The sequence below is a fragment of the Crinia signifera genome, chromosome 6, assembly GCF_055691185.1.
Source record: "Crinia signifera chromosome 6, ASM5569118v1, whole genome shotgun sequence".
NCBI lineage: Eukaryota > Metazoa > Chordata > Amphibia > Anura > Myobatrachidae > Crinia > Crinia signifera.
Genome location: NC_139222.1, coordinates 274,272,367 through 274,344,455, shown reverse-complemented (window position 1 = coordinate 274,344,455; position 72,089 = coordinate 274,272,367). Strand labels below are relative to the sequence as shown.

Here is a 72,089-nt window from a genome sequence, read left to right as displayed (position 1 = left end):
GAGGACGTATTAGTCAAGAGATCTTTTCTTTCAATCCGGGATACTTCATCTAGTGCTTTATTTATAATTTGGGTCGGATAATTATTTTGTTCAAAGGCCTCTATTAAGATATGTGTTTGACGTTGGTAAGTAGCATCGTCTGAGCAGTTCCTCTTAAGGCGGAGTAGTTGGCCTTTCGGAATATTTCTTTTCCAAATAGGGAGGTGTGAGCTGTGATAGTTGAGGTAGTTATTAGTACTGACCTCCTTGAAATACGTACTAGTGATAATTTTATCCTCCTGGATCTCAAGAGTGAGGTCCAGGTAGTTAATTTTGTGTTTGTCATAGATATGGGTGAATTTTAAGTTGAACTGGTTACAATCCCCTTCCTTCAAATCATTTTCAAAAAGAGAAAGAATATAGAATGAGAGATCAGATAGAAAGAGGAGCCAGACCAAAAGAATGGTCACACTCTCTCAAACCTAAGACCCAACAAGAATCTGAGGTAGTTTTTTTAGACCAACAAATAAGAAAGAGGAGACCCCCAAGCCCACACCAAAAACTAGATCACGCAATAGGTACACCAAAAAGAAGAAGGGCTTCAAGTTTCGAGGAAACAGAGGAGGGAGACAGGTACAGCTCAAGAATAAGAAGATGATCCTCAATCAGCAACCTGTAAAAAAGATTTTTAATTTGTCTAAAAGAACCCTGACCACTACAGAAATTAAACTTTTAAACAAAGGCCTTAAATTTTCACCTTCCTCCACCCCAAATATTTTCGACCTTTTTGTCGAATTAAACAGATATATCAGGACCCTATGTCGGAAAAAATATTTTGTGAAGAAAAACCTCACTGAGAGGCAAGATCCAGCCTCCCCCATTTTGTTGGACACAGAAGACCAACAAGCTCTGACCACCCTAATACATCTTTTGGATGAGAATGATTGCCCATCTTCTCCCCCTCCCCACAACACCCCTCAAAAAATCTTTGACATTAAGAAAAACTTCAAATTGAAGTCCGAATTTTTTCCCATCAAAACCAAAGGGAGTAGTGTAGAGAGTTTTTATAAAACCACCTTAAAAGACTTCAAAGATCTGTGTAAACAGATCAATGAAAACCCAAAAAAACACACTAATCTGAATAAGTGGGAGAAGAGGGCACTAAAAAATCTCATGAAGGACACCTCCATTATTATCAAGGAGGCAGATAAGGGGGGAGGCCTGGTGATACAGGACAAAAATGATTATGTATCAGAAGCAAAAAGGCAACTCAATGATACCAATTTTTATGTCACACTAACCAAAGACCCGACATTACAGTATCAGTCTGAGCTTTTCCTCTTATTGGATGAGGCCAAAAACAACAACATCATCTCAAAGGAAGAATTTCATTTTCTTTATAATGACCACCCCCTCACACCCATTTATTATCATTTACCCAAAATTCACAAGTCCCTCACCTCACCTCCTGGGCGCCCTATTATTTCTGGTATTAATTCTCTTTCTTCTAACCTTTCATTTTACGTTGATTCTTTTTTGCAGCCTCGTGTTCCATCCCTCAGGTCTCACATCAAAGATTCTGGTCATTTTTTACAATTGATTCAAACCGTAAACTGGAAACCATCTTATGCTTTCCTTACATTAGATGTGCAAAGCTTGTATACCAACATTCCCCACTCATTGGGCGTACAAGCAATAAATAACAAACTAATAAGAGATGGAGACCTGGGGGAGGACCACAGGCTTTTTTTGACCCAATCCATTTTATATATTTTACAACACAACTATTTTCTTTTTCTGGACACTTTTTATTTACAGGTGAATGGGACGGCCATGGGGACCAGGTTCGCGCCGAGTTACGCCAACCTCTTTATGGGGGAGGCGGAGGACACCCTAATATGGGGTGGTCCTTTCGGCGCGAACCTGGCCCTCTATGGCCGTTACATTGATGATCTTTTTATTATTTGGGATGGGGATCACGTTTCTGCAAATTCTTTCGTTGAGCACCTGAATAATAACCAGTTCAACTTAAAATTCACCCATATCTATGACAAACACAAAATTAACTACCTGGACCTCACTCTTGAGATCCAGGAGGATAAAATTATCACTAGTACGTATTTCAAGGAGGTCAGTACTAATAACTACCTCAACTATCACAGCTCACACCTCCCTATTTGGAAAAGAAATATTCCGAAAGGCCAACTACTCCGCCTTAAGAGGAACTGCTCAGACGATGCTACTTACCAACGTCAAACACATATCTTAATAGAGGCCTTTGAACAAAATAATTATCCGACCCAAATTATAAATAAAGCACTAGATGAAGTATCCCGGATTGAAAGAAAAGATCTCTTGACTAATACGTCCTCCACAAAACAAAAATCTGGTGACACTAAACGAGAGATGGCTTTTATTTCCAAGTATAACGATTACTGTCCCAGTATTCGTAATATCATAAAAAAGAATTACAATATACTTAAAGGTGACAATATACTGTGTAATTTGATTCCAGACCAACCTATCTTTATTTTCCGTAAAAACAAATCCTTAAAAAATCTTTTAGCCCCCAGTTTTCTAAAACCTGTGGCCATTTGTCCTAATAATAAAAAAACTCTTTCTTGGTTGCCATCTAAACCTAAAGGTTTTTTTCAATGTGGGTCTAACCGATGCCTCACCTGTCAACATGTAGACAGAAAAACTACACAGATCACTGTAGATGACGGATCCACATATGAAATAGACAGTTTTATTAATTGCAATACAAGCCACGTAATCTATGTACTTATATGTGACTGTGGTCAAAAATATGTTGGACGCACTACTCGTCCCCTGAAGCAGCGCTTTTTGGAGCACCGTAGAAATATCATCAATAAAATTACATCACATAGTGTGTCCAAACATTTTTTTGAAAACCATTCCAGCAATCCCAAAAACTTAAAAATAATAGGTGTTGAACATATTGCCAAAACCATTAGGGGCGGAGATCAATTCAAGAAACTGTGTAGAAGGGAAGTGTTCTGGATGTACCAGATGAATTGTATCCACCCCAATGGTTTAAACGAGGCCGTGGAACTGAACAATGTGATCTGAATTGGTGTTTATGAAAATGCTTTTTCCCTATCGCTATATCCCACCTCTGTCTAGTAATATGTACCTTTAGTCCCATCCTTCCTGACCTCATTTGAGGTTCACCATCCTCTGTCCGTTTTTGTTTGATGTTTTTATTTTTATTTTTATATTTATTTTTATTTTTATTTTCATTTTCATTTTTATTTTTATTTATTATCTATTATTTATTATTTATTATTATTTTTTATTATTATTATTATTTTTATTCATCGATTATTATTATTTTTCTGTGAACATACAGAATACAATAACTGGATCAATATGCACTGGGGACTAGGTCACCTGGTGTGATCAAATGACCAACAAGAAAATTGTTCATGTGCGTATGTAAGGGCATTCTTGGTAATATATATGTCACATGCACAGTTTCGTGGATAACTAATATATCGGTTACTATTACAAACTTTAGATTATTGACCCATTACCGTATCCATTATGTTCAGAAGTTTTTGCTACTTTACTTTTTTTGTCCAATTCTAATTCTATCATACTCAGTTATAATTGGGCACTTTGTGATGTATATATACAAAAAATCCCTGTTCTGATAATATGTGTGGTTCAATAAAACAACTAAACGCCCACCAGGTGGCGCAAGTGTTTAATACCATTTATGAATCACCAAATACAAATGTACCTTCCCCCCCTTTTTTGTTTCATAGAAGTAAAATTATGTAAATTGTATTGAGAATGAATATATTACACCTTTTATGGTTAATACTCCTGTTCCTTCTAATCATAATATTGTGGTCACGTGACTACGTGTTTCAGTAAAATTCACAATGAATACAACAATATTCATGCATATATTATAACTGCATTCAAATTTCCCCCCTCTTTTCCATATATAATGAGATCTGGAAAAACGGGTTGCTAAACAACCCACCTAGACGCTATAAGATCTAGCTCTATCTCTACATTAGGTGGCTTGGAACGCATGCCGCCCTGTGCCTCCGCCATATTTGCTCTATATTAAGAAGAGGTGTGGGACGCAAGCTTGGTTGCTAGACAACCAGTCCACACACACAGCAGACGGAAGCACATCCGCTCTGCAATAAGAGGTGTGGGACGCAAACTTGGTTGCTAGGCAACCCACTCACACACGTAGCGGACACGTAGCGGATGTCAGCATATTACTACAGAGAGGCTTGGAGCGCACGTTGTTTTCGTTCCAGCCTTCTCTGCTATTACTATCCCCGCCTCCACTTTCTATTGGGCTATCCCTGAACACGTGTCACGTTACTATGATTGTAGATGAATGTTTGAGGAAGCGTTTCTATGGACACCTGATTTCTGTCCAATAGCGCTCTCCTTGATCTAATGTGTCCTTTTCATGTTTGGTTAAATTTCTGCTATTTCAATATCAAAATACATTTTAGATATTGCTTTTTCGTTCTGTTGCCTTCTATTGTTCTCTAAAAACGAAAATTATATGTGCAATAACCAATGAGATGTTTTTTAGCACACAGGTGCACCATGTTAGATAATTAAATGCAGGTATAAATACCCCCATTGTACAAAGAGCAGCATATCCTTGAAAAAGCTGCCCCTAGAGGCAGTGAAACGCGTTGGAAGCTGCTCCCTCTCACAGCCCCTCACTGCCATCGTTATTTTATATGCATCAGGATCCAACCAGCCGTCTTCAATCCCAATTGTTGGAATACAAATTATCCGGGACATTGTCACCCTGCTTTTCCACATACATCGTGATTCCTACCCAGGAGGAAATTTCATCTACCTCCACCCTTCAAAAGGAGAAGAACAGCTTGCTACAGCAGTCCTATATGGATATAAATCTCCCAAGGGATACACAGTGGTAAATATACCTTCATCTTGTGTGTATTATCGAATCCAGTGGAAAACAAACCCCCAACATCCCCAGTCCAAAAGGACTCTATTGTTCCATTCGGGACTGTACCTAGACGGCACAAATAGGAGCGGATCCTATTCATCTCTTTTTTTCAATTACATTGGCACATATTGAGGGCCTTTTGAGAGGTTTTATCCCCCCCATATTTATGGTACCTTTTTATTGTTATAAATGTGTATATGAATTATGTCTATTTTTTATGTAATTAAATAATTTTTACTTTGATCATTTCTCATTGGTAAGCGCTACTTCATTTCTCCATTGTTTCCTTTTTTTTAGGGACCCACTCAGTCCCTTTAAGTAGCAGCTTTTTTGACACTCACCCCATATACAGCGCCCTCGGACCACCCTAGGGTAGTCCTTTTTGTTTCTTCCCACCTGCAGTGCACATGGTTTTGCCCATCTAAGAAGGATTTTGTCAGAAAGAATGAACCAAAATAAGGCCCATAGTGTGGATTGTGGACTATTTTTGGGTACATGCTCTTGCATGCACCTTTGCCGGGCACCCCAAGTGTTGCTTAGTTGGGTGAGAGTGCGGCCTTTCCATATTTATATATATATATATATATATATATATATATACTAGGTGATTCATCGCGCCCTACGGGCGCTCTTCACACCGTCGTAAGGGGCTGCGCCCCCTTAATTTGTGAACGTTTGTATATGAGAAATATGGTTAGAATTGTATGAAAGATGCCCTGTATTGCAACTTAGGTGTCCGCGAATCGCGGGAGGGGGGGTCGCGGAGGGTGCCGCGAATTGCAGGAGGGGGGGTCGCGGGGGGTGCCGCGAATTGCAGGAGGGGGGGTTGTGGGGGGGTGGATGCTGCGAATCGCGGGAGGGCAGGGATTGCAGAGAATCGCGGGAGGGGGGTCGCGGGGTGGGTTGCCGCAAATCGCGGGAGGGGGGTTACGGGGGCGGGGGTTGCGGCGAATCATGGTAGGGGGGGTCGCGGGGGGTGTGCCGTGAATCACGGGAGGGGGGGTCACGGGGTGGGGTGCCGAGAATCGCGGGGGGGTGTGTGTGTGCCGTGAATCGCGGGAGTGGTGGGGGTGGGGGGGGTGTGACGCGAATCGCCACAAGAAAAAATCAACACAGAAAGGTCAACACATGTAAATGTTGACATAAGTGTGGCACTTCATTGGTGTCCATGTCGACACATGAGAATGAATATGAAAACATTCCAAAAATGAAAAAAAAAACTTCAAAAACTCATGTCAACCTTTTTCATTGTCGACCATAGCCATGTCAGTGTTTTCCATGTGCAATTTAATTCTGGAGCTGCCGCGAATCGCGGGGGGGGGTGCCGCGAATTGCGGGAGGGGGGGTCGCGGTAGTGGGTGCCGCGAATCGCGGGAGGGGGGGTTATGGGGCGGGGGTTGCGGCGAATCATAGGAGGGGGGGTCGCGGGGGTGTGCCGTGAATCACGGGAGGGGAGGTCACGGGGTGGGGTGCCGAGAATCGCGGGGGAGGTGTGTGTGTGTGTGTGCCGTGAATCGCGGGAGTGGGGGGGGGGGGTGTGACGCAAATCGCTACAAGAAAAAATCAACACAGAAAGGTCAACACATGTAAATGTTGACATAAGTGTGGCACTTCATTGGTGTCCATGTCGACACATGAGAATGAATATGAAAATATTAAAAAAATTAAAAAAAAAACTTCAAAAACTCATGTCAACCTTTTTCATTGTCGACCATAGCCATGTCAGTGTTTTCCATGTGCCATTTAATCCTGGGGCTGCCGCGAATCGCGGGGGGTGCCGCGATTTGCGGGAGGGGGGGGGGTTGCGGGGGGTGGGTGCTGCGAATCGCGGGAGAGCGGGGTTCATGGGGGTTCCGGTGGGGGGTTGCCGCGAATTGCGGGAGGGGGGGTCGCGGGGGGGTGCTGCAAATCGCCGGAGGGGGGGTTGCGGGGGGTGTGACGCGAATCGCCACAAGAAGAAAATCAACACAGAAAGGTCAACACATGTAAATGTTGACATAAGTGTGGCACTTCATTGGTGTCCATGTCGACACATGAGAATGAATATGAAAATATTCAAAAAATGACAAAAAAACTTCAAAAACTCATGTCAACCTTTTTCATTGTCGACCATAGCCATGTCAGTGTTTTCCATGTGCAATTTAATTCTGGAGCTGCCGCGAATCACGGGGGGGTGCCACGAATTGCGGTAGGGGGGGTCGCGGGGGTGGGTGCCGCGAATCGCGGGAGGGTAGGGTTCACATGGGTTCCGGTGGGGGGTTGCCGCGAATTGCGGGAGGTGGGGGGTCCCGGGTCGTGCCGCGAATCGCGGGAGGGGGGGTTGCGGGGGGGTGTGACGCGAATCGCCACAAGAAAAAATCAACACAGAAAGGTCAACACATGTAAATGTTGACATAAGTGTGCCACTTCATTGGTGTCCATGTCGACACATGACAATGAATATGAAAAAATTTAAAAAATTTAAAATAAATCTTCAAAAACTCATGTCAACCTTTTTCATTGTCGACCATAGCCATGTCAGTGTTTTGCATGTGCCATTTAATCCTGGGGCTGCTGCGAATTGCAGGAGGGGGGGGGTGCCGCGAATCGCGGGAGGGGGGTCGCAGGGGGGGTGCCGCCAATCGTTCAAGGGGGGGTCGCGGGGGGTTCTTTTTGCCGCGAATCGCGGGAGGGAGGTCGCGGGGGGGGTGTTTTTGCCGCGAATCGCGGGAGGGGGGCGCTCACCTGGTGGCTGTGGAGTAGCAGTGCTGGGCAACATGGGAAGGCAGTGGGTGTCTGGCACTGTCTGTGGGCTCACTGGGCTGGTTCTCTGTCACATACCTCCCAACATGACCCTCTCCAGGAGGGACACAATGCTCTGTTTCTAGACTTCCCCTTAATGTATGATTGCCATCACCTGTTTTAAACAAGTAAATTTCTCAGAAAGGTGTTCAGCACAGATGAAGGCAATCACACATTAAGAGGAAAGTCCAGGAACAGAGCGTTATAGACACAGACACCCACTTTGAGTGACAGATGTAGCCAAATATATAGGAGATATATATATATATATATATATATATACACACATACATACATACATACATACATACATACATACATACATACAGCAAATTCCCAGAGGGGGAGGGGTGGGAGTGACACTCTATAGGACTTCACAAGCTGGATAAATAATGTCACATCACGGTTACAAATGTGATCAACGTTTCGGTTTAATGAATCCTTTTTCAAACCTTGAAAAAGGTTTAATTAAACCGAAATGTAGATCACCTTTGTGCTCATGATATGACATTATTTATCCAGCTTTTGAAGTCCTGTAGAGTGCTGAAGGAATTTGATGTATATTGTGTGTTTATCAGCTACTGATACAATTATCCAACATCAAAAATCTCCCTGATAACCCTGTTCTGTGCACTATGGATGTAAAAAACCTTTACACCGTCATTCCACACCCACAGGCGATCAGTGCCATGAGAAACTTCTTGCACAAAGTGAACTTTAGCACCTTGGACATTTCCCTTTATTTGGATTTATTGGAATTGACTTTAGCTAGAAATTGTTTTTTGCACAATGGGTCTTATTATTTACAGTTGACTGGATGTTCTATTACTTGCCAACATTTTTATGTTTGAACAAGAAAATTCGTTTTTTTTCACAGATCATACTATCAGTTCAAATATCATTTTGAATACACGTTTCATCGATGATTTGCCGCTAATTTGGGCCAGTACAGCTAACCATTTGGAATCCATACTAAAAACCATTAACCAATAGGATTGCCCTATCAACTTACATATTGCATAGAGATGCAAACCATCAACTATCTCAATGTCACAATATCCATCAGTGAAGGCAAGATTATCACCACTTTATACAATAAAGATACAGACAGAAACACCCTTTTAGAGCACAACAGCTTCCACCCTCCAACGTTAAAAAGAGACTTGCCCAAATCTCAAATTATAAGGGCGGACCGCCTCACAAGTAACCGGTCCGACCTAAGTCAAGCTTGGACTCTATGATTGAAAAATTAAAAATACGTGGATACGACATCAACTTGTTACAACGTCAAAAATTACAAGTTCTACAAATCCCGCTAAGTCAACTCTTAGGGCCTTATTCTGATCGGTGCGTCCGGATCCAAATATGCGGCCAGGACCGTGCGTGCGAAACCCCGCCTTCCATACGGATCGCCAACTCCGTCCGTACGCGGTAATAAGCTGGCCAAGTGAAACGTGTATTTTTCACGGAATACGCCTCCTCCATCTCAGGGAACCTCCCCCATCATTCGATGGTCGCAGATGGTCCGGCGATGTCATATGTCCGCCCCCTACACGTGCGTCATGGCCGCATTACCATACGTACGCCCAGCGTTTGCATGGGAACGCCCATGAAACGCGGGGCGTATGCATATGGTAATGAGCCCAAATAGCCCTTCACGCCCCTCTCCACCCCCTGTTCGGAGTGTTCACATTTCATGCGGGATTTGGCCGTACGCCCCGCTCGCACATGCGCAGAGACGCCTCTGCACATGCGCAGACACAAAACATCGGCGGCACGAACGCACGCGGATATTACCGCACCGACCAGAATAAGGGCCTTAAAGAGCAAGGAGGGAGTTGAAAAAACATTTAATAAGGTTCCATTCGTGACGACATACACACCGGCAAGTCAAGTGCTACCAAGGGCTCTAAATGCGGTGTGGCCTATTGTCACTAGTGACAAACAATTACAATGCTTCAAAACAAAAAAATCACGCCAAGCTACTTTAGAGGTAGAAATTTGAAAGATTTACTAGTAAAAACAAACATCACTAAACCACCAGCCTTTGTTTGACATACAGAGGAAAAAACCTGGCTGTTATAATTGCCCTTTGTGCACTACCTGCACACATATGACAGCTGGACAATTCTTCATTGCAAATCGCAATTTGTGATCTATACTATCACCTGCCCCTGTCCAAAGATGTATGTTGGCCAGACCATCCGAACATTTAGAGAGAGATTAGCTCTCCACAGATCGGCCATTACGGGAATACTGAAGGGCAACGATATAAACCAACCGGTGGCGAAACATTTTAAACAATGTGGACACAAACTATCAGATTTACACTGCATGATAATAGAACATGTCCCCCTTTGGCACAGGGTGGTAATAGACAAAAATTGTTGAATCAATGGGAGTCGGAATGGATACACCGACTCAACACCCTTGCACCAACCAGATTGAATGAGAAAATTGCATCCAGTCCTTTATAGCACAAAAAGAAGCAAAAAGTTTGTTAAGAGGCACTATTACACTTAAAACCCAGTGCTTTTTGAGCTGGTCTTCAATTGTTTTCTTTGTCACACACAGGCAGTCCGGGACCGCAGTGAAGCGCAAGCTTTCAGCGTTGCAATGCAACGACCACAGTGAGAGCAGGGCGGAGCGGCAACAGCCGGAAGCAGCGCACACAGACGCCTGGGACAGCGCACACAGACGCCTGGGACGCACAGATCACACACGCTACTTAAGGTAATAAAGAACATGATTTTGGCTTTCTGCACAGCACTTTATATTTATTTTGTTGCACGCCCTGATGAAAAGACTTAGGTCTTGAAACGTAGGCACATGGCGATATGAAATAAAATCATTTTTCTTTGTATATCTACCGTTGGAGTGCCGCCTGCCTTATTGGAGCTGCGTGTCGGTGCATAAGGAATCTTGCATGCATATATATATATATATATATATATATATATATATATAGCAATGTAGTAGGGGCGGCACTCCAAGCAGATGGTTTAAAACGAAACAGTTCAGCAATGACGCGGTGCCCTCCAGTATGTGACAGTGTTGCTGACACCAATGTATGGTTGTGGGGGACGGCGGCACTCGCAAAATGAAGACACAGGAGACCACTTTCTCACAACGTTTCGGGGCTGTGTTGCCCCTTTGTCAAGTGCAAAAAACCAACCAAACAATCGTGCAAAACAAGCATAAATATCTGCAGCCTTCCTGTCAGTCCTCCCTGCTCAGCTTCCCCTGGGCGTCTAATGATGACGTCACTGGAGTCTGCTAGGCTGGGATACCGAGAGGTCCCGCCCCCCTTGTGTGTAAACAATATCTGTAGCGAAAAGAAATACATCAAAAACATTATAACATACACTTGTGCATTAAGAGACGTCCTTGACATCAATTCAGGCTGCTTTTGAATGAATCTGCAGCAATGTGGCATTGTGCCGTGGAGGTGCAATACTCTGCAGGAACCGGCAGGCAGCCAATAGAGCCGCCCCCTCCAGCTCCCGCAGTACATCGCCTCCACTCCTAAAGTGCTAAGTGCATACTAAGACCCATCGATCCAGTTAAAAAACATTGAAAAAAACAGTCATGTGCAAAACATAATCATGTGGCTGATGTGCTGACATAAACACAAACACATACATTTAAAAACCTGCTGACAGTTACAAGCACTTCTCTGGGGGGCTTGTTATTATAATGGGTGGCCTGTTGGCCATACCCCTACTTTCTGTTCTATTTGGGAACCACTGACATCGTATTTGTGAAAGTGTCGACATCAAAGGTCGACACTCTACCCAAATTAAATGTGTTGACATAAAAAAAAAAAATTCAATTATTAAAAAAAAGGGCTTTTTGATGGTTCTAAGGGCTCAATATTGTGGATAGTAAAACAGAAATGGAGCTGTATGGGCCAGACACACTGAGATGTTAAGTCTATATGAAATGGGAGAGGCCTGCATGCTCATTAAGGCCTCTTGGGACCAACGTGTCCAGTTGGAATATACAACGACTCTCAAGTTGTAAGAGTCGTAGCGACCTGTCTCCCCCCCTCTTGGGAGGTGGCACATGGTCAATGATGCGGTACCTCAAGGATGCTAAATTGTGTCTGGCTTCGTGGAAGTGTCTCGCGACAGGTTGCTCGCTGTGACCAGTGCTGATGGCAGATTTAATGGCCGAGCGATGGGCAGCCGCCCTCTAAATGCTCTGTCCGTCTTGCCGACATAATGTCGGCCACACGGACAACTTATCAGATACACAACGTATCTGGTAGAGCAACCGTCCCTGTGATGAATTTTGAACTTTTTACCCGAGTAGGGGTGGTGGAACGTGTCTCCTGGGGTCATGAAGCTGCAGGTGGTGCAGCCGCAGCACCTGTAGCAACCCCCCTTTAGGTCTACCTAAGAATGTAGGGTTATTAGGGAGGAGAAAGGTGACATCATTTTTCACAAGATAATTTTTCAAGTTTTTGCCTCTAGTATAAGAGTGCAATATCTTTTTATTTTGGAGGACTGGCAGGGTGGGATCAGAATTGACAATGGGCCAATGCGACTGTACTATCTTTTTAACTGTGGAACTCTGAGGGTGGAATGAATTGACCCAGATGATTTTATCCGTCACATCTTTTTTCTGTGTACGGGACTCGAATGCCTCCTCGCGAGTCATGGATTGGACTCTATTTTTTGTGACAACTATCTCTTCAGTGGTATAAATGAACTTTTTACCCATTTTATCAAGGGCTTCTTCCAACCCTTGGGGCTCACTGCAGATGCGCCGGGCCCGCAACATCTGCGAAAAAGGTAAGCCTTTTTTAAGAGGCATTGGGTGGAAACTGGAGGCTAATAGAGTATTGTTCCTATCAGTCGTTTTGGTAAATAGTGTGGTGAACAGCCGTCCATCCATCACTTTGATGTCAACATCCAAATACTGTATAGCTGTATCGCTTATGTTGTACGTCAATTTGATGGGGGATTCTGAAGCGTTATGTATGTTAATAAGCCTCTTAAGGTCACATCGATCACCCCCCCCCCCCAAATAATGAGGAGGTCGTCGATGTACCTTGTGTACAGAATCAACTTTGATTGAACCAACACGTTCTGTGTGAACAGTGCCCGTTCTACTGCAAACATGAAGGAGTTCGCGAACGATGGGTCCACTGAGGACCCCATCACACACCCACTCTGTTGCAGGTAGAACTTGTTGTTAAATGCGAAATAATTTCGCTTCAGGGTGAGTTCCAGCAATCGGATGAAAAAATGTACTGCTGGCCCCTTGTACAAAGCATTGTCACTGATCAAATTTGTCACAGCCTCCAGTCCAGTCCATTCCACACGCAGCACACCCAGCACTTTATGTCTCTCCTGAGGAAAAGGCGTTCAGCCTTGAAACGTCGATAACATGAGACTATTGTATATTGCACAATGATTATATAAAATCTTCTTCAAAAAATCTGTGAGTGCCGCTCTTTTCTCTGAGGCCCTGCCATAAGCCTGGAGATACCAGTTTGTACCCATGCAAGTGAAGGCACCACGGTGAGTTAAACTCCTTGTCCGGAGTGCCGAGCGTACTACAGTATATATATATATATATATATATATATATATATAGATGCGGTATAGGTGAGCACACCTTAGATAGACTCACTTGGGGTGCCTAACCTGGATACTCCCGGTCTTGGGGTCCAAAATGCAGTAGGTTTTATGGGGCGGCACTCACGGCAAAAAACAGTTCACAATCGGTGTTTAATCATCAACGTTTCGAAGTTTAATAGTTTACTTCGTCATCAGGATACATAAAAACAGTGCATACAATAACAGAATTTATACATACCCGATCCCCGCGAAAAGAAGACGCCGTCTGCACGTTCTTCCGGGTCACGTGGCATACGGACGTCATCACCCGGCTGCCGTTGCCATGGTGTCAGCATAGCATTCGGTGCTCAAGTGATGCGTCCCCGCTGTTGCCCAGGAAGTGAACACTTCAGGCTGGTTGGCGTCTCCGCAGCAGCACATCGCCATGGTAATATGACGCTAGCTGGCCGCGGCAGTCAACCCCAGCATTATACATATACTGTGCATCAGGCTCATTCCTTTCAGTATTATAGTGATAACACCCAAAACAACAAAAAATATAGAACTTTACATGAGAATTTATGCAACTATACGCTGAATCCATAAATCATTACAATACATTAAAACATTAAATGCAATATATTTGGAAATTCACCCATAACGGTTCACTGAATTAGACGTAATAATGAGTCAAATCACACTCAAAACATAAAGTCATTACACAAGAAATTTACATTTTACAAATGAAGAAGCTAGAGGTTACATATCATAAGAAGCAATGTAGCCCATGGGACTCTTTAAGGCCACCCGGGGAGAGGGTGCCCAATCTTTGAATCCAACTAGCCTCTGCCCTAAGCAATTTGAGAGATCTGTCCCCCCTTCTCAATGAGACAGGTATATGATCAATGATAACACTTTTTAGGGATGCAATACTATGTTTCGCCTCAAAGAAATGGCGTGCTAGTGGCTGGTCACTGCCACCTCTCTCAAAGGCCGCTTTAATGGATGAGCGATGTCCAGCTAATCTTTCCCTAAGGGTTCTTTCGGTTTTGCCGATGTAATTCATAGAGCATGGACAGGTAAGCATATACACAATAAATTTGGTTGTGCACGTTACACGGTGATTAATACTAATTTTCTTGCCTGAATGAGGATGTAGGAAATATGGGCCAGAAGACATGGACCTGCAAGACGTACAATCAAGACACCTGTAACACCCATTCCTTGGCCTAAGAAACTGTTCACTATTTTGATGTCTGAGTCCTGTTATGTCCGCCTTGACCAAATGGTCCCTCAGATTCCTACCCCTAGTATAACAAAAAGAATGAAGAAAAGACCAGCGCTAAAACAATCCGGACGTAATTAGACCCTAAAAATATTGGTAGTGTTTCCACTAATGCTGCTGTTTAGTGGGACTGCTCAACTAGTCCCAATAGGAACAAACAGAAAAGAGGGAAAAACTGCGCAATGGGAAACACTATTAATCAATACAATTTATTATAAACAATAATAAGTTGTACATTAGGTATGTGGCCACAACCTATATAGGATTAAAACATAAAACACATACATATGAATAAAAATAAAAATCTAAATAGCACCAATAAGCTACACTAATTCATAGGTTAAAAAATAGCAAAAATTAGTGAGTGCCTCTGCAGGTTAGTATTGCAGGTCAGTGGGTTAATTGACTTTAGAATTGTATAGTTAAATCCAGAAAGTTCATACAGTCAGACTGATAGAGTGGGTTTGCTTAGATATAGTTAGTAGATAGCAGCATGCAAAGTTGTCATTAGCAAACCATCAGGATTGGTTATATAGGTTGTCTGGCCAGACAAAAAAATATAAAAAAATGGGTATATACCTTTGAAGACTTGTGGCAAGTTGCAGTCTCTGATGCCTCCCAGTTGCTGGATCTGAATTTCCTTAGTAGGTGCAACTATATCCGGAGTTGTGACACCAGTGGCTGTTGATATAAAAGGCAAGTCTTCTCAGGTGCAGAAATGTCAGGTCCTCAGTGAACCATGAGAAAATGGAGAGTTCTTGGTTGGTCTCTAACGCGTTTCCCCGCCTGCTGTAAGCGTCGGCGGCTTCCTCAGAGAGAGAGTCAATAAGTTGTGCGTAAGGTGCTAGCTGCTCATTGATGTGTATTTATACCCCAGTATTCCGGCGTCTAGGCGTGTATGCGGCGTGTGTCTCAGCCGCGCACTTCCGTCTGCGTCATGCATCTCATTTAGATTTCTATAGTTACCATTGGATAGACTCGCGGTCACACACTTCCGCGTTGCGTCATGCGGGTCATTCATATTATTGTAGCATTCCATCTGTTGACGACCCGTTTCCGGGTATCGTATTGCTTCTGCTTATTTGCTATCTACTTTGTCTGGACTTTCCGCCGTTTTCTTTTAGTATTTGGACGGAGTTTTCAATCGCCCTCTTAGAGTAGGGGCAATAGCGTATATATGCCCTTTTTCTCTTTTTTTGATATTATTTTGCAGAGCGCATAAATTTCATATGCATGGTTTAATTTCAAGTCTTGATAAAAGGGCCCCAGCCCTGAAACATTGGCTTTAAGACAGTTGTCTGCTTTTTCATTTATCTTCCGAGTGACATCCACCTTTTGAAATACATGTTATGCTTTTGGATGAGCACCGGAGCCGTTGCTATATAAACAGCTGAGTGCCGGACATCCTGGACTGTATATATATATATAGAAGGGATTGTTCACTTTTAACTTTACAAGGGTTTTACAAAGCAGTGGTCATCATTCATACAAATTTATAGTTATATGAGAATGTGTGGACTATATCAGTCTCACTCAAAGGTATGTTATTATCTGGTTTGATGGTTATCTTTCCCTCATATAAAGCTGACTCAGGGAAGTTTGGGTAATAGGCCCCTTTATAGACAGTTCAGCTCAATGGTGTCGTTTAGGCCATGTGGAGATAGAGATCCCATTCGATAGATCCAATAAGCCTCGCGGCTGCACAGCCTATTATATCTATCTCCTCCTCTGGCGGTATTTCTGATGGTTTCTATTCCAATCAGTGTAACCGCTTCTATTTTCCCTTTTTGGCATGAGAATACGTGGCTTGACCCTGAATGTGATTTCAAGCCGCTGAGCATGTTTCTTCTATGCTCCATGGCTCTGATGTGGACAGTACGCGTAGTCCTGCCCACATACTGTTTACCACAGCCGCAGGTGAGCAGGTAGATGGTATAAGTTGATCCACAGTTAATGAAGCTCTCTATTTTAAAGCATTCTCCATTTGCTGTGGAATTAAAGCTCAGTTTTTCTTGGGGCCATTTTGCAAACCATACATCTGTCTTTTCCACAGCGATGGTACCCTTTTGGTCTTTTTGGGAGCCATTGGGTTTCCGGTTTTGGTGTTTTGTTTTCCTTAGTTTCCATAAAACCTGGAAAGTGACTCTGAGTGAGTTTCATTTTTAGGTTCTCAGCCTTCCTGAATATCATATTACCATCTAAGTTTAAAGTTGATTTCAGGAGGGGATCTTGAGTGAGTAACATTGTATTCTTCTTAATAATACCTTGTATTTCCCTTGCACAGCCATTATACTGTGTAATGAACATATCTGACCTATTTTTGGATTCTTTAGGAGTATGGTGTTTTGATATATCTTCAGTTTTTTCTCTTTGATTTTCTAGCAGTGAAGACCTGTCCATTTCGCTAACCTGCTTGTATGCTTCTTTTAATATGTTCTCTGGATATTTCTGTTCTCTAAAGGCTTCTAAAAAAGTCCCAGCTTGTCTCGCGAAATCTTCCTCACTTGAACAATTTCTTTTCACCCGCACCAGTTGGCCCTTGGGTATATTTTTCTTCCACCCTGTGGCGTGTGAGCTTTCATAATTAAGATATCGGTTTTGGTCAACCGGTTTTATATATGTCTCCGTACATATGGAGCCGCCAACAATCCGAAGCGCAACATCCAAAAAGTTAATGGAAGAGCTGCTATTTGTGCTCGTGAATTTCAAACCAAATTTATTTAAATTAAGATTATCTGTGAATTCATGCAGTGAATTTAAATCCCCATCCCAAATAATAAACAAATCATCAATAAATCGGCCATAGAGGACCAGGCTCGCGCCGAACCTCTCCGTCCACACATGTTCATCTTCAACAATGCCCATGTAGAGGTTGGCGAAGCTCGGCGCGAACCTGGTCCCCATAGCAGTACCCCGTGTTTGTAGATAGAATTGTGCATCAAACAAAAAATAATTGTGCTCTAAAATAAATCTAATAGCTTGTAGTAGAAAAGCATGTAGAGAGTCTGTTACTTCGGTATCGTTCCGAAGATATTGATCTATTGCCTCTATTCCTAGATCATGTGGAATATTAGAGTATAGGGCCTCCACGTCACATGTGACCAGGTGGTAGCCGTCTCTCCATTCGACTCCATTTATTATGTTCAAGAAGTGTTTTGTGTCTTTTATGTGTGATTTTAGGCTCGCCACGTGCTTTTGCAAATAATAATCAACAAATGCGGATAGACTGTTAGTGAGTGACCCGACACCTGAAATAATAGGACGTCCCGGTGGTTGGTGTAAAGATTTGTGAATTTTCGGTAAATAATAGAAAGTGGGAGTGACTGGGTGTGAGGAAAACAAAAATTGTGAAGTTTATTTGGAGATTGCACTTGTAGATAAGGCTCCATCGAGCAGATCATGCAGTTTCTTCTGATATAGGGCGGTCGGATCGCTACTCAGTTCCCGATAGAATTTGTTATCGGCGAGCTGGTGCATGGCTTCTGCCATATAATCCTTGGTATTGAGGATTACGATCCCACCGCCCTTATCAGCCGGTTTTATAGTAATTTTTGGATCGTCACACAATGATCTTATCGCTACCCGTTCTCCCTGGCTTAGATTATCATTCAGCCTTTTCTTTTCGGCTCTATCACACATCTTTTTAAAGTGTTCCATGGTTGTATTATAGAAACACTCTACATACGGGCCCTTGTACTGTAAGGGATAGAACTCGGACTTAGTTTTAAAACGTTTTAGATCATAGATTTTCACTTCCATCCCTCCAGTATCAGCATGCATATTTTGTTCTCCCTCTAGTTTCTCAAGTACATTAAGTGCCTCTGTGTCGCCTGCATCTAAAATGATTGGGGTACAATTGGTATTATTGCTTTCTTTTAAAGTTTTTAGTGCGAAATATCTCTTACGGCTTAGTGTCCTTGTATATTTATTCAGATCGACGAATAATTTAAAAATATTGGGCTTGTTTACTGGGGCGAAATTTAAACCTTTTTCTAACAATTTTATTTCATCACTAGTTAGATTTTTTGAAGAAAGATTATAGATACCTTTGCCTTGGGGTGTTATCTTATCATTACTGTTTTTTTTGGGCCTGGACTCTTCTTCCTCCTCTTGTTCCTCTTCATTTCTTTCCCTGTTTCTTTTTTGTGTGTTTTTTTTGGATGTTTGTGGCATAGTGCCTTCTTTGCCCTAAAAAAGAGGTCTCTCTTGATGTGGCTTCATATTCATCTTCCATTTCTGACGGCCCACTATATACTCTTTCATTTCTAAATCTATGGTAAAATCTTTTTGGTGAGTCGTAATCACTAAGGCTAGAATACCTATTCTCATTTCTTTGTTTGTAGTTATAATTTCTCTTATTACCTCTTTGTTCTCTATTTTGGTAGTTCTGGGTTGGTTCTCTTATGTTAGTGTATTGCTTTTCTCTCCTATCATTTTGGAACCTCACTTTTTTAGTAGACTCTGGTCGTTCTAATGATCTTTGTGAATAGGTCCTCCTTCTTTCATAGGGTTTCTTATTATACGTAAAGATTTCCCCCCTTTCATAGTCCCTTTTATCACGGGCCATCTTATTTTATTTATGTGAGATTAGTTCTTGTTCGAACCTTTCTAGTTTGACATTCACTTTACTATCTCTTTCTTTGAATTCCTGATTGCCTTCATACTTTTTCAGGGATATATGTATTGCCTCAATTTTATCTTGAGTTATTTTAACTTGCTCTTCCCTGTATTTAATTAGTAATTTCATCAGGTTTTTTGAGCATGTTTTTAGGGTATTGTTCCACTCATTTGTAAATTGTGGGTCATCACCAAAGGTAGGGGGTTTATTTACCCTTAAACCTCTCGGGACCATGTCTTTATCAAGATATTTTTGTAAGGTAACTTGGTCACACCAATGCCTTGTTTCTGCTAAGCAGAGATCTTCTAGTTCGTTAAAAATCCTATGAATGTCAGACGGACCGGTTTCCTCCCTTAAAATGGGAGGTGCACCGTCCGTTGCACCCCTCAGATATAGACTCCTTCGTTCCATCCTCTCAGATATACATCTGAGTGTTGACAAAATGGGCGTCACAGTTTGTAAAGCTGCTGGACTAATGTGAGCTGAGAAAAAATGTACAAAAAGAAAGAAGAAAAGACCAGCGCTAAAACAATCCGGACGTAATTAGACCCTAAAAATATTGGTAGTGTTTCCACTAATGCTGCTGTTTAGTGGGACTGCTCAACTAGTCCCAATAGGAACAAACAGAAAAGAGGGAAAACTGCGCAATGGGAAACACTATTAATCAATAAAATTTATTATAAACAATACTCAGTTGTACATTAGGTATGTGGCCACAACCTATATAGGATTAAAACATTATGTGGCTACATGTATGTAAATATCTATGCTCTCAGCTATGTACAACCCCCCAGGACCCATTAAATGTTGTGTGGTATATATTTTTACAAATTGGGATAGCCTAGAAATCGATACATAGTGAACATCTCATAAATGTTTAATTGAATGCATTATCATATAGCCTGAACCTCTAGTAAAAAGATTGATGACTATTATATTGGGTTAAATACTAAGTTATGGCGGTCATATCAAAGAGAGACCTCCATACCTCTTGCAATTTGTGTCTTAATGTTCTATCCTATGCATGTCAGAGTATATTTAATAGCTAAAAATGCACCCTAAAAGGTATCCAAATATGATTAAAAAGAACTATAAAATTGTTATAGACATATATGAATCCAGTAAGGATTTAAATCAATTTTTATATTATATATTCTATTATTATTTTTTTGTATATAAAGTATGCACTCCTAGTAATACATACTCCTTTCAAATAAAGATATGTGTGTGTATATAATATACTGTTATGTTGGATGTATATATATATTTGGTACTTATGTATTATCTGGACTCCCATGTTAAATGCACCCCATTTTTTCATACCCCTACTATCCAACTACGCATGGAGTTGATTTTATATAGTGTGGCGAGCACAGCGAGCCACCGTGCCCGAAGCGTGGTGAGCGCAGCGAGCCCCGCGAGGGGACGCGGTCTCATAAGAAAAACGGGAGTCCAGATATTACATAAGTACCATATATTTTTATAGTAACATTTTAGTATAAACTATCCAATAAATAAGCTGCTGGAAAATATGAATTACTTTTGAGAAAACCTAATAAGAGATCTAGGGCCAAATGTAATAGGGTGAGAGTTTCAGAAAGTGAGAGATTTTGGGAGAGTTTTCCCATGTTCTTTAAAGCAGCAATCAATTACATGGCAAAATCAACCTGGTTTTGCAGTGTAATTGATTGCTGCTTTAAAAAAAAAGGGGGAAAACTCTCCCAAAATCTCTCACTTTCTGAAACTCTCACCCTATTACATTTGGCCCCATGTCTAAATACCCCATATATGTAATGCAGGTCATCGGCTACCCTATTTAAATTAAACCATGCATATAAAATTTATGCGCTCTGCAAAATAATATCAAAAAAAGAGAAAAAGGGCATATACACGCTATTGCCCCTACTCAAAATGGCGATTGAAAACTCCGTCCAAATACTAAAAGAAAACGGCGGAAAGTCCAGACAAAGTAGATAGCATATAAGCAGAAGCAATACGATACCCAGAAACGGGTCGTCAACAGATGGAACGCTACAATAATATGAATGACCCGCATGACGCAACGCGGAAGTGTGTGACCGCGAGTCTATCCAATGGTAACTATAGAAATCTAAATGAGACGCATGACGCAGGCGGAAGTGCGCGGCTGAGACACACGCCGCATACACGCCTAGACGCCGGAATACTGGGGTATAAATACACATCAATGAGCAGCTAGCACCTTATGCACAACTTATTGACTCTCTCTCTGAGGAAGCCGCCGACGCTTACAGCAGGCGGGGAAACGCGTTAGAGACCAACCAAGAACTCTCTATTTTCTCATGGTTCACTGAGGACCTGACATTTCTGCACCTGAGAAGACTTGCCTTTTATATCAACAGCCACTGCTGTCACAACTCCGGATATAGTTGCACCTACTAAGGAAATTCAGATCCAGCAACTGGGAGGCATCAGAGACTGCAACTTGCCACAAGTCTTCAAAGGTATATACCCGTTTTTTAATATTTTTTTGTCTGGCCAGACAACCTATATAACCAATCCTGATGGTTTGCTAGTGACAACTTTGCATGCTGCTATCTACTAACTATATCTAAGCAAAACCACTCTATCAGTCTGACTGTATGAACTTTCTGGATTTAACTATACAATTCTAAAGTCAATTAACCCACTGACCTGCAATACTAACCTGCAGAGGCACTCACTAATTTTTGCTATTTTTTAACCTATGAATTAGTGTAGCTTATTGGTGCTATTTAGATTTTTATTTTTATTCATATGTATGTGTTTTATGTTTTAATCCTATATAGGTTGTGGCCACATACCTAATGTACAACTGATTATTGTTTATAATACATTTTATTGATTAATAGTGTTTCCCATTGCACAGTTTTTCCCTAGTATAACAGCTCATCAGTCCTGTGTCCGCGAGGCCCAGGACAGAACGTTGTTTAGGGCTGACCGAACCCGCGAGTCGGGGAAAAGTAAGGGAGGTGGTGTTTGTATTTATGTAAACAAAAAATGGTGCTCGGACTCTGTTGCTATTGGATCCTATTGTTCGGTGGATGTGGCATATTTAATGGTTAAATGTAGGCCTTATTACTTGCCAAGGGAATTTTCTGTGGTAATAGTCATGGCCGTTTATATATGTCCACAGGCAGGTGTAGCATGTGCACTTGGCACTTTATATGAGACCCTGGCCGACATGCAGGCTAAATATGTGGATGCTGTCTTTATTGTTGCTGGCGACTTTAACCAATGTGATTTAAAATCGGTGCTTAGGAAGTTTTCCAAAAATGTGTTTGTCCCAACAAGGGGAGGGAACATTTTGGATCAAGTCTATACTAATGTGGAGCATGCATATGAGGCCGTTGTTTGCCCGCATATTGGAAGATCAGATCATGTCTCCCTATTTATGTTACCTAAGTATAAACCACTGGTTAAACGAGTCAGGCCAAGTAGGAAAAGTGTTACTATCTGGCCGGAAAATGCAATAGAAAGGTTACAGGATATTTTAACCTTCACTGATTGGGAGTTGTTTATCAGGGAGTCCATGATAGGCGAGGACATTGATGTGGATCTATTAGCAACTATGATTCTGGGCTACATAAATTGCAGCATAGAGAGTGTCACTGTTAAACGTAGGATTAGAATTTTTGCAAATAACAAGCCCTGGTGGAATTCTACGATGCGTTCACTAATAAAAATCAGAGATAACGCCTTTAAAATGGGCGATAGTGAGGCCTATAAAGCTGCTAGGTCCAACTTAAGGATAGGGATCAGGCAGGCCAATAGATAATTTTCAGGTAGGATGGAAGCCAGATTTAGGGAATGCCACGATTCTAAAGATATGTGGCAGGGGTTGCAGGAAATCACTAACTACAAGCCGAAAAAAACAGAGCCTTTAGACGTAAATAGAATCTTGGTGGATGATCTAAATGATTTTTATACTAGATTTGACAAAAATAACATGTCCACTGCAAGCATGATTATAAATAGACCGGATGAAGTGCAAATTGTACTAGATGAGCTGGAAGTCAGGAAGTGTCTGCAGGGTGTTGCCCTGAGGAAGGCAGCTGGCCCGGATGGGATCCCGGGAAAGGTCCTTAGAGGGTGTAGTGAGCAGTTGGCATGGATCTTTACATTGCTGTTTAATTGTTCGCTACAGACTTGTGTTGTCCCAAAATGTCTCAAAGCTATGACGATTATCCCAATACCAAAGAAAAATCCCCCGAAGGGTCTGGATGATTACCGTCCCATCGCCTTAACATCATTGGTGATGAAATGCTTTGAGCGCTTGGTTTTGGGACACATTAAGTCTCATTTTACTGCAAATTTTGACCCATTCCAGTTTGCCTACAGAGAAAATAGGTCCACGGATGATGCGATTCTGCTGGTTCTGCACCAAACGCTGGGCCATCTTGAGAAAAGGGGTTCCTATGTTAGAATTTTATTTGTGGATTTTAGTTCTGCTTTTAATACCATTATTCCAACATCGTTGGTTTCCAAACTTTTTAATTTGGGACTAAATGGGTATCTGTGTAATTGGATTCTACAATTTTTAGTGAACAGACCACAGGTAGTGAAGCTCGGAAATCATATCTCCGGCGAGGTCATGGTTAGCACAGGCGTACCACAGGGGTGTGTCCTGAGCCCGTTGTTATATTCTTTGTTCACGCATGATTGCGTGTCAACTTCAGAATCCGTGCAGATGGTGAAGTTTGCGGATGACACCGCTGTGGTTGGCCTGATAACCAATGACGATGAGGTAGCGTATAGGTCTGAGGTTTGCAGACTGTTTGAATGGAGTAGGCAAAATTGTCTGCATTTAAACACAAATAAGACCAAGGAGATGAGAATAGATTTCAGGCGAGGTTGTGGTAGGCCAATACTTCCAATTTTTATTGAGAATAAGCCTATTGAGGAGGTGCAGGTTTTTACATTTTTGGGGCTACTCATTTCAAATGATCTTACGTGGTCTCTAAACTCTACCATGGTGGTTAAGAAGGCCCAGCAAAGGCTTTTCTTTTTAAGGAAACTCAAAGCTGTATGCTCGGACATTAAAACACTAACTAGATTCTATGGGGGCATTGTGGAGAGTGTCTTAACTTATGGAATCATAGTTTGGTTTGGGAGCTGCACCGTGGCTGAGAGGACCACGTTAGATCGTGTGATAAAAATTGCAGGCAAAATTATCAGGGTGTCTTTACCATGCGCCCATGAATTATACAGATTGCTAAAGAAGGCAAATTGTATTTTAGCAGATCCTAGCCATCCAAAATACGAGGCTTTTGAAGTTTTGCCATCACAAAAACGATATTGCAGTATTCCGGCACATATAAAGCGTATGTCAAATAGCTTTTTTCCCACTGCTGTTCGTATGCTAAATGCTGTAAAGTGATATGGGAATTGCCCTAAATGTTTTTCTTTTGTGTAGGTTCTTGTGTTAAGTTTTGTTGACAGTGCATTGTTGTGATGTATTGTTAATAACAATAAAGTATTCTTATCTTATCCCAGTCCTGTGTCCGCGAGACCCAGTGTAGGATCTGATTCAATCATGGGCCAGAGTCTCTTACCAACATTGCTGATTGTATGACTCTCTGTATTAAAATGTTTGACCCAAGGAAGATTTTTTCAGGGTTTTCTCCCGTGGCTTAGGACTGAGGAGCTGATCCCTAGGTTGTTCTAAGGCTTTGATCTTAGCTTTTTGCAATAAAGGCATTTGATAGCCCCTCTGATTAAATTCATTGAATCAGATCCTACACTGGGTCTCGCGGACACAGGACTGATGAGCTGTTATACTAGGGGTAGGAATCTGAGGGACCATTTGGTCAAGGCGGACATAACAGGACTCAGACATCAAAATAGTGAACAGTTTCTTAGGCCAAGGAATGGGTGTTACAGGTGTCTTGATTGTACGTCTTGCAGGTCCATGTCTTCTGGCCCATATTTCCTACATCCTCATTCAGGCAAGAAAATTAGTATTAATCACGTGTAACGTGCACAACCAAATTTATTGTGTATATGCTTACCTGTCCATGCTCTATGAATTACATCGGCAAAACCGAAAGAACCCTTAGGGAAAGATTAGCTGGACATCGCTCATCCATTAAAGCGGCCTTTGAGAGAGGTGGCAGTGACCAGCCATTAGCATGCCATTTCTTTGAGGCGAAACATAGTATTGCATCCCTAAAAAGTGTTATCATTGATCATATACCTGTCTCATTGAGAAGGGGGGACAGATCTCTCAAATTGCTTAGGGCAGAGGCTAGTTGGATTCAAAGATTGGGCACCCTCTCCCCGGGTGGCCTTAATGAGTCCCATGGGCTACATTGCTTCTTATGATATGTAACCTCTAGCTTCTTCATTTGTAAAATGTAAATTTCTTGTGTAATGACTTCATGTTTTGAGTGTGATTTGACTCATTATTACCTCTAATTCAGTGAACCGTTATGGGTGAATTTCCAAATATATTGCATTTAATGTTTTAATGTATTGTAATGATTTATGGATTCAGCGTATAGTTGCATAAATTCTCATGTAAAGTTCTATATTTTTTGTTGTTTTGGGTATTATCACTATAATACTGAAAGGAATGAGCCTGATGCACAGTATATGTATAATGCTGGGGTTGACTGCCGCGGCCAGCTAGCGTCATATTACCATGGCGATGTGCTGCTGCGGAGACGCCCACCAGCCTGACGTGTTCGCTTACTGGGCAACAGCGGGGACGCGTCACTTGAGCGCCGAATGCTATGCTGACACCATGGCAACGGCAGCCGGGTGATGACGTCCGTATGCCACGTGACCTGGAAGAACGTGCAGACGGCGTCTTCTTTTCGCGGGGATCGGGTATGTATAAATTCTGCTATTGTATGCACTGTTTTTATGTATCCTGATGACGAAGTAAACTATTAAACTTCGAAACGTTGATGATTAAACTCCGATTGTGAACTGTTTTTTGCCGTGAGTGCCGCCCTACAAACCTACTATATATATATATATATATATATATATATATATATATATCCCCCGGCAGTTACCCATTGACCAAGTTTATACTGCCTTTACTCTGTGTTTTGACAGTGTAATATTCTCCCATACAGTTTGTGGCCAGTAATGACAAGTGCAAGGGGGCCCCCCTGTCTAAAGTGCCCCGGACCCCCCCAAAGGCTTAATCTGGCACTGGGTGCAGGGTGTATAGTTATTTAGGCTGTGGGGGTGGTGGAGGGTGTATAGTTACGGATGGGCTACAGGGGGGTGTATAGTTAGAGTTAGGCTGTGGGGATGGTGGGGGGTGTATATATAGAGCTAGGCTGTGGGGGTTGGGGATGTATATTTAGGGTTAGGATACAGGGGGTATATAATTAAGTTTACACTTGGGGGCTGTATAGGTAAAGTTAGGCTTCTCAGCGGTACTCACAGTGCCAGGGGCTAGTATGGGCTCCATAGGGCCAGGCAGCGGATGAGTCCTCAAGGTGGTAGAGAGCTGCCGCCCCGTACTAGACTGCTTCCTGTATGTGGTCCTGCATTGCAGGGACGTGCAGTGAGGGGAGGCAGTGCCTTCATTGTCATAAATAATTAACATAATAAAATAATACAAAGAAAATACTTATGTCACATATTCTGTCATAAGTATATTCTTAATATTATTTGAATCATTTTTAAACCATTATTATTATTTTCTTGAGTTTTTAAGGCACCAAGAGCGGTGCCTTCTATTGTCAATAGTTAAGGACCTGACACAGGGGGCGGAGAGATGCCTGGCAGTGGGTGGGGCTGAGCACAAGCCCATTAAAAAAATGGAGTAGCAGCACCTGTAGCAGTCAGGGCCGGATATAAGTGCCACACCGCCCCTAGGGGCACAAAAGAGAGAGTGAGGTGCACGAAAGAGAGAGAGAGGTGCATGTACCTTCAGCAGCGCAGGGCTGCAGTTCCCGGGTTTTTAGCTCTCGATCCCTGGCAGCACAAAGATCCCCAATGCCACACAGATCACAGGGCTGCCTCTCTCCAGCGCCGGGTGTTCCGCTTCACTCAATCCTCGGTGCCGGAAGCGCTAAGCTCCTGTCACTGACATTATAGGGCTGCCTCCCTCCGGCCCTGGCCTGGCTCAGGCTGACAGGATGATACCTGCTGGGGTCAATAACGCAACAGGAACCAGTGTGATTTTGCAGTGTAAATGATTGGTGCTTAAAAAAAAAATCTGGAGATTCTTACCAAATCTCTCACTTTCTAAATCTCTCATCCTATTACATTTCACCCTATATATCATTGTATCAGGCAGTATAGAACCAAACCCAAACGGCATTTTATGTTTTATAGATAACCACGTGGGTGTAACAAAAATGGTAGGTAATGGAAATGTGTTTGGGTCAAGCTATTTTAAAAGTGCAGATAATTCTCTTGCCAGAGTCACCAACACTGATCCTAAAGCAACCATGGTATTCTCTGAAGCTGAAAGATCCGCCATCCTCACCATCTTCGCACTGGTGGATGCCCATGCTAATAAGTTTGGAGCAGAGGCCCTGGAAAGGTAATTATTACTTCTTATACTGTAGTATTAAAAAGTACAAATCGTCTGCTGATATATTTAACTGCTCTGCGTACTATAGATCAAATTAGAATTGAATGCGGCTTAAAACCATTTGCTTTTGGTCGACAGTCATTAGGTCGACACCACTAGGTCGACATTGTGCAAGGTCTACATGCGTCTAGGTCAGTAATTTTCAACTTTTTTACCTTGCGGCACACTAAATAAGATTTTAAAATTGCCAAGGCACACCAAAAAATCCCTACAGGGCATTGGCTCCCACAGGAAAAGAACAAAACCTATTGGTCCCCATATAAAAAACAATAACACTGGTCCCCACAGGTAACACAAATAAAATACATTGGCCCTTTATATGAAAAGAAGAGGCCAGTAAATAACAGTTGAACTGGTGGTGGCTGTAAACTGGTTTGGGCATCTCTAGATCTGGGGGCACACTTGAGAACAGCTCAAGGCGGCACAGTGGTTGAAAAACACTGGTCTAGGTCAACATGGGACAAGGTTGACAGGTCATTAGGTTGACACAAGCATTAGGTCGACATGGTCTAGGTCGACAGTCAAAAGTTTGTCTTTGGGTTTTTCACTGTTTTTTATTACCAGAATGTTAACACAGTCGACATAGACAGAGGTTTAAGTATCATATGAAAGAGAAGACTCTTGGCTTACAGAGGAGACTAAGTAGTAGTTATATGGGTACTCTTTACCTAGCATGGCGCCCACGATGTCCATCGCGGTCATCGGGTGTAAAAAATCGCGGGCATCGCGTCCATCGTATGCATTAAAGTAACGGGTGCGACGCGACCGACGCGATGCCCGCGATTTCCCATAGGGATCAATGTTAAATTTTTCAATGCACCCGATTTTTCAGTTCAATGCCTCAATGCCCGCGATTTTGGCATAGGAAACTATGTTAAATGGGCCACAGCAAAATAAAATAACAAATCACCAGGGCCAGATGGTATACATCCTAGGGTACTAATGGAGTTAAGGGAGGAACTAGCGACCCCTCTATATTGCATTTTTGAAAATTCACTATCAACAGGTATGGTACCAAAAGACTGGAGAATAGCAGAGGTAGTGCCAATATTTAAAAAAGGTAAAAGGGATGACCCTGCAAATTACAGGCCTGTGAGTTTAACATCAATAGTGGGTAAAATATTTGAAGGAATTTTAAGGAATGGTATCCTGGAATACTTAGACCTTCATAGTTTACTTCGTATTAACCAACATGGGTTTGTGAAAAACCGTTCCTGCCAGACAAATTTACTGGGCTTCTATGAGGATGTCATCAAAAACCTTGATAATGGAAACGCAGTAGATGTGGTCTTCCTTGATTTTGCAAAAGCTTTTGATACAGTACCACACAAGAGGTTGATAAATAAAATGGTGGACCTGGGACTGGGTGCAAATATCTGTAGATGGGTAGGGAACTGGCTGTGTAATAGAGAACAAAAGGCCCTTATTTTGATTCGTGCGGTACGGCCCGCGTGCGGCCGTACCGCCGATGTTTTTCTTCTGCACATGCGCAGAGGTCAATCTGCGCATGTGCAGCCCCCTTCGCCGCAGACGGATTTCGTCCGCCGCAAAGGGGGCGTATAGGGGCGTGAGGGGCTTCATCCCCTCATTTCCCTATGTGTACGCCCCGCGTTTCATGGGCGTTCCCATGCAAACGCGGGGCGTACGCATGGTAATGAGGGCATGACGCCACTCATGGGGGCGGAAAGCTGACGTCGGCGGATGTCAGCTTTCAGCCCCCATACAAGCTACCACACGGACGATTGTCCGTGTGGTCTCAGCTTGCGGGAGCTGCCGCGGCGTGCGGCCCTGCCTTCGATGGTCGTCGACCATCGAATGCAGGGGGCAGCTCCCACCATGGTGGAGGCGTACGCCTCCACCATTTTCGTGCGGATCGCCAGCCGTCCGTGTACGGACGGCCGTGGCGATCCGTAGTGTGGGCGGGGATACGTCTGGTGCGGTCGGAGCCGCATATGCGGCTCGACCGCACCAACCAGAATAAGGGCCAAAGAGTGGTTGTGAACAGTGCAGTATCAACTATGATACCAGTACTAAGTGGAGTGCCACAGGGTTCGGTACTGGGGCCCATCTTGTTTAACATTTATATTAACGATATCGGGATGGGGATTCTCAGCGATGTATCCATCTTTGCTGATGACACAAAACTGAGTAGAGTTATTGAATCAACAGAGGATGTGAACATACTTCAAAATGATCTTAACAAACTAGATGAGTGGGCTAAAAAGTGGAAGATGAGGTTCAATGTGGATAAATGCAAGGTTATGCATCTCGGGAGACGTAACCAGTGTGCAAGTTACAACCTAAGCGGGGAGGCATTAGGTACTTCAGCACTTGAAAAGGATCTAGGAGTCCATATAGATAATAAGCTGGGGTGCAGTGTTCAATGTCACATTGCAACAAAAAAGGCCAACAGAATTCTAGCATGTATTAAAAGGGGCATGGAAACTAGGGACTCAAAAGTAATTATGCCACTGTACAAGGCATTGGTTAGACCACACCTTGAATATGGAGTACAGTTCTGGGCCCCACACTATAAAAAGGACATCATGGAATTGGAAAAAACCCAAAGAAGAGCAACAAAGCTTATTAGGGGAATGGAGAATTTAAGCTATGAGGAGAGATTAAGCAAGCTAGGACTATTTACACTAGAGAAGAGACGTTTAAGGGGGGACATGCTCAACATGTACAAATATATCAGGGGCCAATATAAGGAACTCTCAAGCACTCTTTTTACTGCAAGAAAGGAAACTAGGACACGAGGGCACGAATTTAGATTAGAGGAAAGAAAATTTCGTTCCCTCAAAAGAAAAAAATTCTTTACGGTCAGAGCAGTCAAACTTTGGAACTCTCTTCCTGGAGAGGTGGTGTTGGCAGATACAATAAATACGTTCAAAATAAGGTTGGACAAGCATTTATTGGATAAAAATATCCAGGGGTACTAATAAGAACCATATTCTGTCTTTTACAAGGGATAAGCTATTAAAACGTAGGTTGAACTAGATGGACGCAAGTCTTTATTCAGCCTTATCTACTATGTAACTATGTAACTATGTAAGAGCCCAAATAGGCACCTTTAGCAGTGAAATGTCCCCCACAATTTTCAACGACACCCCACGATCCACACGAACCCGAAGCGTGGCGAGCGCAGCGAGCCCGCGAGGGGCGGCGTTACGCGTCCTCCGACCTTTTCATACCCCCACTATCCACGTCGGCGTGGAGTTGAGAATAGAATAGTGTGGCGAGCGCAGCGAGCCACCAAGCCCGAAGCGTGGCGAGCGCAGCGAGCCCCGCGAGGGGACGCGGATACCTTCACAGGTAAACGCGGCCCTACGCGGCCTTCACAGGTATCCGCTGCGCTCGCCACGCTTCGGGCTCGGTGGCTCGCTGCGCTCGCCACACTATTCTTTTCTCAACTCCATGCCGACGTGGAAAGTGGGGGTATGAAAAGGTCGGAGGACGCGTACCGCCGCCCCTCGCCACGCTTCGGGTTCGCGTGGATCGTGGGGTGTCGTTAAAAATTGTGGGGGACATTTCACTGCTAAGGGTGCCTATTTGGGCTCTGTGGCCCATTTAACATTGTTTCCTATGCCAAAATCGCGGGCATTGAGGCATTGAACTGAAAAATCGGGTGCATTGAAAAATTTAACATTGATCCCTATGGAAAATCGCGGGCATCGCGTCGGTCGCGTCGCACCCGTTACTTTAGTGCATACGATGGACGCGATGCCCGCGATGGGCGCCGTCCTAGGTAAAGAGTACCGTTATATGACATCAGGAAGGGAAGCGGCAAGCATCCGTAGTTAGGGCCCCCTCCAATTGTCCACCTAATGCAACTCATTACTACTGAGTACCGCAAATAGGAGATCCTGTATAGAGAGTCTAAAGACAATGTTTTTGCATCCGAGGAGCTTTTATCTGTCCCCATTCAACTTATATTGCTATCACTTATAGCTGTAACTGTTACAGCAGAGTACAAAAAAAAGCTGTTCGTGCTACTGAGAACACAAAGTGCTATTGAGTAGCAAGTGCTACTTATTGCCCAAATAGGAAAAACTCTATGGACAGGCTATAAACAATGTTTTTTATTGTTATAATAATTATTTGTTTTATTGAAACATTTACAAACCTTATATTTAATAGCACTAGACAAACATAAATAAACTGTTTTCATATAAGCCTTTTGGTGTTAGTCCATGCACAAGAACCATAGAGCATGCTGTGTAATGTACAGTGTTTGTTAAAAGCCTCCCCCCAGCAAGTTTGACTGAATCGGCCTCTTTCATTGCATTCTCTGTAAAGTTAGGCGGGAGTTGGTCAGGGCTGAATACAATACCTTGAACACTAATAAGACGCTGTAGCAACTCATGTCTGAATTAACGGGTCCATTCTAGTCAATTGGCAAAAATGTGTCTAATTTGCACCCTGATATCTCTGGTTCTCTGTATCTTATACTGGGTCTGAGGAAGCCGCTGACTAAGGAGAGGTGGGGAAACGCGTCATCAGCCCCTGTTTGTTTGCACAAGAGGCACGAAAGGCACCGCTGTGGGGGACTTGTAAGCCGGAGCGTTCTTGATAAAGCTGAAGTGAATTCCATCAAACCAGCTGGGAACCCACCCAAGGCAGAGCCAGTCAATATTCCCCAAAGTGGATTACAATTACACAGCATCATACAAGCCGCAGAGCAGAGCAGAGCATAAGTATACCTGTTTGCTTTCTTTCTGCGTATATGTGCCAAATCTGTCACTAACTCTAACAAAAACGTATGGCTGACTGACTAATCTATTACCAAGCTGCTGAAAGCAAGGTCTGTGCAGGCAGCACAGCGTAACAATCTGTCAACTAACAGCCTTTTGGCAAAGAGCTTGATTTCAATCTAACCCTGCTTTAACAAGCAATTAACCCTATATATGCTTAACTAAGCTTGAATGATTCATTATTGAATACTGCTCCTATTTTTATTTATTTATTTTTACCATTATTTTTTATGTTATTTTGTGAAAAATGCTATGTATTGTATGAACCCCACCGGCCGGTGACCTCTTTTAACCCCTTCCCGACATTTGACGTACATTTACGTCATGGTCGGGAAGTACTTCCCGACACATGGCGTAAATGTACGTCATGGCTTTAAACTGTCACCGCGTCTATAGACGCGGTGACAGTTTAAACATGTCTGCTGTCCCTGACAGCAGACATGTCCCTGCATGCCCAGGGGGGGCTGCGATGCCGCCCCCCCGTCGGCGATCGCTCTGATTGGCTGTTCAGTGTGAACAGCCAATTACAGCGTTTTCTGTGTCACCGGCGAATAACGTTCGCCGGTGACACGGGATCGGAGGTGATTGGTGCTGTAAAGTACAGCACCAATCACCGCGGGGTGTAATGGTGACACTGGTGTCACCCCACCTCACCCCGCCCGCCCCCAAAGGCCGTGATTGGTTCGTCGGACCGACGGACCAATCACAGCCATGGAGGGGGGTTTAAACTAACGGTGACTGCACTGCAGACGCCATTCCGGTCTGGAATTGCGTGCAGTGCGGTCACCGTGCCTAGCTGCCGCGATATACTGACCAGAACCTTGCAAAATACTTACCTGATCACTGCTTGGGATCTTGCTACTTGTTGTGACTTCCAGTGTTGTGCTGTGCTGTGTTGTGCTGCTGCAGTGTCATCGAGTTTTAGATAGAGAGATAGAGAGAGAGAGATAGAGAGAGATAGAGAGGGCTAGTGACAGAGAGTGCTATATTTTGTGCTGCTGCAGTGTGATAGAGATAGATAGAGAGATAGATAGAGAGATAGAGAGAGATAGAGAGAGATAGAGAGAGATAGAGAGATAGTGACAGATTGTGCTATATATTTTTTATATAACTGACTGCTGCCCCCCCTTTTGTGCTGATCAGTATAAATTAACTGATCAGCAACTTTTTGGGGGCGCAGGTTTTTTTTTAGATAGATATACCTGTCAGTGCTGCTGCTGCAGTGTCATAGAGTGATAGATAGTGAGAGATAGAGAGATAGAGAGATAGAGAGAGATAGTGACAGAGAGTGATAGAGACTGCTATATTTTGTGTCTGCTGCCCCCCTTTTGTGCACCCCCAGCAACTTTTTGGGGGTGCAGGGGTTATTTTTCATATATATATAACTGTCAGTGCTGCTGCTGCAGTGTCATAGAGTGATAGATAGTGAGAGATAGAGAGAGATAGTGACAGAGAGTGATAGAGAGTGCTAAATTTTGTGTCTGCTGCCCCCGCCTTTTGTGCTGATCACTATATCTGAGGTGATCAGCAACTTTTTGGGGGTGCAGAGGTTTTTTTTTTTTTTATATATATATATACCTGTCAGTTGCTGCCAGTTGCACTGTCAGTTGCACCAAAGGTTGTGCACCTGCTGCTCCTCACTGGTAATCAGTGTCGCATCACTGATCACCTTTTTTTTTTTTTTGAGGCTGCTGTGGGGTCTTTTTTTAATTTTTTTTTTACACACACTGTGATTTTGTGGGTGTCCTGTGGCCACTGTGCGCTGATCAGTGACGTACATCACTGATCAGCTTTTTCGGCACAGGGTTGATCTTTTTTTTTTTTTTTTGATCAAATTCCTGTTGCCTTTGAGCGCTGTTCAGTGACGGACGTTACTGACCAACATCTGTGCTCAATTTTTGGCGCAGGACCTTTTTTTTTTTTTTTTTAACCCCTTCAATTTTTTTTTTTTTAACCCCTTCAATTTTTTTTTTTTTTAACCCCTTCAATTTTTTTTTTTGTATAAAGTATTTTTTTTTTTTCTGCACTACATACACACTACATACCCCCCGGGTTGAAATAAAGTTTGTACCCCCCCCTACACTATACACGTGTTGAAACATTTCACTACCAGTAACACAAAAATAAAAATGGCATCCCAAATGTCATCCCAAATGTCATCCCAAATGTCATCCCAGTCATCCAGAAGAATGTATTCAGCGGAGGAGGCATATGCCATGCTTGCCTCTGACTCTGACACAGCCAGTGATGCAAGCGGGGAATTTGAAGGCTTCGTCTTAAGCTCCTCTTCCTCCTCTAGTGATGAGGGACCCCCTCAAAGACGCCCCCGTAGAGCAGCTGAGACCCCCCCCCCCAATAATTGATCTCGTATGGACCCCACCACCAGACAATTTTGAGCCCCAGGTTCCTGAGTTTTTGGCCATGCCAGGAATCCAATTTGATTCCACAGGTCTCAGAGAAATTGACTTTTTCAAATTATTTTTCTCTGATGATTTTATAAATTTAATGGTGGACCAAACTAATTTATATGTCCAGCAGTTTATTGCTCAAAACCCCACGTCATCATTTGCTAGGTGGACCCCTGTAGATGCAGTAGAGATGATGACGTTTTGGGGTCTGGTGTTTCATATGGGCATAGTAAAAAAGCCAGAAATTAGGCAATATTGGAGTACAGATGTTCTGTACAGCACCCCATTTTACCGTATGGCCATGCCCCGGGCTCGATTTGAAACGATCCTTAAATTTTTGCATTACAACGATAATGCACAGTGCCCACCCAGAGATGATCCCACCTTTGACCGGCTATTCAAAGTCAGGCCGGTCATTGATCATTTCAGTGCCAAATTTGAAGAGATGTACATCCCAGATAAATTCATTTGCATAGACGAGTCCCTTATACATTTTAAAGGAAGGGTTAAATTCCGCCAGTACCTTCCCAGTAAGAGGGCAAGGTATGGCATAAAAATGTATAAGCTGTGTGAAAGCACCTCAGGGTACACCCACAGGTTTAGGGTATATGAAGGGAAGGATTCAAGAATTGAACCGCCAGAATGCCCCCCCTCCCTCGTAGGTGTTAGTGGAAAAATTGTCTGGGATTTAGTGCACCCCTTCCTGGATAAAGGTTATCACCTCTATGTGGATAACTTTTACACCAGCATCCCCCTGTTTAAGGCCCTTGGTTCAAGAGGTACAGCAGCTTGCGGTACTGTGCGCAAGAACCAAAGAGGCCTCACAAAAATGCACATTGCCCAAGTAATGAGAAGGGGTGAAAGCAGGGGAATATGCACCGAAAATATGTTGTTGGTCAAATATAAGGACAAGAGGGATGTCCTTATACTGACAACAATTCACGGAGACAGTACCACCTCCGTCCCTGTACGAGGTACCAGTACCCACACCTCAAAACCTATTTGTATCCTGGATTACAATAGGTACATGGGCGGAGTGGATCTTTCAGATCAGGTACTGAAGCCGTACAGTGCCCTGCGGAAAACAAAAATCTGGTACAAGAAGCTGGCCGTGTATATCATCCAGATGGCACTGTATAACGCTTACGTGCTATTCCGTTCTACCGGCCAGAGGGGGACATTTATGCACTTTCAAGAGGAAGTCATAAAGGGCCTAATATTTGGGAACCAGCAGGCAGAGGGCCCCAGTACTTCTAGTACTGGCCCCCGTATTGTACCAGGGCAGCATTTTCCTGATGAAATCCCCTCCACTGGAAAAAAGGGCAGGACACAAAAAAGGTGCAAAGTTTGCTATAAAAAGGGAATAAGAAAGCAAACTATTTTCCAGTGTGACACTTGCCCCGACAAACCCGGCCTATGTATAAAGGAGTGTTTTAAAATATACCACACATCTATGGATTTTTAGGTTCATCATTTCACCGTGCTTCGGGGGTCTTGCTAATGCCACATAGCACCCACCATTCATTCCACCAGAATCTGAGCCGCAAAATCCAAAAATCACTCCTTCCCTTCTGAGTCCTGCCATGCACCCAACTGGTATTTTTTGGTCACATGTGAGGCATTGCCGTACTCGGGAGAAATTGGGGCACAGATTTTAGGGGGGGTTTTCTCCTTCATACCTTATGAAAATGAAAAATTTTGAGCCAGAACTGCATTTTTGTGTAAAAAAATGTAATTTTTCATTTTCACTGCCCAGTTGTATCAAAATTGGTGAAACCCCTGGGGGTTTGAAATGTACACTATACCCCTAGATGAATTCCCTGAGGGGTGTGGTTTGCAAAATGGGGTCACTTGTGGGGGGGTTCCACTGTATTGGTGCTTTGGGGGTCTTGCTAATGCGACATAGCACCCACCAAAATTCCACCAGAATCTGAGCTGCAAAATCCAAAAATCACTCCTTCCCTTCTGAGTCCTGCCACTTTTTGGTCACACATGAGGCATTGCCGTACTCGGGAGAAATTGGGGCACAGATTTTGGGGTGCTTTTTCTCCTTCATACCTTCTGAAAATGAAAAATTTTGAGCCAGAACTGCATTTTTGTGTAAAAAAATGTAATTTTTCATTTTCACTGCCCAGTTGTATCAAAATTGGTGAAACCCCTGGGGGTTTGAAATGTACACTATACCCCTAGATGAATTCCCTGAGGGGTGTAGTTTGCAAAATGGGGTCACTTGTGGGGTGGTTCCACTGTATTGGTGCTTTGGGGGTCTTGCTAATGCGACATAGCACCCACCAACATTCCACCAGAATTTGTGCTGCAAAATCCAAATATCACTCCTTCCCTTCTGAGTCCTGACACTTTTTGGTCACACATGAGGCATTGCCGTACTCGGGAGAAATTGGGGCACAGATTTTGGGGTGCTTTTTCTCCTTCATACCTTCTGAAAATGAAAAATTTTGAGCCAGAACTGCATTTTTGTGTAAAAAAATGTAATTTTTCATTTTCACTGCCCAGTTGTATCAAAATTGGTGAAACCCCTGGGGGTTTGAAATGTACACTATACCCCTAGATGAATTCCCTGAGGGGTGTAGTTTGCAAAATGGGGTCACTTGTGGGGGGGTTCCACTGTATTGGTGCTTTGGGGGTCTTGCTAATGCGACATAGCACCCACCAACATTCCACCACCAAAAATCACTCCTTCCCTTCTGAGTCCTGCCATGCACCCAACTGGTATTTTTTGGTCACATATGAGGCATTGCCATACTCGGGAGAAATTGGGGCACAGATTTTGGGGTGCTTTTTCTCCTTCATACCTTATGAAAATGAAAAATTTTGAGCCAGAACTGCATTTTTGTGTAAAAAAATGTAATTTTTCATTTTCACTGCCCAGTTGTATCAAAATTGGTGAAACCCCTGGGGGTTTGAAATGTACACTATACCCCTAGATGAATTCCCTGAGGGGTGTAGTTTGCAAAATGGGGTCACTTGTGGGGGGGTTCCACTGTATTGGTGCTTGGGGGGTCTTGCTAATGCGACATAGCACCCACCAAAATTCCACCAGAATCTGAGCTGCAAAATCCAAAAATCACTCCTTCCCTTCTGAGTCCTGCCATGCACCCAAATGGTATTTTTTGGTCACATGTGAGGCATTGCCGTACTCGGGAGAAATTGGGGCACAGATTTTGGGGTGCTTTTTCTCCTTCATACCTTCTGAAAATGAAAAATTTTGAACCAGAACTGCATTTTTGTGTAAAAAAATGTAATTTTTCATTTTCACTACCCAGTTGTATCAAAATTGGTGAAACCCCTGGGGGTTTGAAATGTACACTATACCCCTAGATGAATTCCCTGAGGGGTGTAGTTTGCAAAATGGGGTCACTTGTGGGGGGGTTCCACTGTATTGGTGCTTTGGGGGTCTTGCTAATGCGACATAGCACCCACCAACATTCCACCACCAAAAATCACTCCTTCCCTTCTGAGTCCTGCCATGCACCCAACTGGTATTTTTTGGTCACATATGAGGCATTGCCATACTCGGGAGAAATTGGAGCACAGATTTTGGGGTGCTTTTTCTCCTTCATACCTTATGAAAATGAAAAATTTTGAGCCAGAACTGCATTTTTGTGTAAAAAAATGTAATTTTTCATTTTCACTGCCCAGTTGTATCAAAATTGGTGAAACCCCTGGGGGTTTGAAATGTACACTATACCCCTAGATGAATTCCCTGAGGGGTGTAGTTTGCAAAATGGGGTCACTTGTGGGGGGGTTCCTAAATTTTAGCATCTTATGGTGCCTAGAAACCTACATGGTGCCTAAAAAATAATCTCATAAAAAGGAGGCTCCAAAATCAAGTAGGTGCTCCTTCTATTATGAAGCCTGTGGTTTGGTCAACGTGCACACTAGGGCCACATATAGGATATTTATGAAAAAAAAAGAATTGGGGGAATCAATTTTTAGTCACATTTCTCTAGTAAAATGTACTGTGTTCCTTAGAAAAATGTATTAAAATTGCAAATCTGCAAAAAAAATGAAATTTTGAAATTTCACCTACACTTTGTTTTAATTCCTGTGAAACACCTAAAGGGTTAACAAACTTCCAAAATGCTGTTTTGAATACTGTGAGGGGTGCAGTTTTTGAAATGGTATCATTTATGGGGGTGTCTCACATACAAGTCCCTCAAAGTCACATCAGAACTGAACTGGTCCCTAAAAAAATCAGTGTTTGACATTTTCTTGAAAATTTGAGAATTTGCTATTCATATTGTAAGCCTCCTAGTGTCCAAAAAAATTAAAAGGAAGTTGAAATAATGATGGAAACATAAAGTAGACATATGGTCTATGTTAGTTATTAACTATTTTGAGTGGTATGATTATTTGTCTCACAAGCAGAAAATGTAACATTTTGCAAATTGCTTAATTTTCCATTTTTTTACGACATTTTGGTATTTTTCACAAAAAAACACAGACTGTATCGACCCAAATTTACCACTAATTTGAAGTACAATGTGTCACGAAAAAACAATCTCAAAATCACTGGGATAAGTAAAAGCAAAAAAAAGTTATCCCCACTTAAGTGATACATGTCAGATTTGAAAAAAAGGGCTCTGTCAGGAACGCAAAAACTGGCTCTGTCAGGAAGGGGTTAAAAGTTTGCCTATATTTCTAAGAGATTTATACAAAATAAACAGATTTAAATTTTAAACCAATGGGTTACTAAGTGTCCAGTCTGCGCTGTCTATTTGTCTGTATCTTATACCCCTTTCCCACTGCAGCTCTTAAATGGCAATTTGCCATTTTTTTAGACTTTTTAAATGGGTAGAGCTGCAGTGGGAATGCTCCAGGTTGCTGTACCCGTTTAAAAATAGCATTTTTTTTTAAATGGGTAAAAAGCAGAGTTTTACCCATTTAAGAGACATTTTTTTGCCAGTGGGAAAGGGTCTTAAATGGTATTTAGTAATAATAATAAAGGTTAAGAACATGATTGGTTTCTTGCTTGTGAGGACTGTACAGTCACCACATCCAGGAAGTAATCACAGCAGACAGTAGACAGAGAAGAGCTAACACGTTTTTGTCCTGTACTGCTGTTTACATTCTGCTACCATGCCCAGCTGGACAGAGGAGGGGATCAGGGAACTCATTCGAATTTGTGGGGGAGAAGAAATCATGTGTCAGATGACCGGTACAGTAAAGGATGCTGCAATATACCGTAATATCAGCAATATGATGGCAGCATCTGTGACAGTGCCCCTGTAACAGTGTGGTGCAAGATGGCGTACCTGATTCTGGACTTGACGGCTTCGGCAGCTTCGGACCTCTTCTCTGGAAGAATTTGTGGCAGGGAATGGCACAACCCAAGGAGACCCACAAAAGCAATACCACTAACAGTTAGCAGCGACAGTATTTTATTTTACTAAAAACACACTCATTGGTCGCTGTAAAGTTTCAATAGCAAATAACAATAAGAAATACTCAGCATAATAACATTCACCATAAAGCATCAAATAAAACAACAATCACTCAGTCTGCTAACCTCAAATAGTCTATGGCGGTTCTAACTGACATCCGCCAGGTGATGCTTCTTATTTCTATCTATCTTCACTCTCTAATCGGCAATCAATTTCAACACTTCACAGAACTTAATGCAAATTATTGGCAATAAACAATATACTCTGTCACGGATAACCAGTCACTGCTCAAAACAATGGTCCCTCGTCGACAGGTCCTCACATGTATACAGTCCCTATAATAGTGTGCACACTAATGTAAAACAGTCCTCTGAACACATGGGCAGGCAGATTACCTTGGGGCAACCTCCTGTTGGTAGCTGCAAAACAGGCTGCAGACATAGCCTCAGTACATGGCTGGCTTTTACAGTGAGAGTCTCACAGGTGCTGTCCCCGCTCTGGCTCTAGGGGTTCCCCTATTCTTGACAAGCAGCTAATGCTGTGGCTTGAAGCAACAACCCCTCTCTGTATGTGGGTTGTAAACAGGTGATATGGGATGACCCTCCTGGGTATTACAAGGGTGCACTGCAGATGCTGCCACAGGGAGACTGAATCAGTACCTTGGGTGTTGCTGGTTCCTCTGCTGGCTGGGTGCTCCAGTGTGCTCTCTCTCTCTCTCTGTCTTCCTGTTTCTTCTCACACTTGGGACAGCAGCCTTCTTCACCTTCCTCTTACACTCCTTTACTCTCTGACACTGGGTTCTGCAGCTCCACACTGATGCTATATTTCACAGGGCTTTCTCTTCTCTCCTCTCTGCACACTTGTCTCTCTCACACTGCTGCTGGGATCACCTCTGACCTCCCAGCTTCCTGTCACACGTAGAGGGGAGCTGGGACACTAGCTGAGTCTGTTAACCCCTCATAGCCCTGCAGCTTCCACAAGCAAAGGAGGTTTTCTTCTGAACAGCTTTGACAATTAAAATCTCTTTGGGGGCACAAGAGTACACCAGTGGTGGACTGCCACACACCTCCCTGCTGGAAATTTGCCTGTCCGCAGGCAACTTAACCAGAGGCAATAAGTCCCGGACAAAGTCCTGTCAATAAACATGCCAATGGCAAACAAAACAATTGCAAACTGTTCTTCCTTACCTTTCACACAAATACACATGACAAATTACTCCCTATCACCTGATATCTAATGTGGGCTCCCCGGGTCAACCATCCCTCCGCCACAGGTCTCCCATCCCTCTGCGGTCCAGGTGCTTCATCGACGTCCATGGATGGCGCCCACTCTCACGGCATACGACCGGCACTTAAGCACGTCTCGCCTCTCGATCTTGCCTCTTGGATCGCAGAATCGCCTGCTGTATCTGGAAGGCAAATTCTTCCCCGGAGATGGTCGTGTACTCGCCGTCCTTTACAGGCTTCCCATTGATGAAACAGGTCTCGGCCTTCTCATCTCTCTCTGCTGTTTCTATCTTGGCCTTGGGTTCAGGCAACGGTATAGCTGGTTCCACTTCTAAAGGCTCCACGGTCTCTGTCACGGCCATATGGACCACAATTTTGGGGTTTCTCTCCGGTTCAGCCATTCTGACATTTCTTGGCCCTAGGTTCGCCGCTCGGTAACCGGCATCATCCATCCTGGGCACATACTCCCGCGTCGGCTCTGGAAGTTGAGGCCTGGTCGCTTCTTGCCAGTTCTGATGGACTGCCTCACTCCACACGACCGGTTTCTTGCTTGACCTCGTGATGTCAGGTTCTGGTGGGCGGGGCATCTGTCCTGGTCGAGGAGGGTTGGCATTAAATCGGTCACTCTCGCCATTTACTTCCCTCAGTTCAGCTCTACTTCCGCTGTGGCTGTACTCTTGCTGGTAGTACGGTTGGGGCTCTCTATGACTTGGATAGTGTGCTGGTGTGCGTCTGTTACGTAGCACCGGCGTTCCATTCGGTCCAGTCACGTTGGCGGCCTTGGTGCCTTTCTTCCCGCTTGTCAATTCGAATTCTACGGCCTCACCGTTGCTCAGGCTCCGGAAGCTATTTTGGGGATCGGCATGCTGGATGGCGGTATAGTGCACATACACGCTACGGCCGGTATCTGCGCGTTTAATGAAGCCATACCCTCGTGGTACATCAAACCACAGGACACGACCTGCAATTCTTCTTGGGCTGGCTCGTGGTCTACCCCTCGACGATATCACACCGGATGCTCTTGCCGTGTTCTGAAACACTGCCGGTGGACCTCCTGTCCTGTGTCTTCTCACGGTCTGTGGGCATACATTGGTTCGGTCAGTGGGTAGTTGTCCTGACCTCCATGGGGGATTCCGCTTCTGTCTGCGCCTTCCGCCACATTCACGTCGCTGTCTTTCCTTTTCATCCTCCGCCCATTCCTGACGCATCTCACGGATCATCCTGGTCATTTCGGTCATCGCTCCGATGATGGCCCCAATCGAGTTCTGATTGGCTTGGGCTGGTGGAGTGGCGGTTCTTCGCATCTCCTGCGGTTCTGTGTAGTGCGATCGCCACATCTTGCCGTTCACAGGGGTCTTGTGCAATCCTGTTCGTGACGCCAAGTGTGACAGTGCCCCTGTAACAGTGTGGTGCAAGATGGCGTACCTGATTCTGGACTTGACGGCTTCGGCAGCTTCGGACCTCTTCTCTGGAAGAATTTGTGGCAGGGAATGGCACAACCCAAGGAAACCCACAAAAGCAATACCACTAACAGTTAGCAGCGACAGTAATTTATTTTACTAAAAACACACTCATTGGTCGCTGTAAAGTTTCAATAGCAAATAACAATAAGAAATACTCAGCATAATAACATTCACCATAAAGCATCAAATAAAACAACAATCACTCAGTCTGCTAACCTCAAATAGTCTATGGCGGTTCTAACTGACATCCGCCAGGTGATGCTTCTTATTTCTATCTATCTTCACTCTCTAATCGGCAATCAATTTCAACACTTCACAGAACTTAATGCAAATTATTGGCAATAAACAATATACTCTGTCACGGATAACCAGTCACTGCTCAAAACAATGGTCCCTCGTCGACAGGTCCTCACATGTATACAGTCCCTATAATAGTGTGCACACTAATGTAAAACAGTCCTCTGAACACATGGGCAGGCAGATTACCTTGGGGCAACCTCCTGTTGGTAGCTGCAAAACAGGCTGCAGACATAGCCTCAGTACATGGCTGGCTTTTACAGTGAGAGTCTCACAGGTGCTGTCCCCGCTCTGGCTCTAGGGGTTCCCCTATTCTTGACAAGCAGCTAATGCTGTGGCTTGAAGCAACAACCCCTCTCTGTATGTGGGTTGTAAACAGGTGATATGGGATGACCCTCCTGGGTATTACAAGGGTGCACTGCAGATGCTGCCACAGGGAGACTGAATCAGTACCTTGGGTGTTGCTGGTTCCTCTGCTGGCTGGGTGCTCCAGTGTGCTCTCTCTCTCTCTCTGTCTTCCTGTTTCTTCTCACACTTGGGACAGCAGCCTTCTTCACCTTCCTCTTACACTCCTTTACTCTCTGACACTGGGTTCTGCAGCTCCACACTGATGCTATATTTCACAGGGCTTTCTCTTCTCTCCTCTCTGCACACTTGTCTCTCTCACACTGCTGCTGGGATCACCTCTGACCTCCCAGCTTCCTGTCACACGTAGAGGGGAGCTGGGACACTAGCTGAGTCTGTTAACCCCTCATAGCCCTGCAGCTTCCACAAGCAAAGGAGGTTTTCTTCTGAACAGCTTTGACAATTAAAATCTCTTTGGGGGCACAAGAGTACACCAGTGGTGGACTGCCACACATCAGGACTAATAAGAACCACTACGCAAATTATAAATAAGCTGAAGGCATTGAAACGCTTATTCCACAATGTACTAGACCAGAACCGGAACCAAAGCAGCTCTGCACGTAGGGAGTGGTTGTACTTCGACCAATGCTTGGTGGTTTTCGGGCATTCTGCACTTGCTAATCCAGTAGCATTGTCATCTAGCCTGGCAGCAGCCGAAAGTCGTCATGAAGCTGCACAGTCGTGTGCAGAACAAACATTAACCCCACCTGTGGAACTAGCCCAGTCCACAACATCCACACCCCTGTTTAATGAGGACATGCTGCGACCGCAGCTCCCTGAAGTGATCCCTGATACTCAGAATGAGGACGTGGAAGAAAATCAGGCAGGAAATCAGCAGAGACATGTGCTCTGTCTGCCATTATTGCAACACTGATCAGACCACTCCCCACCACCTCCATTTGTTCTCCCAAAACGTCATCATTGTGGGCCTGTGGGGGCAGAAAAGTCCATTCTATATGACAGCCCATGTTTACTATGGGTTTAAATGGGTTGCTTAAATGGGTATATGTGAATGTGACAAAAACGGCATTTAAATGGAAAATTACTGTTTAAGAGCTGCAGTGGGAAAGGGTCTTTATAGCTTCTACCCATTTAAAGACCCGTTTACAAATACCTGGTGTTTACCTGTTTAGGCAGTGGGAAAGCAGAATTAGAGACTTGAGACTGGTATCATATGAAAGAGGAGACTCTTGGCTTACAAAGGAGACTAAGTAGTAGTTTATATGACATCAGGAAGGAAAGCGACAAGCATCCGTAGTTAGGGTCCCCTCCAATTGTCCACCTAACGCAGCTCATTACTACTGTAAAACTTGCAGAGTGGCACCCTTATACACTACTTTACAACACTTGACAAGAGTGGCTAGACTTTCCACTCAGATGCATCCTAGTGCCTTTTGACCAAAACATTGAGACGCATTAGCGTTCGTGCCCATGCAGACGCATGGAAAGGTTAATAGGGAGGTAGGAGTTTTGTGTGCTAAATATACAGTAACTGACCTACTGTAAATTTGTTGGGAAAAAAAATGTAGATAAGAGCTGTCTATCTACAGTATAAGGGCTGTCTATCTACAGTACAGTAGCTTACTGGATAGTACAGTAGTAGCAAAGTAGTTCCTGCTCTACAGAGCTTTTTAATTCTGTAGTCACTTCATGCACACGCTGCAGCACAAATTTCACGCATGCGCAATGAGGATTTCAAAAAGTGACATCTGGTGGATGATCACTGGTATTGAACTCATCTGGAGAAGCCACTGCGAATCGCCAAGCTTTTAAAATGTATTGCAACGCCGCACGCCGTGGTCCGCCATGGCTGACTGGCGATACAATTGCCATAGGTAGGTTGAATGAGAGGCGCTCCATCTGTACTTGAAAGAAAAAATATTGTTCATAACCTTATAAATTTAGAATAGATTCAAGGTCATTTTTAATATAGTCTATGCCAGCAATACTGTAGCTCTTACCTCTGCGGAGGAGGGGGTCTGCCACGATGCGGACCCCCCTCCACCTGCCTCCGCTCAGTCCAGGCCCTGGGCGCCGGTTTGGTCCCAGTAGCGCAACCGGTGCATGCACAGTAGCTTCTTCGGTACTGCGCATGCGCTGGCCCCCAGCCTCTATGTGCTACTTTTGCGGCAGCCCCCAGAGGCATATTCAGGGTCCGGCGTATGCACAATATCATTCTCGTACAGCCCATGTTGAGTCGTCCCAGAGGAAGGGAAGACTTCCCATTGGGACTGCCTTTGGTGACTGGCAGGTCGGACTTCCAATAGGAAGTCACTGCCTGTCACAGTGAATCCAGAGCAGACTCACAGACTGCATCTAGCTTCACTTAGGAAGAGAACAGTGGCAGAATTTACCTGGGGGGGGGGGCTGCAGCCCTGCAGCCCATAGGTAAAAACCGCCACTGGTCTATGCTATTTATTTGAAAACTTTTAACCTTTGATAATAGCTGCATAATTGATTGGGCCATATCAAAAAGCACAGACACTTTTTCTTATGTTTGTTTATACTATAAATCATATTTTATATTTCCATATAGGCTGTTCCTGAGCTACCCTCGGATCAAAATCCAGTTCAGCAATTTTAATCTGAGCCATGACTCCAAGGATCTCCATAGGTATGGGGGAAAGATTATGAGAGCCCTTAGAAATACTGCCAACCACCTGGATGACATTGACAATGCTCTGCCCGCCCTCAGGGACCTTTTTGCTCAGGAGCTCAGGGTTGATCCAAGGAACTTAAGAGTAAGGGTTACTTTAATCTTTGTCATGCTATTAATACTTCACATACTGTAGAACGCATAAAGTAAAAGTAGATATGCAGTTAGTATTTATACTGTTACACATGATGGGGGAGCAGGGGCGGATTGGGATGGAAAACCAGCCCAGGAAATTTCTCAGAGCAGCCCGAATGGAGGTGGAGCCTGTTGAGGGGTGTGGTCTGTCAGAAGAGGTGGGTTAGGGACATAGGCGAATCTAGAAATATGGTAATGGGTGGTCCCAGAATACACACTATGTTTTTGTGCGCGAAAAGGGGGTGTGGCCTAATTTTGGGGGGTGTGGCTTATGTCACTCCCCGATTTTTGCTGCAGAACCCCTTGAGGAGGTATACTGTTGCAGTGTCCTGCTTTTCTCGAGTTTCTGCAGCAGCCATTATAATCCTAGTTATAATAGTAATAAAAGTAAATATGGCCACTTTTTAAAACAATGGCAATTCCCACAGACAGCTTTGCTGGTAATTGGATAGCCTTGTGTTTATGCGTTTGCAGCATTTATGAGTCATAATTTAAGACTCATAAACGCTGCAAACGCATAAACACAAGGCTGTCCAATTATATGAGATCATGCCTGACAGGGCACTAGGGCAGGAAGTAGAAATCAGGAGGTAGAAATCTCAGGTATTCCAGGCGGGAACATTTTTTGGTACTTATGTATTATCTGGGCTCCCATGTTAAATGCACCCCATTTTTTCATACCCCTACTATCCAACTACGCATGGAGTTGATTTTATATAGTGTGGCGAGCGCAGCGAGCCACCATGCCCGAAGCGTGGTGAGCGCAGCGAGCCCCGCGAGCGGACGCGGTCTCATAAGAAAAACGGGAGCCCAGATATTACATAAGTACCCAAAAACATTGTCCCCCACACTGGAGAAAAAATAAAACAAACCCATTTGCCCCTACAGGTAAAAAAACATATTGGCCTCAGTAAAGATAAATAAAACACAGTGGCCCCCATTTGGAATAAATATAACACATTGACACTCCACAGGAAAATACAAACAAAAACATTTGACCTACAGGTAACATAAAACACATGGGACCCGACAGGGAAAACATTATAAAAATGGCCTCAATAGGAAGAGACACAAACACACTGCTTTCCTCTGCGCCATATCACACACTGCCTTCACCTTGCACTGCATCACACTTCCTCGCCTTGTGTTCTATCACACTGACACACTCCCTCCCCCTGCCGCCTGCACTCTATCGCACTGACGCACTCTATTACCCTGCGCTCTATGACACTGGTGCACTCCCTCATCCCGTTGCCTGTGCTCTATCACACTGAGGCTCTCTCTTACCCTGTGCTCTATCACACTGATGCCCTACCTCACCCTGCTGCCTATGCCCTGTCACACTGATGAGCTCCCTTACCCCGAGCTCTATCACACTGATGCACTCGCTCACCCTTGCGGCCTGTGCTCTTTCACACTGACACTCACACTGTGGCTTGCGCTATATCACACTGATGCACTCCCTCACCCTGCAGCCTGAACTCTATCACACTGACTCCCTACCTCACCGTACGGCCTATGCTCTATCACACTGATGCACTCTCTTACCCTTGCGGCCTGCGCTCTTTCACACTGACACTCACACTGTGGCCTGCGCTATATCACACTGATGCACTCCCTGCAGCCTGAATTCTATCACACTGACGCACTCCCTCACCCTGCGGCCTATATCACACTGACGCCCTACCTCATCCTGCGGCCTGCACTATATCACACTAATGCGCTTTCTCACCCTGCGGCCTGCGCTATATCACACTAATGTGCTCCCTCACCCTGCGGCCTGCACTATATCACACTGACACCCTACCTCAGTCTGGGGCCTGCACTATATCACACTGACGCACTTCCTCACCCTGCGGCCTGCACTATATCACACTGACGCACTCCCTCACCCTGCGGCCTGCACTATATCACACTAATGCACTCCCTCACCCTGCGGCCTGCACTATATCACACTGACACCCTACCTCAGCCTGCGGCCTGCACTATATCACACTGACGCCCTACCTCAGCCTGGGGCCTGCACTATATCACACTGACGCACTCCCTCACCATGCGGCCTGCACTATATCACACTGACGCACTCCCTCACCCTGCGGCCTGCACTATATCACACTGACGCGCTCCCTCACCCTGCGGCCTGCACTATATCACACTGACGCCCTACCTCAGCCTGGGGCCTGCACTATATCACACTGACGCACTCCCTCACCATGCGGCCTGCACTATATCACACTGACGCACTCCCTCACCCTGCGGCCTGCACTATATCACACTGTTGCACTCCCTCACCCTGTGTGCCCAGAGCTACCTGGAAGTGTGGATTCTGGCAGCGCTGGTACACTCTGAGCAGTAACCCCCTGGCAATGAGCATATAACCCCAGGCAACGATCAAGTAACCCCTGGCAACAAGCATGTACATAGGTAAAAACGATATATATTTAATATATGGGGGCGCCAAAAACTTTTTGGGCAGGGACGCACAACATTTTAAGTTAGTTCATTGTAAGGGAAGATGGTAGGAGGACAGAGAGAGATGGGATGATGGTAATAAAAAGAAGTTGAAAATACATAGCTATCCATACAATTCTGCTCCCATGCCTCCCATGTCTGTACTGTGGCCCTGGAGGAACAAAACTGGAATGCATGGACAGACAAAAACATTGATATCGCTGCTACACCTGAATAAACCCTATGCGTCCTTACTATGAGTGCCGGCTAATATGAACATTTGGGGCAGATGTATTAAGCCTGGAGAACTGATAAAATGGAAGTTGATAATGCCCCAGCAAATCAGCTGTGTTTGAAAAATGACAGTTAGGAGTTGATTAGTCTAGTGCGTTATCACCTTCCACTTTATCACCACTTTATAGCTTTACCAGGCTAAATCTAGCTGCCACCTCAGGCCTGAACTGTTAAGTATAGGAGTGTGTGTGTGTGTGTGTGTGGGGGGGGGGGGGTGATTATAACAGAGAGGTGTTGTGGCAGAACAGCAAGTACAGGGAAGGGGGACAATGTGGGGGGCTAGACAATGAGTACTCCAGGGCACCATGTACAGTAAATGTTGTAACCTGAATATATAAAGATGGAGCTGCGCTTATCTGTCCTGCCGCAGTGAACCGCCTTGGCACGCTGTTCACCGAGAATGATATGCATGTGTGTGTGGAACATTTGTGCGTCCCATTGGGGTGCGCAATCGTCTCACATGCACGTGCATCTCATTCGCGGTTCAGCGCAGTGCGAATGGAGGACAGATAATCTTTATCTGTATATATATATATATATATATATATAATTTATTAACAGTTTCTTATATAGCGCACACAGATTCCGCAGCGCTTTACAGAGAATATTTGACCATTCACATCAGCCCCTGCCCCAGTGGAGCTTACAATCTATATTCCCTACCACATGTACATGTACACAGACATTCTAGGGTTAATTTGTTGGGCACCTACCAGTATATTTTTGGATTGTGGGAGGAAACCGGAGTACCCGGAGGAAACCCACACAAGTACGGGGAGAATATACAAACTCCGCACAGTTAGAGCCATGGTGGGTAAAGAACCCATGACCTCAGTGCTGTGAGGCGGTAATGCTAACCATTACACCATCCGTACTGCCCCGTACGTACATATATATATATATATATATATATATATATATATATATATATATATATATATATATATATATATATATATATATATATATATATATATATATATATATATATATATATATATATATATATATATATATATATATATATATATTAGGGCGGAGTGAAAAAAATGAAATTGAGAAATTCAAAATCGGCTAGTGTGGGAAAGTTGTGACTTGACCTGAATAAGAAACGTGCAAAAGCATTTTGATCTAAGTCAACATCTTCTGTTCTGGCAAGAGGCCTAAAGTTTCACTTTTTTGGTGAAAATGACGAAACCTATGAAGATGCTCCAATCTAGTTATAATTATGTCAGGATATCTTAGAATGGTTCATTAATATACTTTAGCATAGTAAAAAAACAGTACGAGCTTGTCCTAGTGCAAAGTGACTGACTGGCGGGAGAAAAAATCCCTAATAATTGACCTATTTTCATGGTCACAATTGTGAATATTGTGTATTTTCTCCTGAACGTGTTTATAATAGAAGAAACACAAATACTCTAAATGGAATTTCATTGACACTGTGTGAAATATAACACTGCATAATGGCCCTTAATCAGACCTGATCGCAGTACAAATTTGTTTTCAAAATGGACAAAACAAATGCTGCATTGCAGGTGGGGCAGATGTAACGTGCGGAGAGAGTTAAATTTGGGTGGGGTGTGTTGAAACTGAAATCTAAATTGCAGTGTAAAAATAATGCAGCAGGTATTTACCCTGCACAGAAACAAAATAACTCAACACAAATCTAAAGGTGGCCATACATCTACAGATCGATTGTCAGATCTGGCTGGTTGGAACAAATACCTGGTAATATCTGAATGACAGTTTTTGGCAGTTTTCCAGCATTTCAAAGCAAAGTATCAGCATTTCAAAGCATCCATTACCAGTATTTTGTTCCAAACAGACAGATCGGACAATAAATCTGTAGATGTATGGCCACATTAACTCCCTCTGCACATGTTACATCTGCCCCACCTGCAGCTGCATTACAGCATATAATTATGCCAAAGATAAGCCAATATATTATCAGTTAAATACATTAAAGTGCATTATGCTGTAATAAGTATTGCTGATCAATCCTGCCTAGCAGGGCCGTCTTTTTGTATGGGCTTAATGGGCACTTGCCCAGGGGACCCAGGCGTATAAGGGCTCTATGTTGATAGCTGAGGATCCCCTTTTTCCAGGGATACCAGAATTTTGAAAATCGGCCCTGCAGATATCCAACTTCAAAGCAGCAGTAGACATCCGACCAGTTAATTACAATTTCCAGTCATATTTCTCAGGTTCTCTTTGACACTAGCGGCTTGTCTCTATCATGCCCAGAACCAGAGATATCAGCCTTCAAGCAGCCGGTCCCTGCTCCAGCTCCAAACGTCTGGTGTAGTTTTATATTTTTGTCAATGGATTGCTCTGGCTCCTGATCTCTGATACCCAAGTTCCCAGCACCTCCTGAAAGTTGTGACTCTAGGTTTTTATACTAGGCTAAGAAATCTATTTCCAGATAATGGCGATATCTGCAGTCAAACAAGCTGCCCTTCCACCGGAAAATGACGAATATTAAGCCCACTCCATTATCCAACCGTCCCCTGCGTATAAAACACCCCCTACCTCCCTGGAAGTCATTTACAAGGGACCCTTCATACAGCCCAGTGCCCCCTTCCACACGTTAGTGTTCACCCTCCCACCACCTGTGCAGTAAAGGAGTAATTAGCAGAAGTTACTGCTCCAGGTCCTACATGTTGAATGGAAGATAGAGCACCCCCTGCCACCCGTGGGACATCAAAGCTGCTGCTGATACCACCCCCCACCCCTAGGAGGGGAGAATGGGTAAGGGCCCCCAGTGCATTGCTTTGCCCAGGTGCCCACACTGCTGTTAAGACGGCCCTGCTGCCTAGAAATTGACACAGTGATATATGTACTGCTGGACACCACTCATAGAATGATTAACCTGTTATTTTTTGTATTTGTTTATTTATTTATTTACAGTTTCTTATATAGCTCAGCAGATTCCGTTGCGCTTTACAATAGTAGACAGTGATAAAACAAACTGGGTAATGACAGACAGACTTGGGGGTTAGAGGGCCCTGCTGCAAGCTTTCAATTTATTACATCATAATACACTTCAACGTATTTAACAGTTAATATATTGGCTTATCTTTGGCATAATTATATGCTGTAATGCAGCCCAATCATGTTCCCAGTATAGGGGATGCAACACTGTTTTTCTGTCAATAAACAGAAGTGATATGTAAAATTATACATTAGACAGTTTACACTGTTACTTGTAAAACTTATTGTAACAGTTACTGTTTTTCAATAACAGACTGCAACAGTTATTTCTTATTTATATACACAGGATTGTCTATCTTTGTATATGCACTGCAAAGAGAGCAGCATAAATTCGATTTCATGTAGTTCAGTGACACTGTGTGAAATATAACACTGCATAGTGGCCCTTAATCAGACCTGATCGCAGTACAAATTTGTTCTCAAAATGGGCAAAAAAAATGCTGGACTGCAGGTGGGGCAGATGTAACATGTGCAGAGAGATTTAAGGTGGCCATACATCTACAGATTTATTGTCCGATCTGTCTGGTTGGAACAAAATCCTGGTAAAAGATGAGAGCAAATGACAGTTGACCATTTGCTTTGAAATGCTGAAAAACTGTCATTCAGATATTACCAGCTGTTTGTTCCAACCGGCCCAATCTGACAATCGATCTGTAGATGTATGGCCACCTTTAGATTTGTGTGAGTTATTTTGTTTCTGTGCAAGGTAAATACCGGCTGCATTATTTTTACACTGTAATTTAGATTTCAGTTTCAACACAACCCACCCAAATTTAACTCTCTCAGCACGTTACATCTGCCCCACCTGCAATGCAGCATTTGTTTTGCCCATTTTGAGAACAAATTTGTACTGCGATTAGGTCTGATTAAGGGCCATTATGCAGTGTTATATTTCACACAGTGTCACCGAAATTCCATTTAGAGTATTTGTGCTTCTAATATAAACACGTTCAGGAGAAAACACACAATATTCACAATTGTGACCATGAAAATGGGTCAATTATTAGGGATTTTTTTCTCCCACCAAAGTCATTCACTTTGCACTAGGACAATCTCGTACTCTCTTTTACTATGCTAAAGTATATTAATGAACCACTCTAAGACATCCTGACGTAATTTTAACTAGATCGAAGCATCTTCATAGTTTTCGTCATTTTCACCAAAAAAGTGAAACTTCAGGCCTCTTGCCAGAACAGAAGATGTTGACTCAGATCAAAATGCTTTTGCACGTTTCTTATTCAAGTCAAGTCACAACTTTTCCACACTAGCCGATTTTGAATTTCTCAATTTCAGTTTTTTCACTCCACCCTAATATATATATATATATATATATATATATATATATATATATATATATATATATATATATATATATATATATATACACTTTACTGGATTGGGCGGCACTCAGACGACTTTGAAAAAATAACTGGAGACCACACAGGTACAGTTGAAGATCTACGTTTCGAGATTTATTCTCATCATTAGGATAAAGTAAAGCATACACACACAAATTTTATAGCCACATCCAAGTGAAAAACTCCTCCCAGAACCTGGGTGTGAAGGATTACAATTAGTAACACCTGTGTTACACAGGTTAGCCATCATGTGTCTGTGTTAATACGAGTCAAGGTAGATATCTGCCAAATACATAAATATACAAAACATACAAATATCAAAATACATATATAAAAAAACACCTCTAACAAAAACACATCTATAAAAAATACTTATACAAAAAAGACTACACCTCATATAAGAATTGGCACATCCTACAAGGTTTTTTACTCCATTAGTACTTTAAGGAAAAGTTCTCCAATGACCCCTACTGGTCTAGAACGAGATGCAACTTTCCATCTGAAATAAAAAGATCAATGTTATCAGGCTACCATGAAAAAACATGAAAACCCAGATAATTAGAAAACTGCATTCAGCCCTAAACTCTCATTAAGCCCAATAGGTGATAGAGTCTTAAAAGAGAAAATCCATTTGGACTCCAGCTGTAAAAGTCTCTTTGCTCGATCACCCCCCATTGTGCTCTGGGAGATGTGATCGATGATTCGATACCTGAGAGTGCTTAAGGGGTGCCTGGCTTCCATATAGTGCCTGGCCACAGACTGATCACTGTGGCCTTTATCAATCGCAGCTTTAATTGCGCTGCGATGGGCTACCATGCGCTCCTTAAAACTTCTCTCTGTCTTACCCACATAGTACTGATGTGGCCCCTGCCATCCTTGGCCGGGGCTCGCCAGACCCTCCCCACTGGCGAGCGCCGGCGGACAGGGGCTACACTGAACTGGGACGCGCGCGCGTCTCACACGCACGCGCGTCCCAGTCTCTCTGCGGGACGCTGCGTGTCCCTTCCCGTCTCCTCTTCAGGGAGACGGGCAGGGTTATGTGGGCGCTTGGGGAGGCGAGGGGTACCTGCGGCGACGGCAGGGGAGGCGGAGGGGACCGGAGGCAGGCTCCGTTGCCAGGGGGTGTGCTTGCATCTCGTGCACGCGCGCCCCTGGCGGGAATGGTGGGATGGCGGGGCTGGCGTTTAAAGATCGAATACACCACAAAGGATGAGCTGCAGGTTAAATGACGTTTAATTAAAATAGTTTTGCCTGACATAGCATGTCTAAATGAATTGCCGTTAATCATATAGCTGCATGTCACGCAATTCGGACACTTGAAGCATCCTTTTTTCAATGGGGCCACATGCCTCTATCTTTCGACCCTTCAGTGACGTCCGCCTTCACTAATAAACCTCTGAGGTTTTTACCTCTAGAGAAACACTGCATGACCCTCATATTTTTAAAGGAATTTAAATCGGGGTCATCCCTCACAATCGGCCAGTTTTTATTAAGCGATTTGCGTATGGCGTTACTTTTGGGGTTATAATGGTCAACCCAGGGAATATAATTAGCACCCTCCTTTTTCTTGGATACTAAAATTTGTTCTTTGGGGATCTTTAGGGCTTTATTTTGTTGTTTCATCAATTCTTCCATGGCGTAACCCCTTTCAAGGAATTTAGTTGTTAGAACCCCAAACTGTTTTAGTGCCTCATCATCATTACTTACTATCCTACGTACTCGCCAATATTGTGAATAGGGGAGCCCTGCTTTCATTCTAGTAGGATGATAACTCTGATAATGGAGGATGTTGTTGCAGTAGTCTGCATCCTTGGTGAATAAGTTGGTACTCATTCAATACCCCTGCCTGCAATTTAATATTCACGTCCAGATAATTGATTTCTTCCTCATCAATTATATAAATAAATCAGGGTTGCCGACTTTAAGATTCTCCTCTCCGGGAGAAGCCCGAAGAGGAGAGTTTCAGCAGCCGCTCAGGGGGCGGGGCTTACGAGTGACATCACTAAGCCCCGCCCCCATGCTGGTAAAACATCGAATTCACGTATCTCCGTGGAGGGGACGGGGCTAAAATGACGCAAATGTGCCGTTTTAGCTCCGCCCCCTCCTCTGAGACCCGAGGATTGCGGCATTTTAATGCCGCGATCCGGGGGTCAGCGGGGGTCCCCCCTGAATCCGGGAGGGTTGCCCACCCTTCCGGGGGCCGGGAGGGGGTACCCGATTTCCGGGAGACTCCCGGAAATTCCGGGAGGGTCGGCAACCCTGAAATAAATTTGATGGGGTGGAACTTGTTATTCTGTGTGTCAGTTATTTTTTGTTTAGTTCCCGCACAGGAGTTACCACCTTAGAATAGACCATTAGTCAAGATATAAGGTGGAACAATTCGTATAGATCCAATTCCTTATTTATATAGCCCGACACTCGTCAGTACTTATATAACAGGATGGAGGTGCTCCCCTAAGTCAGAAAGTAAACTGAAAAGCACATGTAGAGAAAGAAGACTTTTTTGGGGGGCACACTTAAAGAGTAGTATAAGGTATGTGTAGTCCAAATGACTGTGTTCAGTGATTAATTAGTTTGCTTAAAACTTAGCTTTTAATTGATTTTTATCTAAAAAAAGAAGATTTTGCGATCATGGACAGTATATGCCATCAAAAGAGTGATATGCACACATTTACATACAATACATAAACACACAGACAAAACAACATTAATCTAAAAAGGCAGATAACTGCACCCCTGTTCACAATGATGGATTAAAGCAGAGAGATACTTGTATATTGTATCCGATAATAAATGGCTAGATTGCCTCTAAACCAGTGTTGCACGCAACATTAGTAACAGTTTCTGTTCTGAAAATTACAACAAACATTTGTATGTGCAAATCTGTATCAATTCCAGGTTTGCAACAACAGAAAAACTATATATCGGTTTGCCGTGCTAGCACACCTGAGATTGTACAGCTTTCTTTACCAAAAGAGGGAAATTGAAAATTCCAGTATAGACGGCTTAAATATCTTTGTGCTCACCCTGTTTCTGCTGTCCTATCATCATATTCTCTGAATAGCGGGTGATGGATGAGAGAACAGGGGAGAGATATCATATAACCTGAAAATTGGTCAGGAGAGATAGATATAAATCTTTCTGCTGTTCACATCCTTAGTCTCACGGATTCAGTTGTTGCATATAGCAGTGCAGCTGAGAGCCGGACCGTGTCAGTGAATGAGAGAAGATGGAAGACACGCAGGGAGAGATAAAGTACTTGTTGCGAGAGGTAAAGCACCTGTTGGTGTTTGTAAATTGGAATAATACAAATGCAATATGGAAATTTACAAGGTGCCTCTGCTCGTCTCCATCATCTCCCTTTTAGTGAACATCTTGCATCAGCGGATGCCCAGTGAATAGAAGAGGGGAGGAGGTTGGCAGCAGGGCAGAGGTACAGATTGGACCAATAAAGAATCCCTCTGCTGCTCACACACCACAGTCTGGAAAAACTGTTGCTCTAAGGCAGTGCAGTGATTCCCCGACTGGCTATATAAGTGAGAGAGGATTTAAGACAGATAAGGAAAGTTTAACATTTCAAAAATATTTAGTATTAAATGATAGTATCTTATCTTTCTGCGCAGTGTCTCAAAGGGGTAACTCTCCTCTCAGTATACCGGTGGTTATCCAGCAGGGCAAGCCGAATGGTAGATACCAGATATTTGCAGCCGTATAAGTTGTCAGCGCTTCAGTGCTGGGTGCCAATATAGCATGAGCCAGGCAGCGAAGGTTAGGCATGGAAGTGCAATATCAGTGCTTCAATGTGCTGGATGCCAGTGCTGCAGGAGCTCGGCGGCAGAAATCAGGCATAGATGTGCGCTGTCAGCGCTTCAATGTGCTAGGTGTTTGCACTGCAGGAGGCGGATGGCAAAAGAAGGGTACTGGTGTGCGCTGTCAGCGCTTCTATGAGCTGGATGCTAGTGCTGCAGGGAGCCGGGCGGCAGGCATCGGGTATTGATGTGCGCTCTCAGCGCTTCAGAGTGCAGGAGCCGGGCGGTGGATACTGGGCAGCAGGAGCTGTAACACTCGGCGCGGCTTGAAAGTTAGACAGTATGCTTGCGTGTAGCTGGTCTGCTCTAACAGGGGTGCAGTACAGGTGCCTGGTGGCGAGGAAAACGCGTTTCGCCCCTCCTCGGGGCTTGCTCACTTCCTGCTGAGCCACAGACATCGTTGTGTTTTTAAATCCTAACTGCTGCATAGTTAATTGGATAATTAGTTCATTATTACAGGGTAATTACGCTATAATTCATTTGCGCCCTATCCCAGAAAGAATGCTTGTTTTTTACAGCAGATATTCATGTGTAATGTTTTATCATATAAAAGAGATACATTTTAGTTTGTTAAAAACTAATTTAGACAGACAAACAAAGAGTGGCATATAGAGTCATAGTAGATTGCATTAATTGGCGTGTTCATTAGAAGACATCCGTTTAGATTTCTTTGATTTCCTATTCAACTTACTGGTTAAGACTAATACAAATGTGTAAAGATATTAAATATATCTCTTAAAAGGGGAAATAATTGTTAAGGTAGGAGAGAAATAATAAATAATTAATTGTTTATTATTGTTGTTGGTGGAGACAAAAGAATATGTTTCCTTTGTTTTATTTTGTTGAATTTTATTTTAATTCTTTTTCCATTTGATTTTATTTAATTTTAATCACTTGGGAGGATAAATCCTTTGCATCCGTCTAAGGTTAGACTTAACAGGTCCAAAATAATACCTTGTCAGGAAAAGGGGGAAGCAGAGCATAGTAACAAGAATAAGTAGTATTCAATATACATTAATGTAGACTTTGAGGGTTTAGTTACTTATTTAGAGTATTTTTGAGATTATCAGAGTTTCAGAGGAAAAGAAAAGAAACCATAATATAGATCATCAGAGCAGGATATACAGTGGAATATATGGTTTATTCCATATGTATGTCCAGGATTCGTGTCTCAGTTTTTCAGACATAAATTAAAAACCCCACATTATCAGAGCCAAAAGAGAAAATCGGCATATGTGTGTCCTTAAGGGTAGATTGATACCCTATCGCATATGCCAATAAAAACAAGCTTAAGTAGAGATATATTATTATTATTATTGTTAAACGACCATTCTTCATAGAAAAACAAAAATGTAGATAGGAAGGTGATTTAGGATAATAAATGTTAGGGAAGAATGAGTGATGAAAAAATGGAAAAATGAAAATTAAAAAATGTTGGCCATATGCATATGAGTGGGCAAAGGTCACTAAATGATCCTAAAAGTGGATATATCAAAGAAGCACTAAGGGTCCGTACTAATTAATTATCCGTCCTAGATAGAACTAAGATTCTAACAAAGTTTCTGTTACCCATCATCTCTTACAATCACTATGTCCCTATTCGGGGGGGCTATCCTGTTAAATTGTTGGTTAATCACAGAAAGGAATTATAGTTAATGAATTCGTTTAGCCCGTGGGGGACCAAGGTGTTCAAAGTAAAAGTCCAAAAGCTTTCTTTTCTCAAAAGTTCATTTGTGAGGTCACCTCCTCTAATGCCCATATGGATAACCTCCAATCCATGTGCCTTGAAAAAGCTGAGGTCATCTTTATGTTTGTAGTGAAAATGTCTGGCTACAGATGTAAGTTGTTTTAGTCTGGATATATCGGTGCTCGCATTTCTGTTTGTACCGACATGCTCCAGTATGCGTTGCTTCAGCATGCGACTTGTCATGCCTACGTATTGTGCGCCACATTTACATGTTATACAATAGATTACACCCTTAGTCCGACAGTTGATGTACTGTTTAATTTTCATACATTTGCCATATCTGTCTTGGACTTCTTTGGCTCTCAACATGTATTGGCATGCCTTACATACCCCACATGGATAGGATCCTGCAAGTATCTAACTCTGTTAGAATCTTAGTCCTATCTAGGACGGATAATTAATTATATATCCACTTTTAGGATCATTTAGTGACCTTTGCCCACTCATATGCATATGGCCAACATTTTTTCATTTTCATTTTTCCATTTTTTCATCACTCATTCTTCCCTAACATTTATTATCCTAAATCACCTTCCTATCTACATTTTTGTTTTTCTATGAAGAATGGTCGTTTAACAATAATAATAATAATATATCTCTACTTAAGCTTGTTTTTATTGGCATATGCGATAGGGTATCAATCTACCCTTAAGGACACACATATGCCGATTTTCTCTTTTGGCTCTGATAATGTGGGGTTTTTAATTTATGTCTGAAAAACTGAGACACGAATCCTGGACATACATATGGAATAAACCATATATTCCACTGTATATCCTGCTCTGATGATCTATTTTATGGTTTCTTTTCTTTTCCTCTGAAACTCTGATAATCTCAAAAATACTCTAAATAAGTAACTAAACCCTCAAAGTCTACATTAATGTATATTGAATACTACTTATTCTTGTTACTATGCTCTGCTTCCCCCTTTTCCTGACAAGGTATTATTTTGGACCTGTTAAGTCTAACCTTAGACGGATGCAAAGGATTTATCCTCCCAAGTGATTAAAATTAAATAAAATCAAATGGAAAAAGAATTAAAATAAAATTCAACAAAATAAAACAAAGGAAACATATTCTTTTGTCTCCACCAACAACAATAATAAACAATTAATTATTTATTATTTCTCTCCTACCTTAACAATTATTTCCCCTTTTAAGAGATATATTTAATATCTTTACACATTTGTATTAGTCTTAACCAGTAAGTTGAATAGGAAATCAAAGAAATCTAAACGGATGTCTTCTAATGAACACGCCAATTAATGCAATCTACTATGACTCTATATGCCACTTTTTGTTTGTCTGTCTAAATTAGTTTTTAACAAACTAAAATGTATCTCTTTTATATGATAAAACATTACACATGAATATCTGCTGTAAAAAACAAGCATTCTTTCTGGGATAGGGTGCAAATGAATTATAGCGTAATTACCCTGTAATAATGAACTAATTATCCAATTAACTATGCAGCAGTTAGGATTTAAAAACACAACGATGTCTGTGGCTCAGCAGGAAGTGAGCAAGCCCCGAGGAGGGGCGAAACGCGTTTTCCTCGCCACAGGCACCTGTACTGCACCCCTGTTAGAGCAGACCAGCTACACGCAAGCATACTGTCTAACTTTCAAGCCGCGCCGAGTGTTACAGCTCCTGCTGCCCAGTATCCACCGCCCGGCTCCTGCACTCTGAAGCGCTGAGAGCGCACATCAATACCCGATGCCTGCCGCCCGGCTCCCTGCAGCACTAGCATCCAGCTCATAGAAGCGCTGACAGCGCACACCAGTACCCTTCTTTTGCCATCCGCCTCCTGCAGTGCAAACACCTAGCACATTGAAGCGCTGACAGCGCACATCTATGCCTGATTTCTGCCGCCGAGCTCCTGCAGCACTGGCATCTAGCACATTGAAGCACTGATATTGCACTTCCATGCCTAACCTTCGCTGCCTGGCTCATGCTATATTGGCACCCAGCACTGAAGCGCTGACAACTTATACGGCTGCAAATATCTGGTATCTACCATTCGGCTTGCCCTGCTGGATAACCACCGGTATACTGAGAGGAGAGTTACCCCTTTGAGACACTGCGCAGAAAGATAAGATACTATCATTTAATACTAAATATTTTTGAAATGTTAAACTTTCCTTATCTGTCTTAAATCCATCTCTCACTTATATAGCCAGTCGGGGAATCACTGCACTGCCTTAGAGCAACAGTTTTTGTAGACTGTGGTGTGTAAGCAGCAGAGGGATTCTTTATTGGTCCAATCTGTACCTCTGCCCTGCTGCCAACCTCCTCCCCTCTTCTATTCACTGGGCATCCGCTGATGTAAGATGTTCACTAAAGGGGAGATGATGGAGACGAGCAGAGGCACCTTGTAGATTTCCATATTGCATTTGTATTATTCCAATTTACAAACACCAACAGGTGCTTTACCTCTCGCAACAAGTACTTTATCTCTCCCTGCGTGTCTTCCATCTTCTCTCATTCACTGACACGGTCCGGCTCTCAGCTGCACTGCTATATGCAACAACTGAATCCGTGAGACTAAGGATGTGAACAGCAGAAAGATTTATATCTATCTCTCCTGACCAATTTTCAGGTTATATGATATCTCTCCCCTGTTCTCTCATCCATCACCCGCTATTCAGAGAATATGATGATAGGACAGCAGAAACAGGGTGAGCACAAAGATATTTAAGCCGTCTATACTGGAATTTTCAATTTCCTTCTTTTTGGTATAGAAAGCTGTACAATCTCAGGTGTGCTAGCACGGCAAACCGATATATAGTTTTTCTGTTGTTGCAAACCTGGAATTGATACAGATTTGCACATACAAATGTTTGTTGTAATTTTCAGAACAGAAACTGTTACTAATGTTGCGTGCAACACTGGTTTAGAGGCAATCTAGCCATTTATTATCGGATACAATATACAAGTATCTCTCTGCTTTAATCCATCATTGTGAACAGGGGTGCAGTTATCTGCCTTTTTAGATTAATGTTGTTTTGTCTGTGTGTTTATGTATTGTATGTAAATGTGTGCATATCACTCTTTTGATGGCATATACTGTCCATGATCGCAAAATCTTCTTTTTTTAGATAAAAATCAATTAAAAGCTAAGTTTTAAGCAAACTAATTAATCACTGAACACAGTAATTTGGACTACACATACCTTATACTACTCTTTAAGTGTGCCCCCAAAAAAAGTCTTCTTTCTCTACATGTGCTTTTCTATTCTGTGTGTCAAACAGGTACTTTAACTTATCTTTATTCCCTGACCATAGTATGATCAGGTCATCGATGTACGTATAATATAGCTGAATTTTATTGCTCACTTCCACATAAGAAAGAAAGATTTGTTTTTGACATGGAACATATACCCATTCATGAACGAGGGTGCCACGAAAGATCCCATGGCACACCCCGTTCGCCTTAGGTAATAGTGCCCGTCGAAATAGAAATGGTTACATTTCAAGGTAAGACCTAACAATTGTATAAAAAACTCAGTGTCAGGTCGCGAATTCCAGGGGTTGTCAGTGATCAATGGTTATCCGCCAGCAGCCTAGCCTCCTGGGGTATGCTGGTGTACAGTGATATGTACAGATCAACCGGAGCAGAATAGTTCTGCAATAATAACTGATGAATAGGATGCTGGTCACAAAGTCCAATCCCCAGTCCGCCTTCCCCAATGGCGGTGGAAACAATGCAATAGAGGTGAGTATCACAAGGATACAAACAGGGATCGGTCCTCACTACCAGCGCTCACACAGACGTATCTACCACACCTCCCTTAGGGTTTAGTGGCGATCCTCTTCTCCAAATTAGGGATTTCAAGGGTTAATAACCTTGGACCATTCTCACACTTCAGATCCTCACAAGATCCTCACAAGCTCCATCCCACGATGGACATCCCACATAGGAAAAGGAGAAGAATATTGCGCAATACCACTTTTATTTTTGCACACAAATAAAACAAATCAATGATAAAAAACAGATCCAGGCGAGAGGAGAAGGGGTAGAATTTACCAGAGTTGATGGAGAACCAGGTAAAAGGCTCTCTGATGGGCATAAGCGGAGATAGTTGTTAACCCGGGTAATCACAGCGCCAGTCCAAAAAAAGAGATGACTCCCTCTCCAAATCCCCATGTCCAAATGTACAACCGCTCCAACGCGTTTCGGACACCAATGTGTCCTTTTTCAAGGAGTATGGCTGTATGTCTCAGTCCACCTTATTTATAGGGGAACCTAATCAAAAGGAAACCAATCACAAACTTTGCACATCCTGTTTACAAGAGTTGTGGGGATTTTTGTCATTTCTATTTTTGCGAACCCCTGATGAAGTTCCTTTAGGGACGAAACGCGTTCGAAATGTCAGTTTGCTAATTTGAAATATCTGGAATGCACTACTGAACTTGTTATGGTCTGGAATATCGACTACTGTTATGTGGAATAAGAGACTTTTTAATAAATGTGTATAAACTTTGGACTTTACTTTTATTTTACTTTGAAGCTTGTCAAAGGCCTATAGAGACCCAATAACTAAAGGTCTGAACAAGGGCACCAACTTACGACTGCTATCCATATATATATATATATATATATATATATATATATATATATATATATATATATATATATATATATATATATATATATATATATATATATATATATATATATATATATATATATACGAGTAGAAAAATGGGAGACACTCACCGGACTTGCTGAAGCAAAAGTTTTTACTGGTACATACCAATTTTCAAATCACCATGTGCATAACAGTGGGTACAGGTCGACGTTTCGGTCCTGGCTGGACCTTTATCAAGACCCCCTTTCTGCCTCCTCCAGTGTGCAACTACCCAAGCTCCATGTGGGTCTTTTATACCAAAGGTACACCACTCCCCCTAATCACAACAGGAAGTGTACTGAACATATTAATCAAGCAGTAAATGTATATATTTCTCCAAGTCATATGAACGGGGACCACATCCCTATCAATCACATATCATAAATGATAAATCACAGGATACATCACTATTATTCCTATGCTCTTACCATATACATAGCGTGCACTTAATAACAAACAGCCGGAAGTGTGTATCAGAAAAACGCTCCTACTTCAAGTGGGAACTAGGTCAGTAGCCTTTGCATTACCACATACTGTTAAGCTGGCCGTCAGAACATACTTAACTGCGGCGCTACAAACTTCCGTTCGTCAGAGCAGAATTTCTCCTGCTGCATGCCCGACGCGCATCCGCCCTGCGCGCGTCATCACGGTGACCTGTACCCACTGTTATGCACATGGTGATTTGAAAATTGGTATGTACCAGTAAAAACTTTTGCTTCAGCAAGTCCGGTGAGTGTCTCCCATTTTTCTACTCGTATATATTTGGAAGCACCCAGGATTGGGACTTTCTGGCTTCAGGCACCCCGGCAGTTGGCTCAAGGATTGGGAGAGTGCTATCCTCTACGATATGGATATATATATATATATATATATATATATATATATATATATAATGTAGATGTGTAGTGCTGGAGGCACTCAACAGGGGACTTGGTACGAGGCAAAAAAATAGCTGACATCACAAACAGCTATATAGTGCACCGTGGGAGGAGCTACAAGCGGCCACGCATGCGCAGCAGCCCTCCCGTGACCATTTTGGATATGGGCATAACGCTGGGCCACAGCTACTAAAGCTGAGACCGATGTTGTGCGGTCGGGGGACCAGCCGTTTCTGGTGGGATTAGGGCCGGCCCACCGGGAAGTGGCCCGGTTTCCAGCCAGGGCCAATCCGCCCCTGTGGGGGAGCTATAGCAAGCTTTACGGAGAGATAGAATGGAGAGTGATAAAGTACCAATCAGATTGTAACTGGTAGTTTTCAAACACGGCCTGTAAAATGACAATTTGCAGCTGTTACTTTATCTCTCTCCAAGTTTTGATACATCTCCCCTGTATACAGATGGAGCCAGTCTTATTGGGTGCGCCAGCTAAGCATACCTGGCGGCTGGCTCACACACTCGCATGTCCATTGCCGGGAATGGGCATGTCGAATGGTGCGCCAAGAGCCTGGCTCTATCTGTAACTGAATACTATGACTAGTCCTCATTAATGATGCTTAGTAACAAAGAAATTATTTCTATGTACTAGATATTATTGTAATTACAAAAAAAATTGTCTTCTAGATGCTGGGACAACCCATCCAAGTGACCCTGGCTGCCCACTACCCTGAACAGTTCACCACTGTTACCCAAGCCGCCTTGGACAAGTTCCTTTGTCTCGTGTCCTCTACTCTGTTGTCCAAATCCAGATAAACTGGTCCTCCCAGAGTGAAAGCTGGGAGTTACAATGTCTTTACAGCATCACTTTATTCAATAAACTAAATTTCAGCAATTCATATTGTAGTTGTCTACGTTACTCATTGTTTTTAGATGTTGTACATTTTTGCTTTTTTTAGAATTAAAGTTTTTGGCCAGCATGTATGGCCAGCGATGATTTTCACATCGCTGGCCGAAAAATCGCTCAATGCATATAAACTGAGCAATTTTTAGGGGGGTGAATGTCTTTCCATAATAGGAGACTATGGAAAACCATTGACTCATCCTGTCAAACAGGATGATGGACAGTAGAGGCCGACGATGATGTGGGAGTACGCATCAGAGCTCACCACTCATCGCCCGGCCATACACATTAGGGGATTTTGAGCTAATAGTACTGTAGTTCAAACGTCAAAAAGCGAGCTGCTTTCAGCTCAAAATTGATCAGGGTGTATGGGTTTTTAGAATATAATAAAAATAATGGATTGAGTTTTATTACAGTAAAATACCATATAAATATCATATTTATCCAGAATTTATAGTACTTTATTTGTTTTCCTCTTTAGTGATATTAAATAATGGCCACATATATATACTTCTTTGCTGTAATACAGCTATTGTACATTTTTTTAAACTATATGATACAGTGGCTTTATGGTCCTGCATAAAATGTAATAAAATACAATATAAGTATCAGCTTTTATCAGCAGGGGCGGATTGGCTCTGGTGGGAAACCAGGCTATTTTCCAGTGGGCCGGCCCATTTCAGGCATGTAGCGGCCACTCTCTCCCCTTGCTGGACCGTGGACCATGCGACCGCCATCTCTGTAGATAGCTGCCGCTGCACTTTTGCCCAGAAGAAAGATGGCCGCAGCCAGCCACCACGGGTGTTACAGCAGCCAGAATGGGTGTGGGAGGACTGGTACGCATGCACAGCCACACGTGTGTGTGCGCAGCTGCTCACGCGTGATCTGATCCCCAGGAGGCAGCTGCACGCAGGAGTTGTTCACACGCTGGGGTTCAGATCAACATTAGGATGGGTGGCGCCAATTCTGGCAGAGCTGAAGAGCAGAGGCAGGTGTTAGTCATTAGCCACTGAGCAAGTACTACAAAAATAACATTAATTATATATATATATATATGTATATAGATATTGGGGTCACAGGGCGGCACTCCTAGGCAAAGTATAATCACGGTGACTGGTCCATAAGTTAAGCAATACAGAACACTTACCCCCCCCCCCCCCCCCCCCTCCATTGCATGGAAGGAGTCAGACCCGGCACTTCAGGGGTGTTGATGAAAACTGACACTGGTCATATATATATATATATATATATATATATATATATATATATATATATATATATATATATATATATATATATAGGAAAAAACCAGAAAGCGCACAGGTGAGCTAGTATGAAAGTACAAATTTACTATTAATAACAGGCTCACATACATGTAAGTTTGAGAAAGCAGGTATGCGGTAATATAAAAACCAGCACAGCAGAATCCACGATCAGAGATAGGCACAGCGGCAGGACATCAGCGGCTGGAAGCGGAGAACCCGGAGACGCTACAGCATGGATAGCTGAGATCAACGTCAACGTCAACCCAGGAACGCGCCAACGCGTTTCGTCAGCATATGACTTTGTCAGGAGGCGTGTCTTGCATCCACAAGGATAGGATTTATATACCCAGCGACAGGCATGTTAAGTGAACTTTCACTAATCATATTAAAGGTATATACCCGCATATATTGTTAAACAACGAAATGAGCAACAATAATACATTGAATGAATACATAGTAAGAGTACATAATAAAAAATACAAATACAGTATACAATAAAATACATAATGAAAAATACATGAAGACAAAAAGTACTTTTATACATTATTTAATAAAAAATATATATATATATATGTATGTAGAGATGAAGGAAGAATCAACACAGCATTGCACAACACCGACAAAATGATCAGGACTAAGCACAGACTAAGGGGTATACGCCCAACTACAAAGTCCAGCACATCCCAAAAATAGTCAGTGTCAACAGTGCAAAAAAGGTACTATGTTGATACCTTCATTCATCCCTAAAGGAGACATGGTTTTTAAAGTAAAAATCCAATAAGATTCTCTACGACTCAATTTGGATAAAATATCGCCACCCCTCTCATCGAGGGTAACATGTTCCAAAGCTTTGAAGGAAAAGAAATCAAGGTTAGAATCACAACATAAAGCAAAATGACGGACCACAAACTATCGACTGATGAAATTTCCCTTTTAAAGAAAGGTTTATCTTTTGCACCGAAAAATGGACCTAATCCGTTTGAACTGTTCATTGACAGCAATAAATTTATTAGATCTCTTACATTAAAACGCCATTTTGCTAAAAATAAATTTATTCCTGTTAGCGATTCTAATCCTATTAACAAAACTGATCTGAAACCAAAATCGTTTTTTTATCCTATTGAGTCCAGGGGTAATTATGTTGACACATTTTTTAATCTCATTAAAACAGATTTTGAAAAAATTTGTGCTAATAAAAATCATAGCATTGATAATTTGAATAATAGCGAGAGACGAGCCATAAAAGATCTGGAAGAAAACCATCAAATAGTAATTAGAATGGCAGACAAGGGGGGGGGGATTGTTATTTTAAATCGTTCTGATTATCTTGATGAAGCTTATAGGCTTCTTAATGATTCTGTTACATATTCCCGTATAAAAACAGATCCCACCTTACTTATTGTGGAGAAGGTTAAAACTCTCATAAATGAGGGACTCTCCAAAAAATTTGTTTCCATGAATGAGGCGAAATACATTGTCAATGAATTTCCACCTTTGGCTATTTTCCATTTCTTGCCGAAAATCCACAAAAGATTGGACAGACCCCCGGGTCGTCCAATCATTGCCGGCATTGACAATGCCACTTGTAGATTGTCAGAATATATTGACCTTTTTATACAAAAATACGTTATTAATTTGGGGTCTTATACAAAAGACTCCACACAAATTTTGCTGTTTTTAAAGGATTTTGTTTGGCGCCCTACATACAAATGGTGCACCATTGATGTGGAAGCGCTGTATACTTCCATTCCCCATGAGGGGGGATTGGATGCGATCCGTTATTTTTTGGACAAAGATACTAGTGTGGATCCTGCTTTCAGTAATTTCTTTATTGAATGCATAAAGGTGGTTATGCATAACAATGTATTTACGTTTCAGGGTGAATACTTCATCCAGCAGTGTGGGGTCGCTATGGGGACCCCATACGCTCCTAGCTTAGCCAACCTTTATCTAGGCAAGTGGGAGGAGTTAAGCCCAGAAATTAATTCCATTTATAAGAACAATATTATTTCCCTCCATAGGTATATAGATGATATCCTTATTATATGGGATGGGGATGAGATTTCCTTTAATAATTTTATTTCTGCTATTAATATTAATTCCTATAATCTTCGTTTCCCCTCTAATTTTCACGATCACAAAATAGAATTTTTGGATCTCTTGCTTGATACTTCTGAAAATACCATCATTGATACCTCCACATACATAAAACAAGTTGATAGCATGAGGAAAATGACAAAAAATCAGAGGAAGAGGGGACAGCTCCAGATAGGAGTAAATTTAAGAAAAAATCAACTTTTAACCCAACACACAGTCGGGGATGCTTCCTAGAAACATTTGGAAAATTGGTAATGGAGGACATTGAAAAAATTTGCAACACTCCAAAAAAAACTAAAAAACAAAATATGACTAAAGCTGAAAGAATAGCGATGAAGACTCTTAAGGAAAACGAGGCCCTAACCATAAAACCCGCCGACAAAGGCGGCGGGATAGTGGTGATGGACACCAAGAAGTATGAGGAAAAAATTATTGAGATGTTAAAGGACACCGAGGTGTACCTCCCCCTACGAAAAAATCCCATTGAAAATATCAAAAAAAATCTTTTCAATTTTGTGGACAAATATTTCTCTAAAGGAACCCTCACTGAAAAAGAGAAAGAATTTTTGAAAACGGAGGATCCCACATTGCCCGTTATATACGGGCTACCCAAAGTTCATAAGGATATTGATGATCCCCCCTTAAGGCCTATAGTTGCAGGAATAGGGTCAATTACCTCAAATCTTTCGCAGATGATAGATCACTTCCTGCAGCCAATAGCGCAGAGAGGTAGATCCTTTTTGAAAGATACTACTCAAACCCTAATCGAAATAGAAAAGATAAAATGGGAGGAAGGGGACCTCCTGGTGACAGGATATGTAGGATCCCTCTACACGATAATTGCACACGAGAGGGGTTTGGAGGCTGTAAAATATTATCTAACACAGGAGGACATGTCGGAAGATCTGAAGGAGTTCATCTTGGAGGGGATAAATTTTATCCTTAAGAACAACTATTTTTTCTTCAAGAATGACTTCTTTCTCCAGCGGTCAGGGACCGCGATGGGCACGAAATTCGCACCGAGCTTTGCGATAATATTCATGAACTATTGGGAGGAAACCCATATATGGGGCAGGCTCGGTGCGGGTTTCGTGTCCTACCATCGTTACATAGATGACGTACTGTTGGTATGGCGAGGAGGTAGAGGGAGTCTAGACCTTCTTTGCGAATCCCTAAACCAAAACGATTTTGGGATAATACTAACTTTTGATATTAGCGAAACGACTGTGAATTTTTTGGACTTAACATTATTTTTGGAGGATGGGAAAATATCCACAAAAAATTACCAGAAACCCACAGACACCAACTCTCTAATACGAACTGACAGCAACCACCATCCTAACTGGCTGGCATCCATCCCAACCAGTCAATTTCAGAGGATCAAAAGAAATTGTTCAAATGAGTCCTTATTCCATGATCAAGCAGTCCACATGAAGGATAAATTCATCAAAAAGGGATATAAGGAAGAGAAATTGCAGACAGCCTTGGAGAAAGTCATCAAAATGGAACGAAAAGATTTACTAAAAGGAAAAAAGAAGAAGGATGATACCAAACAAGACTTTTCCTGCTCATTCGTTACTACATTCAATGATGAACATAGGAAGATCGAGAAGATACTAAACCATCATTGGACGGTCCTAATGGCAGACCCTGTCCTTAAAACCTTCCTTCCAGAGAAACCTATAGTGATATATAAAAAAGCGCCAAACCTGCACAAACATTTAGTAAAAAGTGCCATAACTCCAAAGAGCATAGGTCCAAATATTAGATCACAAGGTTTCTTTCGATGTGGGTTATGCATAGCATGTAGGAACTGCACAAGCAAGGAAGGCAGCAAAATAGAAACCTTTGTATCATGTACTACCAAAAAAGAATACAAAATTAAAAGCTTTGCCACCTGCAATAGTAAGAATGTAATTTATCTGCTACAATGTAAATGCGAGAAGCAATATATAGGTAAGACAAGCAGACCCCTGAAAGTGAGATTAGGGGAGCATTTCAGGAACATTAAGAATGGGCTGGAAAGCCATTGCATGTCGGCCCATTTTAAACAAACTCACAATTGTTCCATAAACGATCTTATCAGCTTCAAAGCAATAGAACAGGTAAAGGGCAATTGGCGCAAAAACAACATCGATGTGGCACTAGCCCAAGCAGAAATGCGCTGGATCTACGAGCTCAAAACCCTAAATCCTAAGGGACTAAATGGGGATTTTGAGCTCAAGTGGTTCATGTAATAAACAGGAGCACTACCCCATAAAAAAACAAGGAGACAACATTTCTCTTGGGCAAAATTAAAAATAAATATGTCAAAATTGCTTAAAGGGATTTTTAACATGTATGCCAGAATAAAAAAAATAAAAATAATAAAAAAAAAAAATCTTTTTTAAATAAAACAAATCAAACCCCTTTTTATTGTGTGCACAAAATTATATGAGGCAACAATTCTGATAATAACTGATGTAATAATTGGTTAAGAAATAATATACTGAATAATGATAAAATAAATCATACTAAATGTTAAAAATGTTAGAAATAGGGTCTTAGCACAAAACAGTGCATGATATCTTTAAGTATACCAGGTAACATGGATAGAAACAAACCCAGGTGGGAACATGAATGAATTCAACAGACGGAAATAAAAGTGACCACGTGACCACTACCACCTTAGCCTTGACAAAGATCCCGCTGCGGATCGAAACATGTTGGCGGCAGGTGGACGTGGTCTCTATTAAACACCTATACTTTTGCCGGGACGGAATTACAAATATCTCCGCAGAATCTTATTCTTGGACAGAGCTACAGAAATTCATATCAGTTAACAGCAGCATCAAAAATCCCTCTCTGCAAATATCCTGGACCGGGACGGAGCTGCAAGATCTTTATCTGCCAAATTGACATCAGCGCACAGATCCCCCTTCACACTGGAAGCCGGTCCCACGGCTGCAGCAATTGTCGGGGAGCCTGATAACACTTCTGTCTACACAGACGCTTCTGTCTACACAGACACTTTGGATTACAAACAAGCCCGGATAGAAGGAGGTTTTAAAAACATCCTCCACTCCCTGCATACACATGGGACAATTCTGACTTGGTACAATCTACTTGAATTTTTATGTGAGTGAAA

General features: G+C 42.7%; 1 protein-coding gene across 1 annotated transcript; it reads left to right on the top strand.

The window, feature by feature from the left end:
* Positions 1-27,643: 27,643 nt before the first annotated feature.
* Positions 27,644-65,533, top strand: LOC146007284 (hemoglobin subunit alpha-5-like). Its single transcript, XM_083145630.1, has 3 exons — positions 27,644-27,741; positions 46,287-46,491; positions 65,384-65,533. The coding sequence occupies exons 1-3, from the start codon at positions 27,647-27,649 to the stop codon at positions 65,510-65,512; spliced, it is 429 nt and encodes a 142-aa protein (XP_083001756.1). The 5' UTR covers positions 27,644-27,646; the 3' UTR covers positions 65,513-65,533.
* The last annotated feature ends 6,556 nt before the right edge of the window (positions 65,534-72,089 follow it).

What these genes read in the sequence shown, in the direction of transcription:
- LOC146007284 (XM_083145630.1), top strand. Translation starts at nt 27,647, where the DNA reads ATGGTATTCTCTGAAGCTGAAAGATCCGCCATCCTCACCATCTTCGCA. An exon ending in GGAGCAGAGGCCCTGGAAAG is followed by an intron (nt 27,742 to 46,286) that starts GTAATTATTACT and finishes ATTTCCATATAG; the next exon opens with GCTGTTCCTGAGCTACCCTC. An exon ending in TTGATCCAAGGAACTTAAGA is followed by an intron (nt 46,492 to 65,383) that starts GTAAGGGTTACT and finishes ATTGTCTTCTAG; the next exon opens with ATGCTGGGACAACCCATCCA.